The sequence below is a fragment of the Stegodyphus dumicola genome, chromosome 11 (assembly GCF_044657685.1).
Source record: "Stegodyphus dumicola isolate Sdum_Otavi_A_Nest chromosome 11, ASM4465768v1".
NCBI lineage: Eukaryota > Metazoa > Arthropoda > Arachnida > Araneae > Eresidae > Stegodyphus > Stegodyphus dumicola.
In genome coordinates, this window is record NC_140778.1 from 33,589,414 (window position 1) to 33,653,661 (window position 64,248).

Genomic DNA, 64,248 nt, shown 5'->3' on the forward strand with positions numbered 1-64,248 from the left:
TTAAATTAGGAACTAATTTAGCATTCGAGATAAATTTATTATTTTTCAGTACACTGACTGCATAAGGTGAAAGATGATTAGCTATTATTTTCATTTTTTCTGGAGCTAAGGGATAATCGTTATGAGCATTATGAAGTTCTTTGGGATATTCAAGGTCTACTTCCAAGATGTATCCATCCAAACTGTCTTCTGATAAAGTCAAAATCTTTTCTACGACATTCTTATGAGGCTCAACCCACTCAAAACTTCCATAGGGTAAGGGTTGACTCATAGCCCACCCGTAGAGATTGTTTGCATCAAGGTATAAGATATATTTACTTTCTTTAGTTAAATCAAAATTTTTCAGATATTTATTATTTGCTACAGACTTACGCTGGGTAATCATGGACACACCTCCACGAATGCCCTGCTCTATAAATAAATGCATATTAACATCCGTTAATAATTCCAAAGCTTGATCAGTCATTTTTAAGCAGGCTTGCCAAGCTAATCCAGGTGCAGTCATCAAATCCGCACAATCTAAACTATAGTAAGTTTTACAAAGCTGTCTAAAATTTTCAAACACATCTGCTAATTGTAAAACATCACTTTTTACGTATAAATCATGATATTCACCTAAATTTTGAATATGAAAAGCTTGCCAAACAGTTTGAGCATGAATGTAATGATCCGAAGATATACTTTCACCAGTTAAAGTACTTCGAAAGTTCTCTATGGATGGTAACTGAGTATCTTTAAATTTATCAAAAGAGTTGATGTATTCATATGGATATATTCCCTTCCGTAATAATAATTTTATGTTTTGATCATTGGAAAAATTTCTTTTAAAATCTTAAATTTTTCTTCAGGCAAGTTAGATACAAGTTTTTCCAAAGACGCGTTCATAAACTGTAAACTATCAATAAAAATTAAAGATATTCTTAGATTATTCCATTTTCTTTTAATACTGAAAGAAATATATTTTTCCATATTATTAGGTATAACATGAAACTCCCTGTTTTGAATTTTACCAATGCCTTGCATGATTAAATGTGCATCATAGTGTTTTAAATTATGAAATACGACAGGAATTTTCTTTTGAAGTTTAAATTTCAAATTGCACTTATTGTTCAGAGCTCCTCTATACTTTCCCGTAAGATGATCGTGATCTTTTACACGATCATTATTCAAATTTTTTTTGCATAAGTAGCAATGAGTTGCATTTTTAAAATTTTGTTCATCTTGAGATGTCATGGAAAGAGGTACAATACTATATAATTTTTCGGCTATTTCCTCTTCTTCACGTAAAATATTTTGTATAAAATGGTCTACTGCATTTGGACCTCTATATACTGTTACTGGTTTAACGCTTTTCCCATCAGGTCCTACAATTATGTAAGCATATCCGCAAGCTTTATGATGATGTATTTTTTCTGTAAAAGACGCAGTAGCTACATCAGGTGTACAAGTGTCTATGTTTTCAATTAAAGCTTCAAAATCAGCATAAATAATGTACGGAATAGACTCTTCATATTGATAATTAGTATATTCTAATATTTTTTCTTCTTCTGATGGCATTTTAATTCTCTGTATGTTTTGATGTTGACAGTATTTTGCATGTTCTTCTAACAGGTTTTCACGGGTGAATCTATGCAAGCATCTCATGCAATAGAACATGCTTGGGTGGTGTTTTGTAAGGTTACCTAATAACCGAGACATATTTCTTATTAAGCAATAATGTTGTTTACTGTCATCACTGATTAAAAGTAAATTAATACAATCAGTTTCTTTTCTGTTTGAAATGTAGAGGGGAAAGACTTCTTTTTCTTCATATCCAAATACATTTATTCTAAGATTATTTAGTTTTTCAATAGATGGTATTTTTGTAATAGGAACAGGGCATTCAATATTTCCCAATTTTATTTCATGTTCATAGGGTTTATAATGATTTACTCGGTTTGCATTATTTTCTCTAGAAAGATCATATTTGTGTGCAAGTAAGCACCACACTAAACATTTTTTATCCTCATTTTGAATGTTTAAAATGGCTTTTTTCATGGCAAGTTCTTTGGGAAGAGGTATATAACTACTAGCGGCTAAGGGATGATATCGAGCTGTGCAGAGTTCTAATTTTTCAATTTTATCTAATGTCCATCCCGAGCCATTTTGTAAAAATTCTTCAAACGATTTTTGTATCTTGTTATAGGCCTCATTCAATTGTTCTTCAACATTCTCTATTGTTAAACTTGTGAGGCAGGTAGATCTAAAATGTGGTTTAATAACCTCTTCGTCCCCATCATGTCCTATTCTAGAGAACTGTGCTGTTACTATAATGTACCATTTTAAAGCCTTTTTCTCATTGATTTCTTCCTCGAGTTTCGACATAATATTTAATTTGATATTATTTAAAAATATTTCTAGATCTTGATTAATTTCTTTGGTGGCGATAATTGTAAAAGAACTGAAGACGTTTAAGGCCGACGCTGCATGCTTCATTCGCTTGTTTAATGGATGGGGGTTATTACTTTTCCTTTTAATACTTTGAACAGTACCATGTTGAGTACGGTTATGTTTCATTAGATCATGTTTTCTGCTAAACACGTCGTTGCATTTTTCACATGAAAAGGTATTTTTTTTTAACATGAATATTTTGTATGTGTCTTCGTAAACTATCTGCTCTCGTAAACTGAGCCTGACATTCTTCACAGTGAAAGATTTTTCCCTCATGTGTTTTCGAATGACGAACAAAATTACTTTTATTGCTAAAACTTTTACCACATATGTCGCAAACCTGTGAAAGATAGAAAAGCGGCTTTCAATATACATGCTTTCCTCATTATAAAATTACGCATTTTTAATTATCCCTCACAAAAAAAAATTTAATTACATAAATCATTTTAGAAATCGTAGTATTAAATCGTTTAGTATTAACTCTTTACGTTTAAAGAATTTTAGTTTAGTTTAAAAATCTCTCTCTCACTACTTTTTTTCCTAATAATCACACATTGTACAACAACGACTGAAGGGAAAGAGAACCATTGAATAAATAACTATATCTGCAAGTCACTATTAAAAAGAAAAAGAAAATTTACCTCTCTTGTACTTGGTTGAGGTTCCATTCTTTCAGAAGTTAGAGAGTTGAATTCCTCCTCCTGAATTCCAAAGTCGATAAACTAAGAAAAAAAAAAAGAGAAAAAACTGTGTTAATAAAAAATATTTTTTTAGAATATTCAAAAATGATGACTGCTGTTTAAAAGTATTTGATACTTCATTCATTATCTTATAATAAATATACTTTTAAAATAAAGATTCAAAATAAAAGCATCTTCTCATAAAAAATAGTTCATTCATGCATTAAAAATATCATGCAACGATATACAAACTCGACTGATTTCCTTCAGACTCTTACAAATGCTTTAAAAAAAATTTTTTTTGAACTCTAAATTATGTAAAAAGCAGGCTATTTAATTCAAATCATACTTGAAGCAAACATATAAATCGTGCATTAAAAAATAGATTGATTATAATTCATTTTAAAAAGTTCATCTAGTCTGAAAAAAAAATAATAATTAAAATAATATATAACAGTTCTAATATTTACGTTGGAAGAAACAGATTGGTGATCTTGTTCAAAAGCCATCGCAAAAAAATATTAAGCTCTGTGAATCAAATCAGGAAGACTTGCTCTTTTCAAGGTTGAGAAGAGAACTGACTTTTTCCATTTCTGAAACACCTTTTATAGGGATTAAAGAATGTTCTCGAAACATTTCAGATTTGTATAATCTGAACCAGGACAACAACAACATTATGATAACCCTTTCTTTCGAATACGATTTCAATTTCCATTAACCCTTATCATAACGTGAAGTCTACAACGCCTATCAAGGATCTTCCTTCACTTCTGTATGTATTGTCAAACTTGGAATAGCAACAACCTTAAGATAATACATTCTTTCACATATGATTATCAGAGTTTTAGAAATTTTCCATTACTTTATCATGATAAGTGGATGATGCTTTTAAGATTATCCTTATGCATATATGTATAAGTAATGTCAAACTTAAGAATAACAACTCTTTCAAATAGTTTTTCAGTGATTATCAGAGTTTTCCATTAACCTATCTTACCATGATAACGCAATAATATAATGACGCCTTATAGACTGTCCTTCCTAAACAAGACAAGACAAGAATGTATTACGATAAGTGTTGATGAAGTATATTGGTGAAGATATATTTTTATGTATTAATTTTAAAATTATAAGAGATTCTTTAAGGCAGAAAAAAAATTGTTCATTTATTTTGTGATAGGTTTTTTGAATCGAAATGTTATGAAGATTATAAAAATGCATTAATATAAGTAATATTCTATTTAAATTTCTTATTTAATTTATTCTATTTAAATTCTATTAAATAGAATATTAGTATAATATTCTATTTAAATTTCTGTGTTTGGTTGATGTTATGATTATTTTTTTTCCTTATGTTTTTAATAGAAATATATTGAAATTTTAGTTTTAATTTTAAAGCAAACGTGTATATCAAATGTTAGTAAATGGATATTGCTGTTAATTTGATATTAACTAAGGAAAGAAAATTCCAAGTATATTTTATGTATAATACAGAAATTTATTCTTTGAAAATAAATGTATTGAAAGGTAAAAGCTTCTTGGTGAAATGAATGTTTTTCATAACATTTAAAAACGATGTAAAACAAATATTGATTGTAGAGAGAAGAAAGAGTCTATATGTAAAAATAATAATTTTATTCATTTAATAAGGTTCCCATTTTCGTGGAGAACGTATATGTTTTACAGATTTAACATGCAATATTTTTTTTTTCATATTAACATCATGATTCTGTAAATTTTCATTTTTGATTTAGTCCATTGGCATGTTGATTTCAGTCAAGGCTTTTAAAAATTCGTTTTTAGCAGGAATATTAATCTTTTCTTTTTGGTTGTAAAAAGGATATTGAATAAGTCTATAATATTTGAATGCTTAATTTTTTCCTTATGATAAAGTACTTCGCCTTTATCATTCCACTTAAGAATATCAGGATGTCGCTTTAAAATAGCTAATGCATTTTTGTGCTTTTCTTCTCATTCGTAAAGGTACACTGTCTAAGATAACAGTAGAATAATCAGTTGCAGTCATCTGTTTGTCGGCGTCTGTCACAGATGAGGGGGCTTCTTCTTCCTCTTTCACTTTCTTCATCTCAGCTGAATCGTCTAAAGAATTTTGTGAGTCGTCTTTAGGAGGTTTAAAGGGTGAATTGTATTCCTTTAAGTTCAATTTCTTTTTTAAAAGTTCATAATAACGCACTTATTTCTCACGATCGTCAACTGAACTGTTTAAAATACGCATCATGGCTTTATCCAATTCACTTAACTGTTTATCAGAAATGGTATGCTTTGTCATCATCTCTTCTGGAACTAACACATATTTCTTAGTGAACTCCATTGATTAGTCCTGTAAGAACACTGAGAGCAGCAGGAATCAAAACGTTTAGAAAACCTCCTTTTTGTAAAATTAATTTTCGTTTCTTCACAAGAGAAATCTTACGATTTCCTAATTTTCGTAAAGTTGTTTTATGCTTACAGAGAGACTTCTTTTGTTGGTCTGACAATGGAACGTTTCCTTTGAGTATGTTTAAACTACATTCGCATATAGCTTTTATGCAATTGATATTAATTTTCTTTAATAGCTGTTTCCGTAACTTTAACGGACAAATGTTTAACAGCTGTAACTGTCTTAGCTGTTTTTTGACCAGCGTCATTTTATAAAATGATGATGCATTTTATAAAGCTGTTGTTTTTATTATTTTTTAATAATGTTTCATTTGATAAACATACTGTACTTGGTTAGGTAAAATTTGGGTGCGTAAACGTAATTCTTCCGGAGTTTCACTGCGCAGATCAATGAATAAATAAGAAAAAGGTTTCTTGGTTGCATCTTCATATACTTCTTGAAAAAACTTTAAATGACGCGGAAAGAGCTGTTTTCCTAAATGTACGATTTGACTGACATCTCTTCTGTTTATACACAAAATCAAATAGTGTGCATTTAAAGTCACTTCGCGCATTTCTTTTCCCTTGTGAAAAAAGTTTTGTGTGATAAAAATAACGCTTAAATTTAAATGATGACTTCCTTTTGTAAATAAGTTAGTCAGACGTTTATCATTCCCACACTCGCTCATCAAATCGTCTATGATGAATAATGTGTTGGAACCTAAATATTCTTGATATTTAATTGGTAAACCTTCGACAAAAGTAACATTCGGTATATCATTATACAGAGGTTGGAAAATTCCATAACACCATACTACTTTATCGGGAATCGTTGAAAACATTTCCTCTTTATACTTTAACAGTTCTCGTACAAAATAGGTTTTCCCACATCCAGTGGGTCCCGAAATCACCATTGTGAAAGGATGTTGTAGCTTTGGAAATTCCATATTAAATGAGACAAGACATATAATGTATAAAGTTTAAATGTATTTATTGATAGAAAGATCTTACATGAAATTTCTTGATTACAAAATTATATACTTTAATATCATTAGATATATGTTGAGGTATGAAAGATAACAATATATCATTGAGAGATTGTCCACGACATTTACAATGAAAATAGTATATGCAATATTGACCACATACTGCCGTTACATTAGTTTGGAGAGTCATCGAATTAAAGTCCATCTGTGGAAATCGTTCTGCATACTTGGCTATCAGTCCAGGAAAATAGGATGGGTCATGTCCATAGGAATCGAAAAATTCTAAATGCTGTGGGGATGAAATGTAAAAGGCTAACCAGTGACTACCGGATTCAGATGCACGATCTACATTAGCTGTAAAGCAACTTGGATATTTCTTGATCTCGATAGGGAGTCGATCACTTGCAAAAACTCCCAGAAATACTTTTCGTGTCTTTGCATTCTGAGAGAGTGCTCTATTTATTTCAAGGCTGTCCATTGCTTAATTAGCAAAATCGCATAGTACATGACGAGATTTTGTTATTTCAATCACGTTTTGAAATTCTGCATAGACTAGCACCGAGAGAGTCACAGAGAGAGCTTTAGCAAATTTAATTTCTACTCGCAGATTACCTTGATGCTGTAAGTTAAAATGAGATCCATCACACATATCTGGAGTTAAATCGAAAGCATATAACACATGTCCTTTCACAAATTCTTCTCGAGATAAATAGATGCCTTTGTCGCGATTAAATCCAGAAAATAAACTGTGGTAAGCACGCACATAATGATTAGATTCGAAATCAAGGTCCATTGGTTTACATGGAACGGGTTGTCCATCTACATAAATCGATATAAAGTTGACATGATGATGGGCAAACAGAAAGGGATTCATCGAATATTGTCCATTCATTGCAGCATTTTCTACACAAGTAATAATGACTCGCTTGGGCATCAATCCTAAAAATACATTATCTTGCATAAAAGACCAACTTCCCTTAGATACTGAATATGTTTTGCATAATACTCGATCTATAGGGTATTTAGCAGAACTTTTTTCCAACGCTTTTATATGTCCGAGAGAGACTCCAGGGTTTACTTTTACTTTTCTGATAAACAAAGAAGCATGATCCAAGATCACTTTATAATCGGCATCTTTCTCAGTAGAAACTAGACAGAAAGCAGATTTACTACGCACCATTTTAATTTTCACATCAACTAAATTTAACATGAGTCGATTTTGTTGAAAAATGTCACAATGTAATTGTCCTATCAAATCCACACTTTGACTGTTTTTTATAAGTTCACCGCGAGCTTTTAGTCCAGCATCCGCATCTTGAGCTAAGACATCTATTTTATTAGGTGAAGTGTCTTGGAAAAATCCTTCGCAGGTGAGTAAACTTTTCTTTGCATCTTCCCCATAATTCAATAATGTTTCGATGAAGGCTCTATAGGGACAGGTATTTGTCGCAGATGAAATGTTTCTTTCATTTAAACTTACATCTACTTGCGGAAAGAGAGAATGTAAAAATAAATTTACAGGGGCAACCGGTTCTTTGCCTGTTAGATTGGATCCGTCTGCCTTAACTACTTTAACTTTCACGTGTATATAAGAAGCAGCTAGATCAATATAGTCTTCACCACTGCCAGAAATATTAAATTCGATAGGTCCTCCATCTCGTATATTTGCGAGAGGGTGATATTCCACAAACTGTCCTTTTTCTATAGCTGTTTGCGTAGGAGTAATGGTAAATAAATCTAATTCAGATTTGACGCAAACGGGAGAGTCTCGATGTATATACGAAGTCATACTTTTTTTTTAAGAGAAAATATCCTGTGCTTTCACCTTCTTTGATCGGTGAGAAATGGTACGCTTTTTCCTACGTTTCTGCTTTTTATTGACTCGTCCAGAACCAATCATGTTCTTCACTTTAGTAGCAGCTTTATCCGTTAATATATTTCCGGCTTCTTTCAGTCGACGCTTAGCAGCCTCTTTTACATCTTGTCCTTGTGATACATCATTTAACAAATTCAGTCCACTATGCCATACTTGTTTTCCAATTGCTTTGGCTCCTGATTTAATAAGAGGTACGGCAGCGCGAAAGAAGGATCTGAATAGACCCCCTAATCCGTATCCTCTCTGATAAAGATTACCTTGATAATAATTCAATCCATGTCCTGTTTGTTGTACATAATAATCTTCAAAAGATTTTTGACAACACTGATAAGGTACATACATTATGACAAGTATTTTTGACGGAAATGAAGTTTCACATATGACCTTCCTCGTTCAAATGGCGTAAATGCTCCCATATGCGTTCTTATATCGATTTCCAAAGTGTCTATCATTTTCCGATTCACAGGTAAATAATGAGGTCTATCAAATAGTGCACTCACCACTTCTCCATCGCTACCAGTTACTCTTACAATTCGAAGTAGAGGAGCTAAAACATCTCCTACGATTTGAGGTTCTACAATATCCGTATATATCATTAATACACGATAATGTGCACAGGGGTCGGCTGCAAAAGGACTTTCTACAACAGTTTCGGAACTATCATCTGTAGATGTAATTTCCATAGGTTCAAAACCTAACATTTGTGTTAACCCATCATGTAAAATCACTTTAGCGTTATTTTTCACTTTGATTTTCACTCGCTTTGTTACTGGGTTATAATTAAAAATTATTTTGTTTTGATGTTCTTTAATATAAATAGCTTTTAAAATATCAGGTACTGTTTCATAACATCCTGGAGGTAATCTACGACCTAACATTTCACCATCTTTCTCTAAAACAAATCCAATTAAGTTATTGTCTGCATTCACATTGTGCCATGTGTGCGGATATAGCAATTCAATCAAACCAACTTCCCACATACCTTTTAATTCAATGGGAACAGGTAAACGTGTTATAAAATGTGAAATTTTATTTTCGGGGAAATAATTCATAGAGCTATCGCTCGGAAGTGTTACGTAGAAACTCATTTTCACAAATGATTCGGATATAATATTTTCTCACACTTTATATCGAGAGTAAATTAGAAGCTGGAATCCATTGATTGAATTTGTCGGGATAACCGCGATATTTTACAAAGTATTCTGTCTGTTTCTTACGCATACGTTTCTTTAAAATTTTTTCAATGCGATATTCCTCTTTCAGTCTCACTTTCTACAACTCTTGTGCATAAAACGTTCCTTTTACTGAGTCTCCAAGTAAATCCTTAATTCTATACACGGCTGGATGTCTTTTAACACACTCTGTCACCACAAATAGTTCTTCCGTCCAATTGGTTTCATAACCTTTTTCGAAAGTAAGCTTTAGTTTGGAAACACGTATCACATCTCCTACAGCGAATATACATTTAGAAACGTTAGAAGGATGATCTTCATACAAGGTAAACCATACATCACTCTCATTTTCTGAATTGACTTCTATGGGAGCTCGCTTTATACTTGAATGAAAAGTAGCATTATAACTTTCTATTAATTTGTCCAAGACTTCTACATATTTATATGTATTTCGAGTCGTAAAGTATTTCCACATTTTTGTTTTCAAAGTGCAATTAAACCTTTCCACCACGGATGCTTTAGTAGTATTGAATGTATTGAAAAGTTTAACTTGATTTCTTTTTAAAAATTTTATAAACACTTTATTTTTAAATTCGGTGCCCTGATCCGTTTGAAGTAATTTTGGTTTACGTTGGCTCATTATTTTTTGAAACGCTTTCACAATATCTTCTCCTCTCTTTCGTTTCAGAGGAATAGCCCATGCATATTTGGATAATATGTCAATACAGGTTAATATATATCGATAACCATCATTATGATCACGTAAATGTGAAACATCCACTAAATCAGCTTGCCATTGTTGATCTATAGAATACACGATTACTCTATTCGTTGGAAATTTTCGGCGAATCGGCTTGTGAAGCGTGTACGCATCTACTCCCTCTAACCATGTTTGAATCTCTTTCCTGGAAACTTTACCTCCTGCAGCACGATGTAAAGCTTCAACACCACCAAAACTTGCAACATGAGCCGGATCCTGATACGATAAATTCATATTCATAACCTATTGAATTATTCTTCATATGGATAATGATAAATTCCCACTGTCGTTAAGACGTAGCGTAAAATCAATAGGAATTTTATGAAATTCTGTAAAAATATAGATGGATGATAAAATAACACATAAAACAGTGTATAAACACACCGCAACGGTGGCTTCTCCTGGGGCAGGCATAATTGTAATTGATGAGCTGATTCAAATTCCATTTTCTTTTATATAGGCTTTTTTACCTGAATCTGAATGTATCCCGTCAGCTTAGTGGTTAAAATCTTCAAACTACTGAGCTGGTGAGATATTTTGTTTGAGAGTTCAATTCTATATTTTGAATCATAGAATATTTTTTTAATAAAAGAAACTTCTAAATAAATAATTTTCTTTTTTCGTCCCTAGAGGACGCCATGACCCCGTTGCCAATTAAAAAAAACTAACTTTAAATGAAAAGGAGGTCTACAACTCAATCAGCAATCTACCAACACCTCAACTCCCCTCGTGACCACGTCTCCTAGTGTGATGACGTTGCCTTTGGTCCCACCCTCTGTGTGACGTCATTGGCCACGCCCACACCCCACACCGCGTGCAGCAGAACCCGCATTTTCTATCTACTGTCAAACGTCTGTCATTAAAACGTCTCTTGCATATATAAATTTTCAATACAATACCGATATGCTTCTATTAAAACAAATCTTCATTAAATGTTAAGGTACGTTAAATCATTAACATTTTGAAATTTATTTTAATGATTCTGTTCAACATATTGTGTTGCGGATAGTCGATTCTGATTAAAAAATAGGAACTTTGAATAAGTACTCTGGATTTATATATTAGCTTCAAACTGTCAAACCAGATTTTAGTTGAAGAGCGGTTATAATTCAATTATTTTTATTCTCCATTTTAGATATTAGATAAAGAAATAAATTCCATTTCAGTACGTGTTGAAAGTATTTCTGCTGTCTTGGCTAATTCGATAGCAGTATTAAAAATTCGAACAAAACATAGATTTTTGGAGACTCAAAAGTTATATGCAGCAACCCCAAAATAACAAGCTAAATTTCAGAAAAGCGAAACCCTTCCCAGCAGGGAGAATATTAGTGCAATCACTCCCGTCGAAATTACCGGGGGAAATCCTAACGCGAGCGTATATATGCTTGCTGGCCGCTTAGAGCAAGATTTTGGTTGAACGTATATATACGGCTCGGCCACTTGGAGGGTTAAAGTAAACGTAATTAGCCGTGTCAATTGCACATGCGTAACAGATTTATGACATATCAATCATATGCCAGCCAGACAGGTTCTGCCTCGCGCCAGTAGCATGGTTGCAGTGGTCCGAAATGGAAGCTCTTATTCCTTCTCCTGCCGCCTGCGAGGTTGTGTCGGTGATAAAGTTCTTGAATGCAAGTATTGCGCCAATTGAAATTTATTTTCAGGTCTATGAGACAAACATCATGAGTAAAGCAGATGATGCATCGTTGGTGTAGGCAGTTTTCAGAAGGTCGTCAAAGTGCTCAAATGAAGAATGCAGTGGCAAACAGTCCCTCATCAATGATGATCTTGTGATGGAGAACCGTCTCTTCACGATTACGAAGCTGAGCAGCCATTTTCTGCAGATATCACAATCCTTGTTGCAAGAGATTGTCACTAAGCACCTGCTGTTCAAAAAATTGTGTGCCAGGTGGGTGTCGGAAAACCCGACATCTGAACACAAAATTGAACGCTTAGGAGCAGCACTGACATTTCTGTAACGGTATCCCGATGACGGCGACTAGTTCCTCGATGGGATCGTCACAGGCAATCAGACTTGGATTCTGCACTTGGCCGCGGAAACCAAGCAGCAGTCAATGCATTGACAGCATAGTGGGTCTCCAGTCGGGATGAAGTTCAAACAGACGCTATCGGTACGCAAAGTGATGTGCACAGTGTTCTGGGACAGGAAGGGCATTCTGCTCATTGAGTTCCTTCCACGTGGTGAAACAGTAAACGCTGACCGTTACTGTGAAACACTGTGTAAATTGTGACGAGCCATTTGAAACAAGAGGCGTGGGATGCTTACTGCAGGTTTTGTGCTCCTGCATGACAATGCTCGTCCACATCCGACTCAACGCACAGCAGCGGTTTTGACGGAATATCTGAATGAAGTGTTACCTTTATTCTTTTATTTTAAAGTAACACTTTATTCAGATATATATATATTCAAATAAACTACAAACAATAAATAACAGTGACTAAATAATATATAAACAAAACAGCCGCTGATTCATAATTAGCCATTTAAAGATTTTTTAATTCCATATGCCTGGGCAAATATTTCCTCCACAATATCTTTAATTTTTGCTTTTCTATGTTCATCAATGGTAATGACTTCAAATTAGCTTGCTTCATTGCACTCCTTAATCTACTTTTTACAATTTTTTATTTTGAAAACGTTCTTTCGTATTCATCGTTATAGATAGGGCGAGTACAAACGTATAAGCAAAAAAGACATTGGCATAAACAATACTACATAAATTATATTTCAAGAGTAATTTATACGCACACAAGAAATTGCATTTAGCTTTGGATGAATGCTCATGAATAGATAGAGCTCTTTCTCTTTCTGACTCAATATTAGATTCAGAATAATGATTTTCAATTGAATTTTTTATTATTTCACATTTAATTACTAGGTCCTGATATTCGTCCTTAAGAATTTTAACCAGCTGTTACACCTGCATAATGTCCTAATAATATAGAAAAATAGTAGAAAGCGTTCGGCGACAATGGCTTCAAAACGTTTTGGGGATCGAGAAGTGATATGTCTTCATATAATTTCCTATGCCCTTTAAACCTACTATTCATCGATTAAATGGCATTATCCAATATAAAATTAAAGACAATAACTTGTTTGATGGAGCAATTTAAATTATAGTCGGCCGATTCTTGATCGTCTATTTGTTTCACTTTTTGTATCTTCTAACAGCAGCTCTTCTTTTATAATTATATCACAACCCAGCCTTTCTAGTTTATTATTGTAATCCGTTGCAAACAATTTTGATGCCTTAAATGTTAAATTGAAGTTTCTAGAATTGGCTTTTAAAGAGCTTGCAGCCTCCCTAACTATATTATATGCTAGGATGTAATCTAATCCTTTAGTCTGCAAATACTTCATACTGGCTCAGTATATTGAAATATTTTCAAATATACATGAGCAGACAAAATTATTCTAAAAGTTGATATTTTATCCAGAATAGATTTTGCCATTTGTCGTATCTGTGCATCCATTGGAAGATATACTTTTCAAAGTAAGTATTAATTCTACACACATACCCTCCCTCGCAGGGTTGTCTCGCCGAGTCATCTGTGTCAATTCGATTTTTCAAATTTCTTGATCAGCCCGTAACCGCACCAACCCACCAGCCTTATCCACCACTGAATCTTACGAATATCTAAAGTGTGAAGAAATATGTGAAAAACATGTTTTGCCCTGTGGCGACTTGCCTATTACAACGCTGCCAGTCTGGTAACCCATAACAATGAAACACAAAATAATATTTATTCTATTCTATTGTTATGATTATTAAGGATATGTCTCAATTATTGTACTACCTTAATAAAAATTGTATTACCACAGCCCCCTATCCCCTTGGGGCCGAATTCTCAAGGGTAGGGGTCCTTGGGGGGGTCGAACTGCTGAAACTGGTTTTTAACTATTCATGTTCCATACATTTTAAAGCAAGACTCTTGTGTACATCTGTTTCTCCCTTATATGAGAAAACGTAAAAACATGTTTTGCCCTCCCCCCCTTGGGTGCCGAATTTTCAAAAATCTCTTCTTAAATGACGCCTTCAGTAGACAAGAAATGAGCTCCTAGCTTTTGATATTTGCATCTGTAATAGCTTTGGGCGATGATGTATAGATGAATGAATGAATGAATAAATATTAGGAATTCGTTTATATATAGATTTATAATTAAACAACTAAACAAAACGGTGCAAAAGGAAAAACACAAATCAAAATAATATATTATTTCATAGAAAATGGGAAACAACCAAAAATCAATATCAAACATGTAAATATGTATCCGACTTAAAAAGAAAAACAGTGTAGAAAACTAATAAAAGAAATTAATTTGCACTGAGTAATGTGCAGCACTTTCGTAACTTAACGGCATGGCGTCGGTGCCAGATGATTCTTTTCTGCATGCCGAGCTCCCTGACATAAACACGCTGCGCATGAATCTGCGCAAATGATCAGCGAGGAATCAGGAAGAAACTAGCATCTGAGGGGCTAGACCAAAGAATTTGTAAGGGACACAAATTCTTTGGCTAGACGCTTGTGGAATTGCGAATCGAGTAGAAAGAGTACCCCTACTAGTGCTGTAGAAGTAACGAGAAATTGTGTACCCGTATGTATTCGTTACTCGGTGAACCAGTACTCGTTACTATCGTATCGTTACTCGTTACTTTCGGTAAAATCGATCGGTATCCGTATCCTGAGCCTATTTTATCGGTCTACGGCCCTAAAAAGGGCCTAGAAACGTCGCATTGCATTGAATCACTTGAGCTATTCTACCCCGCGGGAATAGGGTAGTGCTGCGATAGGGAGTTTTGCGTCGCATTTTTGGGTAGAAATAATTCACTTTATTTTGGCTATTATTTTTTGGTGCACTAGATATGATTCATTATTAAATTTTCTATTGCTGTCAGGGCTTAGTTTCTAAAGTCAGAAGGGCCTACGGAAGGCCGTCAGGAAAACAGGAAAAAATAAAATAAAAAAGAAAGAAAGAAAGGAAATAAATATTACAATAATAACCTTAATTAGTAATTAAAATAACAAAAAATTACTTATTAAAAAACTTAATAATTAAAATAATAAAAAATAGTGATTAAAATAATGAATAATTAAAGTAACATAATAATTAGCAACCGAAATATAAAATACTTATATAATAAAAATGTAAAAACAAATAAAAATTAAAATAATTTTTAAATTTATGATGACTAATTAAATAATAAAGTAAAATACTAGATCTTGTCTTATTGGCTTAGCATCGTTTCGTCCTTTCTCATTTCATCCCCAGCTCGAAAAAGTGTTATTTCGTTCGCTGCCTTCCCCCACCAATTCCCTCTTTCCCGTTTCATCCGCTGTTTGAAAAATAGGTGTTTACTTTACGATAGGCGAACGTCTGTTTACTTCAATTAGAATTGTTTAGAAGAGATGACTGTTTCTACTTCGACTTAGCTTTTGAATTTTTAATATTATTTAATATTTTATGCAGACAAATTATGTTGAGCAGAATAATGAATTTCAGACGTGTTCAAAAGGTGTGTATCTGAATATAATAACATTTTTGTTGTATAGTATTCATTTTTTTAATTTCACACATTTCTAAAGCAACAGAAGTACGTTATCACTATTTTGGCACACACATCAAAAATATGTATAATTAAGATTAATGTTACATTCCTTATTAAAAGTAATGGGTCCTCATTAAATGCAACCATTCATGCTTTTAGAGGATTTTACATGTGGTGGTCTTAAAAAGATGATGTTTACTACCAATGTTTTGTTTAAGTTCACAAAAATAGAGATCTCTTAAAAGATGACCTCTTAGAGATGTCGTAAATAGATGATTTGCTATAATTATTTTCCGATAGATAATGGAATTAATGTAATTTAATGTCAATAACTCGAGGATGCAAGTTTAAATACGGTGCAACAAAAATACAGAAGTATTTTAAATGACGAAAATATTCATACTTTGTCAATGTCAAATTTAAAAAAGAATTAATTTTGGACAAATTATGAAATCTAACTTTTAATGTCGTCTTCTGGTTTCTATATTTATATTTGGCAAAGTTTTATACTCGTTATGAAAAAATAAAAATACAAGAGTCCCGTAGGACAAAGATTGACCAGGAAATTTAGTTTCAAAATTTGCAATGTTTGATGCCATTTGTAACTTGCCTTTGGGTATCGCTTAATTGAGTTAGAATAATTCGAGGAAATAAGTTTAAATGAAGTGCAGAAAAAATAAGCATAATTTAAATAGTCGTAGAAGGAAGTCATGCGGAATCCATATCAAATTTTCACTTTTTCATAATGACCATAAAACTTTCCCAAATACAAATACAGAAACTGGGAGACCGCATTTAAGATTAGCTTTCGTTATTTCGTTTGCTGCTTCCCCCATTCCCTTCATCAGAACCGCTAATGACCGAAAAGGTGAAATTTCCCCGATTCATCCCCTCTCCAAAAACTCCTTGTTGAGACTGTTATTTGTTGAGACAAGGAATGCTATATTATAAATGTCAACTTGCTTTTTACACTTAAAAATATGATCGTTAAAAACATTCGCACATGTACAGGTTAAGTACGAATTAAGAAAGAACTTAAAAGAAATTTAGAAATCTATAAAAGGTAAGGAAAGTTTTATGTTACTTTATTAGAGATAATAGTGAAGCACTAAATATTTCAATCAGTGTTGTTTCATAATGCTATGAGTATACCTTTATTCATTTAAAAAATGGCCCACCAGCGGTCGAGCGGTAAAATCGCTGAACACTGGTAGTTTCGACCTGAGTTCGATCTCAGGCAAACGGGTTGGCTTCATAAGCGTTTCGTGGTTTTTTTTCCCTTACCAGCTTACCAGCTACCACGTACCATACGAGCCAGCTTTCCTAAGAAAGTGCTCTACGAACGCATTTTTCCTTTTAGGCACATAGTCCCAGTGTGTTTTGTCATAATCAACTAAACCAAATCATTTAAGAAATATATCAGTTGATCACTGCTCAGTGTACATCTGCTGTTTGCTTATAAAAACACTTTGTAATAACGTTTCCACTATTTTGCTAATAATTCTGGAAGGCTCATAGAATCCGAAATTATGTTACACTAACATCGGAAATTATGTTACACTAGCTAACAGAGAACTTAAGTCTGCTTAATACAACAAAAATCTGCTTGACTTGCTTTCGTGTCTTTGGGAACCGTAAGTATATGCAGAAATAAATATTAAAATCTATCACGTATATTTGTAAGGATGTAAAGCATACTGTTTTGGTTCACGATAATGATAAATATGCATCATGTTACGACAGTTTTAAAAGATCACAAATAACTATACATATGCTAGACTTCTAACAAAATTTCTGTTACAATATGAATATGCATTTATTATTATATGAGTCGTAAAACGGCCTACCAGCGGCCGAGCGGTAAAGTCGCTGAACACGGGTAGGTCGGTCCGAGGTTCGAATCCCGCGAACGGTCCGGCTACATGGGTGTTTTCGTGGTTTTCCCCAAGTGTAACGTGTATACGAGCCAGTTTCCCGTAGAAAGTCCTCGACGAAGGCATCTCCCCTTAGGCAGATAGCCATAGTGTGCCTTGCCATAATTAAATACACCCATACACACATGAGTCGTAAAATTCAGTGTTCGTCATTCTTAGATTCTAGGTATATGACAATTTTTTTTTTTTTTTTAATTTCGTTTTGTTTTTAAAAATTAATTCACTTTATAGCTTTTCTTCAATTTATTATAAAGAAATAGGAGTTTAAATTTTGATTTATATGTAATATGATGTAAATTCATCATTCATTAATAATATTTTATGTATAACAAAAAAATTATCGTTAATGTTCCAAATTTTAATTTTTTTAATGATTTGTCTTACATTTGTTGTATATTTGTTGAATGCATAGCTAAATATTTCAATTATACACAATAAAGGTTATGCAGAAAACAATTCAGCTGGCATGATAGCTAGTTGCGAAAGAAAAATTAGAGTCTTATTGCTCTTAACTCTTAGTACAAGCAGCCATTTTTAAATTGACGTTAAAATAAATTTATTCTATGGTCTATTAGAAAATATTTATACTGAATCATTTATTGACGACTTCTAAGAGGTCGCTTTCTGAAAGAAACCTGTATTTTTGAGAACATAAACATACGTTGATATTGAACATCACTTTTTTAAGATGCCAGAGCAAATGCACAGAGCTCCAAAAATCCTGTAAAAGCATAGACGGTCACGTTTTAAAAGGCTGACTACTTTTAATAAAGCTTGTATATTAATGTTCATTATACATTTCTCACATTTTTACTTTCTTTCAAAACAGCGATGCTGTGGTTCAAATGCTTTAGAACTATGTGAAACTAATAAAATGGGCCCTATGTTATAAAAACCTAATTATATTCAGATACACACCTTTTGAACATGTTTGAAATCTATTATACTAATCAGAATACTTTGTCTACAGAAAACATTGAATCAATATTAGAAATCAAAAGCTAAGTGAGATTAAAGTAGGAAGAGTCATATCATCTAACCCATTTTAATTGAAGTAAACAGGTGCTTACTTTATCGTAAAGTGAACACCCGTTTTTCAAACAGCGAATGAAAAGAAAAAAAAGAGCCCACCAGAGCTCGAGCGGTAAAGTTCACTAATAGTTCGGTCCGAGGTTCAATTCCCCGCTAACGGCTAGCTGCACGGGCGTTTTCATTGTTATTCTCGTGTGTAACTTGCATACTTGCATATGAGTCAGTTTCCTTTAAAAAATCCTCCACGAAGGCCTCCCTCCCCGTAGGCAATAGCCCTAGTGTGATTTGCTGTAACGGAATAAACCGAAACCGGGAAAAAAAAAAAAAAAAAAAAAAGGGAATTGGTGGTGGAAGGCAGCTACGAAACGTCGTTTTAGAAGAATGGGCTACATAACCAAATTTCTCTCTATACTCTGGTAAACAGTACATTATTTGCTCTTCAAAAGCCTAAATTTAGCTAATGCTCGGCTTAGTTCTTAAATTGCAATTTTAGTCACAGCCCCCAAACAAGACGATGTCTGGTATTTTATTTCATTACGTAGTTATTCATCATTAATTTAAGAATTAATTAAATTTTCATTTGTCTTTAAATGTTTATTGAATTATAATAATAATCATTTAATATTCCAGTTGCTATTTATTTTATTATTGTAATAGCTATTTTATTTTTATTTATTTATTTATTTATTTATTCATCTTTCCTGATGGCCTTCCATTGAGCTCCAGCACTTCTAATTTTAAAAATTAAGTCCTGACTACAACCAATGATTGCGAAAATAAAAGTCATGTAACTTATTTAGTGATAATTAAATAAAATAAAAGCTAAAACTTTTATTTTCGCCTTACTTGGCTTTTATTATATATATATGTGTGTGTGTGTACTTTACATTTAATTATAATTTATTTGATATATATATATACATATTTACGTTTGGTAGTATTACCGATTGCAATAAAAAGGGAGGTGCACATCTAGATGCTATAACGGACCCATATACAAAATTTCAACGTTCTACAACTAATCGTTTTTGAGTTATGCGAATTGCATACATACGTACTTACACATCACGAAAAAAATGCCTTTCAAGTATCAACTTAGAGTCATAATCATTAGTCATAAGTATCAGCTTAGAGTAAATGGGATTACATTTAACAATAAGTTTTTTTGAAAAAAAAAAAAAAGAGAGAGAGAGAGAGAGTCTTTCATTGTATTCGTACGTACAGGCGTCAGCCCAAAAAATAATTCACATGGATTCCGTAATCGTCAAAAACGGATATTTCCGTTAAAATATGATACCCAAAAGTTTTCTCGATTACAATAATTACTACCATTTTCTTTGATATAAAGAAGTAAAGAACCTATATTAACCTACATATTCTTATATAAACAATACCCTAAGTGCAGTATATAAATATTTCAAATCAATAAAATCTGACTATGTCACGCTCAAGGAAAAAAAAGAAAAAGAAGAATCATCTAAATTTTCAAATTACAAACATAAATAGCAATAGTAAAAAGCAAGTACAAAATAACGCTTCACGCTATCAAAATTGCTCATTTTCTTAAATATCAACAACTAAATAGTATTTCAACTAAAACACATAATGTAAACAAGAGTTTGCCCGATGCCCAAAAAAATTCAAAATTATCTATGAAAAATATGAGTGCATTGTGACGCAACCGTGTCATTCGTATTCGAACAGAAACCGGGTGAGACTAAATTTCAACTTGGCAGGAAATTTTGATTGGTTGGCTTTGGTGACGTCATTTTGACGTATTTAAACTCCGCCTCTCATGTGGTTTACAATCAAAACTCATCATGCGCCATGTTTGGTCATGACCAAAGATGGGTTCTTCTCTTGCTTTACCAAGATATCCGTATAGCCAGGGCTTAAATTGCGTCGGAGCCCACCGGAGGCTGGCTCCGATACTTCTTAGTTTTAGGAAAAATTCATAATTTTAGCCGGAGCCCTAAATAAGAAGGCTTTAGCACTTCTTTTATGTGACTGAACAATAATTTCAGTAGAAATCTGGTCTTGGAAACTTTATTTTTAATAATAAAATTATATTAAAAATTGCTTATTAAATTCTAATTTATCACTTTGCATACTATTAAATTTCAATTATGTAATTACTTTAACCATTAATTTTTTTAATAATGAATTATTTAATTTTTTAATTGTTAATGATTTGATTAGTCATCTTATTCTCTTATTTATTCTTGTTCCTCTTTCCTAAAGGTCTTCTATAGGGCTCTGGTACTTCTAATTTTTGAAATTAAACCCTGCGTATAGCTGACCGTTTTGTTTTTCTAATATGCTTCCTTAGGGATTATGACAGCCATATACTGGTAAAAGGCCTTAGACCATTTACCAAAGCAAAGATCCGAAATGGTTTATATGGTAAATAAGAGAGTTCGTAAGGAAGGTTATATTGTAAGAAGTTCGTTTGGTATGAAAACTTCAGTTTTCATAAAGGAAATGGATTAAATGCAGATATTTTTTCCCCATGAGAGAAAAGTCCTAAAACTACTTCAACTGTTTTATTTTGTAAATGAAGATAAAATAGCGCCTGATATGTGTATGTACTAAAGAGGACTTTAATTATTTAGTGAAATAAATAAGGACAAAATACAAAATTTGAAATTGTAGTTTAAAAATATGTTTCTATTTGATTAAAACACTCGAGAGCTAACTGCCTACAAGGAAGGATGGCTTCCTGGAGAACTTTCTAAGGGAAACTGGCTCATATACACATTACACATGAGGAAAAACACGAAAACGCCTATGCAACCACCCCAAATCATGTTTAGAATAAAAATTAATTTGTTATTTATTATCATTTGCGATTATTAGTGGTAAATATGTATTGAAATCCATTTAGAGCAAGATCTGCAAAGAAATGAATGCGGAAGAATCTAAATTCTCAGAAGAGATATGCAATTATCTGATTATAATCAGTAGAATTTGCTTTAAGTTAATCCATATTATGTAACGTTATCAAGTGGCTAAAAGTATAAAACGCTGGTAATTAATTCTCCTTTCCTTGATTTGTAGTAGTTGAATGAAATGATCATAAGATAATTTCATGACAAAGAAGCACTTAAAAGTCTATCATGCCTGAAATCTGCTTGAATGTTGAGTCATAAGGGTACAAGATCTCAAAATATATGTTAGAATGTGTCTGCGGTCAAAAAAGGGTTGGAGTAACTCCTATACATTTTGTGTTCATTAAATAATCTTGTACAAATGATTAGGTAAAGTTTTTTAAGTCTTTTGCCATTAGTTGATCCATTAGCATGCTAATATAGTCTAACTTCATGCTTATTTTTACCCTATGTATCAATGATTTCTTATTATATACAGATAATATTAAGTTTTGGTCATTATTCATACTGTCAATAAATCAATATGAAGAATACATTTGTGATTTAAATTGAAAACGATTAGTTCAGTGTTTACAGATTCATGTGATGTAATGAAAGTTTATAATAAAATTAAGAATATTCTATGGTTTATTTTCTTAACCCGCGAGCACACGCAATGGGTATGTCATACCCATGGGCATTTTTCTTTTTGTATATTTATCACTTATTCTTTCATAAAAGGACGAAACTTGGTGTAGCTGAGTTCAAGGCCACATACTTAAATGCGGGAAATTCCTAAGGTGACAGGTGCAACGGTTTTTTAGGAACAGCATTGTTTGGGCATCTCATACCCGCGCGTGTACTCATGTTTCTCAGTGAGTCACTTCGCACTTCTCGTTTTCAAGTATAGGTTTTTCTTGAGTTGTAAGCATGGCGCCGTATATTCCTTACGATGAAGAGATGAAAAGATTGAGAAATATTCTTAAAACAGTTTTTTCTGATGAGGATTCATTTAGTGAAGACGATGAAGATGTTGATGACGAAGAATATAATAGTCATCATGATTCATCCATAGAGAGTAGTGATTCAGATACAGAAACAGAAAAGGAAATTTTGCAATGTAGCAATGAGTTTTATGTTGGAAAAAATGGAGTAAAATGGAACAAAAATAAATTCCGGACTAATGTTAGAATTGGAGCCAAAAATATTATAACTAAACTCCCTAGAAATACGAAGTATTCTAAAGACGTCTCAACACCTTCCTGGTCACTGCTTATCGATGAAGATATGTTAAAACATGTAGTCGACAATACAAATAATTATATTGATTGTACGTGGAAATTTCACTCATGAACGGGATGCGAAAGCAACAAATGAGTTGGAAATCAAAGCTTTAATTTGATTGCTGTATTTATGTGGAGTTTATAAATCATCCCATGTGAACGTAAGAGATTTGTGGGCAACAGGCAGAACGGGAATGGACATAGTTCGGGAATAAATGTCAATGAACCGATTCCTCTTTCTTTTACGATGCCTCCGTTTTGATGACATTAGAGATCGTCCCAGTAGAAGAGACGTTGATAAATTAGCTTCGATCAGAGAATTTTTTGGAAATTTTGTCACAAATTGCCAAAAGGCTTATACTTTAGGAGAGTATGTGATCATTGATGAGAAGTTGGAATCATTCAGAGGTCGTTGTTCCTTCAAACAAAGTATGCCCAACAAGCCAGCAAAGTATGGCATAAAAATATTTGCTCTTGTAGACGCAAGGGTATTTTATACCTGGAGTATGGAAATTTATGCTGGTAAACAACCAGATGGGCCATTTCAAGTTGAAAATGGTGCAAGCGAAGTTGTCAAACGTTTAATAAGGCCCTTATACAACTCTGGTCGAAATTTAACAGTTGATAATTGGTATATGGGATTTGAATTATCTCAAGATCTCCTAAAGAAGAAAATTACGATAGTAGGTACAATGCGTAAAAATGAGAGAGAAATCCCACCTGAGTTTCTGGCAGAGAAAAGAGAAGTATATTCTTCAATTTTCGGTTTTCAGAAAGAAGCAACACTTGTATCTTATGTGCCGAAAAAAAAATAAGAGTGTGATCCTGTTATCCACAGTGCATTCCGGCGATCAAATCGATGAATCTACTGGGGAATCTAAAAAGCCTGAAATCATTACATTATATAACATGACAAAAGGAGCAGTCGATGTTGTAGATGAGATGGCAGCTGCGTATTCTACAGCAAGAGTAGCACGTCGATGGCCTATGGTGATTTTCTTTTCAGTGTTAAACGTGGCTGCCATTAATGCAAGAATAATTCTACTATCAAAGAAGGAACCACCAACGGAATACCATACCAGGCGTACTTTTCTCAAAGCCTTAGGGATGCAGTTAATAGAAAGATGTCAAAATGAACGACGACGAGCATCTGTAGTTCCTGATTCTAGACAAACACTGACCACCGATGAACATGTTAACAATGAACCACCCCCCAAAAAACCTAAAATTACTTACAAGAGGTGTACAGAGTGCCCCAAGAAAAAAGATAGAAAGACTAGATACATTTGTGAAAATTGTAGCAAAAGTACGAGTATGTATGGAACATATGACCTCATTTTGTAAACAATGTTCAAAATATTGTAAGTAAATAATTTTACCTCTCCTTATTCTTTCATATTTTGTCTAAAATGAAGTATTAACTTGGTTTTACATTTTAATTTCTTTTAAAAATTGATTAATTTTATTCGGCAAATTTTTAATTACAAACGTTTTATTCGGGTATGACATACCCGGCGCGTGTTCTAGTGTTCGTCGGATCGGTGCGTGTGCTCGCAGGTTAAATGAAACTTTGTTTTTCCTCTGGAAAAAAATCCAAATAGCTTTATGTAAGAATCATTAAAGAGATCTTCATCAATAACAATGTATTAATTAATGAAAACTATATACTTGTGTCTATATCAATAATAATAAGGCCCTTATACAACTTTACAAACTCTTTCCTTTGAAATCTGTGTATAAGCCTTAGTAATCTCAAGGTGTGAGATTTATAATGTTGTAATATTCTGAAAAGTCGCTTGACTTTAATATGTATGCAAGTTTCATGAAAAATTAAAAGCTGTATAATTTGCATCCATACATAAAAGCAAGAGCTATGTATACATAAATTCTACAGTTTAACTGTGTGGAGCAAATCAACAAAAGCATTATCAAAGCATCACTATCAACAGTTTCATCACAAAACAACTACATTGCAGAGCATGTTTCCAAAGTATATCAATTTTTTAAAGTACTGATTCTACTGAAAATGTATTGTTTACAAGATAAATAAATAGCTCTTGCATGCTTCGCCGCTTTATAAAATTTTTAAAGATTTTATTTTTATTTCTGTTATTGGTTGTCATATATCTGCATACTTTTGCAGCCCAATGATTTATTTACTGTATGAAATTTATTAATCAATTCTCTTGGAATAATTTAAGTTTTCACTATTCATAAATTGTTATTGTAATCACTAGCGATTCAAAAATGCTCGATAACAAAATACAGTAGCATTTTCAAAAACACTAAGATTTACACTTATATGAATTTAAGAATTTTAAAGATTTTAAGAATATAATTCACTTATTATATTTTTGTGGCATTTTTAATCATTTATTTAGAGAAATACCAGCACACTCTCATTTGTCAGCAGATACTAAATTATGATTTTCCTTTGTAATAATCAAGTGCAATTGTTATTCCTGTTATGTTCTCTATCTGTATATGATGTTACTATCTATATTTGACTGAATCTGTAACTGCATATTTCATGCTGAAACTTTTAGTTCTTTTGCACATATTGTTGTGATACGTTCTAATAAACACATTATATGTCGATGTTTTGTAAAATGATGTTGCTAACTGTATTGTATGTGTACCATCAACTGGAGAACTTTACACTAATAATTTAGTAGTGAAATACTGCGACAGAATATGAGATCAAAAACTGATTAATAAATTAAATCAAAAACTTGTGTAACTAGCAAGGATGAAGTAGTGACAAGATTAAGAGCATTTTAAATTTATATACTGTTTTTAATTCATCATATTTTAATTTATAAACTATTTAGAGATTATTTTATATACAATATATTTACATGATGAGATATCAATATATATGATCAAAAGAATCATGAATTATAAGAGTTTCATTATTTCCAATGGCATCTATAGCAGCTTTCTTGTATGAAGTTGTTGCAATATTTTCAGTACTGCATGGACTTTTTCTTTTCTTTCTCGTAAAAAAGAAATTCTTTTGTTTCTCTGCTTTTTTATTTGTAGGTTCATAGTTCACCATTTTCAATTTCGGCTTTTCGTTCTTTAATTTTGTAATCACTTTATTCAGTGTGTTTTCAATATCTCCCAAAGTTATATTATTTACTGTTGTTGATGTTACAAGTTTTGATATGATACTCAGTTGATTTATAATATGGTGCTTGGTTCCTGATTTTTTTAATTTTTGTGCTGATAGATCAAGAAAGGGTTTTACATCATTTGATTCTTTAGTTTTAGCTGACTGTTCTCTATTAGGTAATCTTGTCTTTAAAATTATTGCATGTATATGTTTACAGACACTTCCTTTAATCGTGGCATCTGTGCATGTGCATACAAATGCATCGTTACAAATTTTGCACCATTTACAAACAATGTTACAATTAATGCATTGTGTATGTATTTGAGTAACAGTATATTCAAGAGTAGGGTCACTTTCTGAAATCACATGCCAAGAAAACTCATTGATTTCTGTGATATTATTAGCTGGAAAATTTATTGCTCTGTTGTGTCGTAAATTTGTTTGGTTGATCTTTGATGTGTTTGGCCCTTTTGTTGTTTTGATAAATCTCTGGAACCATTTATCTTGCACCATATTAATAAGCTTCGCAATGCACCTATCAACCCTCTTGTTTTTCAATCCATCAAGATAAGAATATTTTAAAACTCGATGCAGTGCTTCAAGATGATTGTTAGTTGTGATGTTACATCTTTTTCTATAACATTTAGCCCACAACTCGCATCTGTTTGCATAATTTGAAGCAAAATAATTAGCAAACTTGTCTGTATCTCTATCAGCAAAGAGTTTGCTGAGGAAATCAGATATCAGTGCTTCAAATTCTTTTATATCATGACATTCAGATACTACATTTAAAAATTTCAAAACTTCCTTTCGCTTTGAGGGGATAATTGAATTTGATGCTTGCAGCCATGCCTTTTTAACGTGCCAGGTGCATAGAATCCTAAATTTGGCATCACACATTACTGATGTCCATGCAGTATAATATACTGGTGCATCATCACTCATAAAGCAGTTTACAGACAGCAGTCCAACTTTGTCCCTAATACACTGAAAAAATTTTTGCATTGAACCTAAATTTACTCTATTGCTTAGGCAAAAAGCAGCAGGAAATCCTGAATTAAACTCGTCTATGACTAAAACTGTCGATAATTGAAAATCGTAAGCATTAGTCCCATGTGTGCTATCGATGCATATGCTATCGGATCCAAACTTTAAAAGCATATGCTTTTGAACATTTGTCATTATGATGATGCAGAAGTCATTAATTTCCAAGTGCTGATCTGCTGCTTCTCCTTGGAATTTTACAAAAAGAACTGAATTATCATCTAAACATTTCATTTTTTTCTATCCAGATCCTTAAACTGACAGCATCAGTTGGATGATATTGTTCATCATTACCAATACAGTAAGAATTAGAAATGTTATGTATGTCTTTTTTTGTCAATAAATGCTCCCTGTAAATGTCTTCTTTAATACTATTTCTTGTGGAATCTAATATTTTCTGTGGTGGAATGCCTTCATTTAACTTACCTGAAAATATTGCATTTATATGATAATGTTGTATAATAATGTCTGTTTTATATTGAATTTCACAATCAAGTTCATAAAGAAACTTACCTGCAATCACTTCTCGCAAATCTTTTGTTAACGGCAAATGTTCTAGATCTACTGTGTGTCCCACGTGTGTTTGGAAATATAAAATCTTAATAATGCCATTACTGGTAACTTCAATAGTAGATGGACAGTGCCCCTCTATTTTGCAGGTACCTTGTGATTTTATAGATCTTACACCTTTACTTTTAGAATTATAAAATCCAGATCAATTACAAAGGAAGTAACTCTTTTTCCCACCTTCTTTAAGAGTTATTGTACTTCTCAAAAAGTAAGAAATTTTTTCCCTTCGTTCTTCCTCACTTTTCCATTGTAAGAAATCTAAATTTGAAGGGTAAACATTAGCCTACATACAATATAAAAGTCCATTATAATTGTGAACTAGTTAATCTTTAAAACAAAATTACTAATTTAAAACTAACCAAAATCTTATTTTGGCACTGATTGTAAATAGATACTGGTCACTTTAGCAGAATTTTTTTTCTCTTCAAGAAGAGGGACCTGTGTCTAATTGCTCTCAAAACCGATAGTTTTATTTAAAATCTACACTGAAATAAAGTTGCCTAATTTTAAGTCAGGGGCGTAGCTAGAGGAGGGCATCTGTCCCCGGGCGCAGATTCGAAGGGGCACCAAACTGATGTTACGACATTTTAGAATTAAATGTTTTCCATCCATGGCAAGCAGTAGAGGGTGCGAAACCTTCAGTTGTCCCTGGGCGCTGAAAACCCTAGCTACGACTCTATTTTAAGTTGTACATTGGCATATATTTCTTCCTATTTGACAGTTACTAGTACTCATGTTCCAGCTAAACTAGACTTAAAACATATTCCCCAAAGTTGTATAATAATGCAAGAAATTTATTCTTAAGAGACAAATTGTCATCAGACATTTTCCATAGCATGAGTGTCATCTGGCCTATGTCTAAAGTAAAAAAACATTGTAGCCTGTTTCTTGATAACTGATACAATGTGTATAGGTTATTAAAATTTTAAGACATTGAATAAATTTCTTTAAGTAGTTTTAAAATAACATATAATAAATTTTAAGCCTCATTTACATATAATAAAATAAGTGTCTATCATTATGATACTAAACTTACGATTGAAGGTTGCCACTTTAATAAAGATTTTAACAATTTTTTTATTAGGTCCACATTATTTTTGATATCTTCATCATACATATGCATTAAGAGATCCGTTTGTGTAATAACAGGATAGTCTTTTTTTTTTTTTTTTTTAATGAAGCACTGAATTACATGTATAAATAATTATGTAGCAGTACATCTCTATATATGTTTTTATTATTTAGAAAATGTTTACTTCATATTTCAAATAGTTGAGGAAGAGAAATATTACTTAATCTTAATATTATTAATAATAATAATCATTTGAAATATTTTTACTGAAGAATAATGGGGGTTTATCAGGCTAACAGAAAAAAGCAAGATGCTAAGGAAATTATTCTGTTATCAATTATACTCACAAAAATAGATGTATTTTATTCCCCAACTTGATGAATGAATTTGCAAAAATAGTAATTTGTACTCAGTTTGGGGTAATTCAAATTAAAAACGTTTATCGCAGAAAATGCAAATTTCTAATATCTTACCTTCATATGTATTAAATGTCATTTCAACGGAGTTAAGAGTGTATCCATGTTGATCTCTTGCGTGATTTCTTAACTCTTCAAACGTTCTACATGAAAAATTGCAGGCATTAATAGGACATTTCAAATTTCCTTCAGCCACAACAGGTACTTTATGTACTTCCCGAATGTGTTCATATAAAACCTTTTTCTTTTTGTACTTTATGCAGCAGTACATACATTCAAATACTGCTATCTTTTCATATTCCATTGTTATAACAAAAAGTTATGTACTACAATAGAAAATAAAAAACTTATTTTGTCATCAGAAATATTAAAAAATGAATAAAAACTGTAGCATATATTAAAATATTTAATGTTTGACACAAAAAAATGGTAGCATATGATATTAAAATATTTAATGTTTGACACAAAAAAATGGTAGCATATGATATTAAAATATTTAATGTTTGACACAAAAAATGGTATAAAATATTTAATGTTTGACTGAAACTAACACGGTTTGCTATTCTGAAACATTTTTCATTTTCCTTTGTTCAACAGAGGAAATTTCCGCTAAATTTATCTGTTCTCAAAAGGCAATATATGAAAAATAAATAGATTACAAAAAGTTTGTCTCAAAAATAAATACTTTACAATAATTTGTAATCACGTGTTTAATTACAAGCAAACAATATCTAAATTACCAATTAAAATATTTTATCAAAAAATTCTTTTAGCTCGCCAAAAAATATCACTGCAGAGCTCAGAAAACAAGCAACCGAAAATGGCAGGTAATCCTGTGGGGTAAATCTAAAACACCCCGCTTTTGACGTCACATGTGACGTGTACCGTTGACCAATCAAATTTTCCTGCCGAGTTGAAATTTAGTCGCTCCCCAGAAACCGCATCATTTGTGAGTACCGAATCGGTACTTCGAGTCAACCGCATAGATATAGTAATACTAAGGCTCCTATAAACCAGGCTGAATCATCAGGCATTCGCGCTCCCAAGTGGGAGATTTAATGTCGGCTGAGTGGTTAAGGTGCAACAATTTTTTGTGTTTTTTTTGTGTAAAATGGGCGGATGTACAGCTATTAATTGTTCAAATCATTCACCGAAAGGTCATACATTGGTAAAATATGGATACATTGGTAAAAGAAGAAAAATATGGGTAAATAATTGCCGAAGAGACAATTGGAAACCTGGTCCAGGCGCTGAACTTTGTTTAGTAAGTATAATGTTAATTACGCCTTCATTTAGAGTTTATATCTTCTCTGATGTTTATAATGTGCAAGTAAAGTGAAATTCTTGTGTACAATAACCTGAGTATCTGCTAATTTCTGTAATAATAGCTATAATTAAATTAGTCTAGGGTTAATGTACCCGTCGCCAAACATCGCCAATGTAGATGTTTTGAATATGGAAAAGAAATTTCTCTTCTAATATAAAGCGCGGATTTTGTTTTCCTGTGCTAATTGTGGAATTTATACTAATGTAACATGAAAATCATTAGCATATTGAAATTTATTAAAAAATAAATAATAATTTGGAAAGTCAAGATAAAATCTCAATGTTTGCTAAAGATATATGTAACATTATACTATAGTTGCAATATCGTTGGAATGATATATAATTTTTTCTTTATTTTATAATCACTATTGTTAAAAAGTTAGATGAGTTGTTTATGCACGGTGCCCACTACTGTTTCTTGGTTAAAATAACTTCCAGAATTTTGACATTGACATCTGAAGTCAATAGAATAAATTGAATAGTGTGAGACAAAATATATATAATCTGACTTCAATAATTGCAAGGATTGTGCAAGTTTATTTATAATCACAGTATTATACAATTTGGCAATGGAGTAAAGATTTAGAAATGAATGCAGAACATTGAAATTAGTATTTTCTTGTTTCTAATTATAGAAATATAGTCTATTTTCCAGTATAAAAGTTTTACTTAAAAGTATGGGAAAGCAGATTTGTTTCATGCATGATCTTTATAATACTGGTATGAAATGAATGAATTTTAATCTGTAAACAATTTTTTGTTAATATTGAAATGCGTTTCTTTGGGTACATTTTTAGGCACTTGTGGATCATGTCAGACAACATGCAATAGAAAAAAGATGTCCGTGTGCATAAATTTTCCCATTGTGTTACTTCATTTTATCTAAATTTCAAGGATAATTCTTTTCATTTTTATATGGCATGTTATCAGTATAAAGGCTAGTGAAAATAAATTGGTATGTGTATCTGTTTTTGAAGTGTAATGCTTAAATAAAAAGATGGTGTGTGTTTCTTCATTTAAACAAAATTTCAAGGATAGTATTTTTCAGTGTTGTAGGGTTTGTTATTTCTCAATGTAAAGTGTAACTAGGGGAAAAAAAACTGGTATGGTATATCTGTTTTTTAAGCATGATAATTTTATTTATTTCTTTAGTGATGCATATATATAGAGAGAAGGTGTTTGGTCCAACTGAAGTTATAATAAATCTAATTTTACTAGATCTCTCCCTCCCCTCAGGTGTAGAAAATTTTCAAGTGCAGAAAGTTTATTTGCAGAATTAATTCATTTCTGATAAACTTATTATCATTAATTTTTTATATAACATGTTATTAAGTTACACATTTGACTACTGTGTAATAAAATTGTATTTAGGGCAAAAAATTAACTATAATTTTGCATCTGGTGACTAATATCATATGCTTCTAAGAATATTACTTTAACTTTTTCCATAATTTTTGTATTTCAGGAACATGAAACTGTAATTTTGATATACTTAAATAATAAAAGTGTGTATCTGAATCAATTAATGGATACAAATATTTTACAGTTATTTTTAGAAGATATTTGCCATATCGCTTCTAATAATTCATAAAGTATGTTAAAATATAGGTAAATAATTTGGTGCAGAATTCAAATTTAGGGTTTAAAATATAGTGAATCATAAGACTAAATGATTTTTATTGTCATGATTTGCCTGGGCTTAAGAATGTACTTTTCGCCCGGTGGAAATTGTCATCAAACTGTCCTGAACAGGCTTTTTGTTGATAATAACTTCCAGGCTTATCAGTACCTCCTTTTGAGTGGAGGGTATGCAAATATAGTACCCAATTTAAATTACATTGTGATTGTAATAATATTGTGGTATGAAATAAGTGATTATAATTACAATTTAGGTAATTGCATTGTAATTATATTACATTGTATCTGTGAACTCTTAATTTCATTACTTTATGCAATTATGTTGTAAGTGCATAATCTAATTGCAATAATATAATCTATTCGCAATTACAAAATAATTATAAATGCAGTTACATCTTAAATAGAGGCCATTTTAATACTTTTAAATTTTCGCAAGATAACTTCCCATTAAGGTTCATTTGGAGGAAACTATGCAAATATTAAAAAAGAAGTTATGCTAAATTTACATATTTTGTACAGTACTTTCTTGTTATAATGCTGTTCAATATATCTTCAATACTTTTGTAAATTTAACGACATTCTTTGCAATCGCTGTGGTGCTTTAAAAAGAAGTTTCTTAGTTATGCTTTCTAATAAGAATGGGTTTAAAATTAAGTATTATGTATAATAACTAGCAGTTAAATAAACTTGACTGCATGAAAATGCTGTTGCTGTGTAAAATAAAAAATAAGCTTTCTTTTATGCTTTGAAATGAATTACATGTGGTTAAGTCGTCCTTTTACAATTTAAGAATGTGGTTAACACACATTCTTAAATTGGACAGGTTTTATCTAAATTATTAGTATAAAATATATAAACTATGAATTATTTTGTAACATAACTCAAATTACAAAATTCATTCTATATACGTTCAAAGTTATTATCTTTTATGGAATAACTGTTTTTTTAATTTAGGTAAAAACTGGATTTTTAGAAGTATTACAAATACAATGCAACACAAAGGTGATCTGATTGAAGAGGAAGGACTTTTTATTACGGTTTCTAGTTCGTATTTATATTACATTTGATGAAAAGCATCCAAAACACAGAATGCTGTACTTTCTTCTTCCATATTATGTTATGAAATATTTCACACATTTAAAAGAAAGTGTTTCTTCAGAATCTTGCACAATTATTTCCATGTACCTCAGACTTAAATGACAACATATTCTTAAGTTATTTTTTTAGTATGAATTTACAGTGTTTTTATGGAAATTTTTGTTAAAATGTCATTAAGATAAATTTATTTGCACACTCTACGCTTTAACTATTTCCCCATTTGACACTATTGAAAGTTTTTATTCATATCTTATTTATTATAGTCTGCTAACGAAACTGAAACATCTAAAGAATAAGTTATTTTGAATATGTTTACAAAATATACGCGAAATTTTTATTTAAGTGAAAACGTCTATATACTATTCGAGAATTAATAAATTATCCGAAAAGTTTATATGCGCTGAATACCGCGCGTCTATAAAATAAATCTTTAAAAAAACAGCAGACATTCAACTAGCGTGTGCGATAAACGCGCCAAAATTGGCAGCGCGTTCACTCCCTCGCCAAGAGAGAAACGTTGGTGATTCAGCCTGGTTTAGAGGAGCCTTAAGTAATACTATAGATCGCGCATCTCACAGCGAAACTTGATTCCAAGCGAGAGAGTTGGCAACAGCCAGGGGGGCCCAAGAGCGATGCGCAGTGCAGGGAGAAAGTTATGCCACATACGCATGACGTCATGTGGGTGACAGCGTTAGTTCTTGGCGTTTGTTTACTTTCGTTGCATCAACAGTTTGATTTGATTTGTGTTGTTAATTTGCTATTATACCTAAGCGGAAGTGGCAAATTGTGCTATAGCGTTGTGTCAGAATTATACACGTTAATACGTTTTTTGGCGGAAAACACTTTTTACAACAGATAAAATAACTATTTTTTTAATGAATTTATGTAGTTTTCATACATAACTGTGATGTAATTTTACATTTATTTTTCATTTTACTGCTATTTTACATTTAAATTGAAAAATTTCTCATTTTAAATCATTTTTTATCATAATCTTCATTTTGTGTATGAGACTTACATCGTAGTGAGATATTTAAACTCAGTGTCATGTTTACCAATACTGAGTACCTAAATGATTAGTTAATAAATTTGCGTATCCAACTTCATTCACATGTTTTGGTTACTTTCTTTACATCCCAAACGTAACTCTATGTATTGAAGCAGCTTTACGAACTAAGTAAACTGATACATGCCTCACTGTGAGGAAAGAAGAATTTCTCGACCACACTATGATGCAAACATCGAATGAGTGAGTGACATATTTCCTTCAGTGTTATCTAACTGATGCATACAGGTATGTGTGATGTAATTTAATTGATATAACTTACACATGCTTGAACCTAAAGGAAAACAAATCTGTGTATAATGCTAGAATACAAAGAGCGAAAGAGAAAGTAAGATATTCTGTTCAGTGTTATTTAACTGCTGCATATGTTTTAATTTTGATTCCATATAACTTCTTTTTAATTATAAGAGAAAGAAAAATAATTCAATATTGAACACATATTTCGAGTATAACAAAAGTATTTTAAGAAACAAGCTAATAAAAATACATTAGTGATTAAAAATATTGAATTTGTGTAAAGACTGAATTGAAAATAAGATGTGGTGGTGTATTTAATTATGGCAAAGCACACTAGGGCTATCTGCGTAATAGGTGTGATGCCTTCGTGGAGGACTTTCTCAGGGAAACTGGCTCGTATACACGTTACGCATGAGGAAAACCACGAAAACACCCATGCAGCTAGCCCGTTCGCGGGATTCGAACCGAACTACCCAGTGTTCAGCGACTTTACCGCTCGGCCGCTGGTGGGCCGAAACTAAGATGTAAGGCAAGTTTATTATTATTATTATTGTGCGTATATGTGTAGGAAAATGTATTTTAATTGTTCCATTTTTAATGTATGAAAGGAAGAATAGGATACCAATATCGAAGATTATTTACTATAGCAAATAATCACGTCAGGATAAATGTTATATAGAAATCTTGGGAGTGTAAGGGATTATAAGAGTACTTTTAGATTATACTGAAAATATACGCACTTCTGCTAAAATCTGAAGTGAATCAGTATGAAGTGACTTTTCACTTTAAAAAGAATGTGATAAGTATACTATTTAAAAGTATAATGACGGATATTAAGAAATTTGTAGAATTTTATGGTATTTAAATATGAATTTGTTAAGTCAAATCTTTTTATATATATTTTTGCTTGAGATATGTAATTTAAACTGAAAATCACGATCATATATTTCTCATGGAAAGTGCATGAGCAATGAAAATAAATAGAATAATACTTTTTGATTATGTTTTTACCATGGTCTTAGCAGTTATGCCATCATGTGTTCTGTTCAACAAGATTTATTTAGTGCAAACAATACTACGAAAAAATATTGAAAAATACCTTGTTTTACTATATTTATTTCCCTTAATTAACTTAAATATCGTTTTTCATTTTCTAATGCTTTCCTTTACGAAAAGAATTTAATGTTTACAATTATTTTCAGCATTCGTACGAATTCTGTGCATAAAATAAACATTTTCTTTAACAAAATACTTAATCGGAAAGTATATACCCGGTATTTCCGGTATATCTACCACATATAAAATGATCATTTTGCTTTAGTTTACATTTTTTCCATTACCAAAATCATGTAGCAGACGCGTCGGCCGATGCGTCTTGTCTCCCGGGTGACGTCACTACCAGCAACCAATGGCACGCTTTTTCCGTTCCTGGCCTAACCTTAGTATATTAAAGAACCTTGGGCAACAGCCATGAGAGTGGCAAAAAGAAACGTAAACACAAGGGCGAGTTGTTGGAGGTTTTAAATTGAACTATATGTCTCAGAATAATGAAAATTTTAATTATTGAAATACAGTCTTAAATCAATGGTGTCAGTACTTATTCTATTTGAAAATAACGCTTATTGATATCAGAATTACGTGAAATACAGCAGTTGTGATATTTGCCGTAATGTACCAGCTATGAACAGAATTCAGAAGAGATGCATTAATGTTATCAGTAAACAACGGATAGAATAAATTTCAGACATTTCTTAAATATCTTGTTTATTATAAGGAATATATTTGTAAGACTTAGTTTAAAATGTATTACTTAAGTATTGTGTATTACAACAAACTCATATTTCAGACTTAGTGTTTTTTCGTGCTATATTGTCATACAAATGAAATCTGGAGATAAATATAATTTGAACTCATTAATATCACCTAATAATTAATGCAGAATAATAAAAATAGCAGATTTTAATTATACCCTAAAATGTTCCTAAGTAAACTACCAAAAATGTATTGTAAATAAATGTGATATTTATCCTATAGCTAGAGATAAGATTTGCTTTTAATGCTATTATTTCCGGATATGTTATTTTATGCCTATTATTGTGAAATTTTTTCTGAATGATGTCATATAAAGATTTTTTTTAATGAAAAATAGGTAAGTTATGAATTGCAGTTTCACAGTGGATCATTAATATAAATAAGCTTCTAGTTAGTTGAAAAAAATAGCATGTCAACAACAAAATATTTTTGAATATTTGCAGTCGCAAAAAAAAAAAAAAAAAAAAAAAAAAAAGAAAAATCAAATTTTTCAGATTTTATATTAACTCCTAAAGTTTTTTTTTTTTTTTAAACATTTTGTGTGTTACCTTTATTTATTATTAAATATCATGTTCTTCGCACTTAAACCACATAAAATTAAATTCAAAAGCAATATCACAGAATATTTAAAAATAGCATATCTTAAGAATTTCCGACAGATAGTCTCGTAATGCGCTGGAGATAAAAATGTTTTTCTTTTGCTATAATATTGTGATTGCTCACTTTGAAATTGTTGAGTTTGTTCCAAAACTCAGGCTACCAGGAGGTTCGAGTTGAAGATTATGTTATTCAAAATTTGATGGGTCTAAGTACAATTGCTTTTTCACAGTGTGAGAAATATACATACATACATGCAAATTCTTCATTATTTTATTTTTTTTTAAATATAATACAGGGTGATAATATTAGGTGACAACAACAATTTAAAAAGGTGATAACCCATTTATAGTGAAACTGATGCAACATGCCATTTCAATATGCTTTTTCATACAGGTGACAAAAGTCCATGTGTATGATACAATATACACCATATCCATGTAAAATACCTCATACGGTACTTCGTATCCATGATATATAAGGCTAACCTAAATTACTATGGGCCCACTCGACTGAATTGCCATAAACAGGTTACTTCTTGTTTTTTATCATAGATGCTAGTGACTGTTTTACGTGAGACATTTCTTTCAAATATAAAAAATCAAGAGAAATTCATTTTAAAAATATTTTTTTATCAAAAGACTGAAAACTAACAAAATGGTGTGCTAAAAACACCACATATCTATACATGAACCTATTTGGATTCCTAAGGAAATTTATGTAGTGACATAAAATGGCACAATAACACCACCACACAGCAACACTCAAAGCCACCTGGATTTCTATGTAAGTTAATTTATGAGGTGATTTATTCACCAAGTTAATGACTATTTAATGCCTTTAAGAAGTTTTGGCTTAAAGAATTAACCGCCTTAAAATATAATGAATTTGTTTGCCAGATATAATCTCAAACTTTAAGCACATATTAGTTTAAATTTCTGTATGCTACATTTGTAGTATATGGTGAGTACTGAAAACACATATTCTTTCAAACTTCCTCTAAAACGACTGCTACAAATATGGTGGGATCATAACCAAATTACAACATAAAATAATATTGAAGCAAAATAAGTCATTTCTTTTATTTAGTCTGATAGACTTCTCAGCACAAAATATGAAAACTTAAAACACTTTTTAATCATAAATATGTAATAGACCATTTAATGGAACATTGCACAAATATTATTAATTTGTTCAAAATACACCTTTAATTAATTTAATTTACATGTTGAAAAAATGCTTTGTTCAAAAGATATTTTAAAGCCAAAATTAAAATTTTAATGTAGTTCTGATAGCATTTAAAAAAATATGATATATTAAAAAAAAAAAAAATCATTAGCATGGAATGAATCTCAGCAAGTACCATATGTTATATAAAATTTTAGTACTTTTCCATTATACGGGTGCCACAAAAAATATAAGATACTTTGTATTATAACAGCATTAATGAATCTTAGATTCATTAACTGCCTCCTACTCATCTTTAGGTATCTTGCAGATTGTGAAATCCATTTTTTTTTCTATAAAAATATACTTTTAGTCAAATAATGTTTATATAATCTATGTAATATAAGTAATGTTAAAGTCATCTATCAAATTATGTTTTGCACAGTTCTAAAAATGGTTGCATATCATAACGTGAATATTTGGCTGTTTCACTCGTAAAATCGAGATAGTTCATCCGATCACATTGTTGTCGTCTTCGGCATGTTATCACATATTTTAGCAATGTTTTTTTATTAGTACCCATACAACAGTAAAGTACCAAAGGAAGAAATATGTTATGTATTTATTTGATAACAGGGAGGAGTAAAACATATATGCAACATTTAGAAATGCAAAGTCCTGCAAATCATTAGAATGTTTATAGACACTAACTAGTAAGACAATCATAGATAACATTTGTTCACACTTTAATATTAGCAATAACTTTTACATTCTAATTTTTCAAGCATTCAGCCAAAACAGATTTATTATTGGTGCCTTTAATACAAGGTCACGCAAAAATAAACTTGATTTAGCATCTTGATCTGTGACTTATTCCATGTTCTTTCTGCGGTCTCTGCCTCCAGCAGCACATAAAGAAGTTAACCTTTAAATTTAGTGAAATTAAAAGTTCAAAAAAGCTCTTTCCTTCCTGCAAAGAATTTTGAGGGACTAATTGCTATTGTTAAATCTGATTAACTGGAGTAATATGAAATGTTTACATACATACATAATTCATTGATTTTTAAACAGCACTAACTTGGTACATTTTTGACGAATTTTTGACCCTTTAATTTGATATTGGCAATTTTTGTGAGATGGTGGAAACGAATATTTAAAAATTCATTTACTATAGCTTTTGTAAGTGAAACAATATGATTTTCAGGAAATGAACTTTCTAACACATGGACTGAAAGAGTCTCAAAAAATGATTTACCTAAACTAAACTTTAACACTTTTAAACTTAATTTTGCTTTAATGTTACCAGATGGTAATTTTTCCTGATTCATGTTTAGTTCTTGTCTAATCAATTTCTCTACAAAATTGCAAATTGTCACCACATCTTGTGACGGCTTTATTAAACCACCTTTATCTTTGTTGCAAAAAAGTATCATTCCTCAAGCTCTCATTTTGAAGATAAAGAGCTTCTGAACAATCAGGACATTTAATCTTTTTTACAAGTTTTCTGACGATATAACCTGCGATATAAACAATAATACTATTTGTATATTCAGAAAGTTGCGAGTAGCTATCAAGAAATTCATCGTCTGCACTGTCAAAATTCTCATCATCATCTACAAAATTATATAATCTCTCAGCTGTTATATTTTTAAATACTGTTTCAGTTACTGATGGTAAAACAGACAAGGTAAAAGCTTTGTATTGTCCTGAGATGTAACATTGGCAGACTTGCTTGATTTTATGTCATTCTGCACTAATAACTGTTTATATGCAGCACGAAACTGTACCGCAGATGGATTATTGTTCCAACCACCTCGTTGGCGAATACGGGAAAAAAACATCTCCAGGTGATCTTGGCTCATTTTGTAAGTAGCTATATATTTCAATTTATCACTTAAAACCAAGTCTTCAAAAATACCTTTTAAGCTTTTTGAGAGGCATAAAAATCCAATAACAGGAGTTTTACGTTGTGTTTCATATAAATACTTACCAGTTTTTACGTCTCAGTTTAAGTAAATAATTTTCACAGTCTTCTAATAAGGGTTCCCAAAAAGTCTGATTGGAGATTTTTAAAGCTGCTTTTGAGCCTTTTGATAATGGATTTTTTGAGTTACATATATCAAACAAATTATTTATTTTTAAGAGAAACTCTACAGTTGATTCACAACCTTGAAACTGAGGAAATTTTAAGAAATTGTTAACATACTCAAGTGCTTCTGCAACTGATCTACTAAATACTTGAGCGGCTAAAGAAACTTTCATTTTATTACTATAAAAATTCAAATGCGAACTATTCAATTTATTTCCTAAATGTAATCCTTCAGCATTCTGAAGAGAATTTAAATCCTGAATATACTTCCACTGAATTAAATTCCCATTTTCAGCCATTAACAAGTGTTCCGCAAAAACATTACGCATCAATTTTAGCATATGACATGCATCAGGTATCACATATACATTTTTAGAAGGATTAGCAAAATATGGTTTGATACTTAAAGCATTTTGTAATTTTGCGCCTAATAATTCAGCTGCTGAAAAGTTCGTAGATATGCCATCAAATGTTATGGATATTACATTCACATTAACATCATTCAGAATATGAATAGCTTGTCTAATCAAGTTTGCTTTTTCATCAGCATTTATGCTATCAATCAAAAAATAAGCAATTGGAATTGACCATGGTACATTGATACCCACAATAAAAAATACTAGAGCTTCTTTAGCTTCAATAAGCTGACTGTTACAGATATTTTTACCAAATGTGGCATACCCAAAAAATTCTTTACCATCCCAATCTACATGCTTTCTTATTGACATTTCATCAAATATAAGAGCTACATAAACTTCATAATTTATTTTATCAACTCTTTCTCTTATAGCAGATAGAGCTTCTTCAGTGAAACCAGGACATCCATTGATGACATTATACCATCTTCTAATTGTGGTAGGATGTGGTAGTGATGGCATCAAAGTCTGCCTACAATATTCATAGGCTTTTGGAGAATAAAAAAAGAGAGAGAGAGAGCAAAAGATTTTAATTCATTGCCAAACGACTTGGTCTTCTTTTTCAAAACCTGAAGACTAAGTTCACTGAAGTTTTGTTCTAGCAGTTCTGCAGTTTGACAATTAACTAAATTTTTCTCTTTTAAGTCTTCGATAACATTAATCAAATTATTAATCTTTTCAGCTTTCCTTGATACTCGCAAATTACAAACTTTAATTCTTTTCTTCAATTCTTCAATTTCCTCATTCTTTTTATCTATTATATTCTCATATTTTCTTTTCAGCTTCCTTGGGCTCTCAGAAATAAAATATGAATGATCAGAAGTTTGATTACTGAAATGATTTTCTTCAGATGTACTTACTTCTAAATTACGCTGTGTGGGTGGTTTTCTGGATGCTACCACCTAATAGAAATGAGGAAAATGCAAAATTATGCTTGAAAACATTGTAAAATATACATGCTATAACTGTTTGCCTTTAAAAAATTATATATAGATGACTCTAAACTATGGCAGCATTAGGAATGTTAGCATACCACACATCGCTGCAAATCCATATATACTTGCCTTTCCATAAATATTATTATTAACAGACTGCTGCTGAGCAGCTTACAATATTATAAATTACCTGCCATATTCATTATAAAAAATAAGTTAAAATTTTTATTTAAGAATACAAATATTTACTCATTAATAACAAAGCACTAAAAATATAATTACTTTATAACAACTAGTTAAATGAAATCAACACTGTTTCATGACAACTCAGTATTAAAAGATCCATTACAATTAGAATAAAAATGTCATATTCATGCAAAGAAATAAGCTAAATTTTTATTTAGGAGTATAAAGATGTATTCATTAATAACAAAACAATGATAATACAACTACTTTATAATAACCAGTCAAATGTAATCAACACTATTTCATGAAAACTCAGCATTAAATGAATCATTACAATTAACATAAAAATTTTAAGGCTAGGCAGAGGTGGCAAACTTCTGTAGGTAAGAGAGCCAATTTAAAATGCATGCTGGCTCTGTGAATTCAGTTACTGAAAATATTATAAATAATAAAAATTATAAATAATAAAAATGCATTGCAAAAACTATGTATCACATCTGCTATATACTTCTGTAGTACAATATAATCCCTGTTTAATGGAAAAAGTTTTCATGTACCTTTTTAAGATGCTCTGGAAAATCAAAAATGGTTGGAACTGCATTCTCTTTTAGGATTTTTCTGGACATGTGGTTTTCATAAAAACAATCAGGTGTGAAATGCTTGGAGCAAATAAAAGAATGCATGGTTGGCACAAAATCTTTCCTGTGTAATGACGAAACCCACTTATTTAATCTTTCCCTGTTAGAAAATGGAAACCTATAAAATAATAAGTAACTTTAAATATTATGAAAAAACACAATAAACTAAATAAAATACAATACTACTAATAACAAATACAATACAATTTGAATATAAAAATCCTACATTCAGCAGTATAATTTTTTTTATAAACAAAAATTAACTAATGTTAACATTTTTGACCCAATGTTTCAGAAAACCATTTCTACTTCCTATATTTTAGATTCTGCAATAGATATATAAAATTTACTGAATAAGAAAACTTATGTCATTTCTAATATGTGAGTCATCTTATTTCATGTAGTATATATTAATAAATTTTCCCAATATATACTTAGAGCTTACTCACGATAATGAAACTTATATTATTTCTAAATATGAGAGTTACGTCTTTTCATACAATATATTTTAATAAGTAAAATGAATTCTGGCAAAATTTCAGCTCAAAAGTACAAAAATTTAAATAACTAGCACATAGTTTTTTTTTTTTATTTATTAATTTTACCCGTCCATATCTACTTTAATACATTATTTACAATATTTAATACTTGATTAAGAATGAAGAAAATGGTTTAAAATTTCGCAAACAATTTTCATATATTACAAAAATATTACAAATGGAAAATTTGTTCCTGATGCTTACTTATGAAAACTTATTCCATTTCCTTTCACAAATCGATTAGTACAATTATAAGCAACGCAAGACTTCGGCATGGCTAAACCTACGGAAATTTAAGGAAACGGAAAAAACAAAAAAAATTCACCATATCAAAGACAAAAATTAAAAACAAGGATGTCGAAAGGTAATGTTTACTACTATAGATAACTCATACAAGAACCATGCTTCTTGCCACTATCATGGCTGATGCCACAAACTTCATTTGGAATCAAAATTACGTGTTTGAAAGAGTAGGCGTGCTCCATCTATTAGTATTACTATATCTATGGTCAACCGATGTTACTCAGTAACGAGGTTTTTCGACATCGATCTCGACAGGTGTCCAATTATAATTTATTATCAAAATCAAAAATTTTTTAATTTGTCATCAAATACAGCGTTTGTAATCAAACATTTATAATATATCATAATAATGTAACAAATGTTTTTAAACAAAACGCAAAATCGCTACTTTTGATTATAATTTGTAACCAAAAGTTGGGAGGATGTTAATAATGCATTATTTATTTTAATGTTTATTATTCTGTATTCTAAATTTCTTGGCTCATCAGCAAGCCTCACTTAGATTTTGCAGGTAAAGTTTAGTAATTAGTGCTCGGCAATAATAATTGATATTAAGTTTTATAGAGTATAGCAATTGTCTTACGTGTTAATAAGGTTTGTTTTCGTAGAAACTGATTTTATTATTTGAATAATTACCGCAGTTATAGTTTTTTTTTTTTTTTTAATAATAGTAGCGGCTGCTTTAAAACTATAATGTGACTCTTTAATTAAAGTTTACTTCATGCTGAAGTGTGATTCATACTGCTTAGTATTCAAATCTTGAAAGCCGGTTACTTTTTTCCGTGTAAGCTTTAAGAGTTGTTACTAAATTTCTAACGTGACATGTAACTTCTTCGAGTTATAAATCATTGGGTAGCTACTGTACAAAAGTTTCAAGTAGCATAACATACCATATGTGACCCAGTTTTACAAATTCCTGTTTAAACATGTATATGTGATCGGGCAAGAAGTGTAATTTTTGTGAACTATAAGAAATTAATTTTCAATTAAACATTATTGGAAATCAAGGCATTCTTAAGGTGTCCTAATAGCAAGCAGCTGATACGTCACATGAATAATTTGTGTTGATACTTTTACAAAAAAAGAAAAAAGCCTGTTTACATGAGACATTAAATGCTAGAATAAACCAACTTAAAACTACTTTTACCGAAATTTCTGTTTAGCAGCCAGTTTTACACTTCAGAAGGTGAAATTCATCACGAGATGTGTAGCAAGTTATATTAAGAATGTCAGATACAGTTATCAGGAGAGTGCAGAAATTGCATATTTTAGGAGAAGGATGTTCTAGGTTCAGGGTTTGTAACAAGGTAACAAATAATGTTCAAGAGGTAATATTTAAAACAGCACATGCATATCCATACTGAACAAAAACCTCATATGTATGAAATTTGTAGCATGTCATGTAGTCGAAAAAGCACTTTAAAGGTGCATATGCTAATTCACATTGGAGAGAAAGCTTTTAGATGTGAGGTATGTAGACATTTAGTTAAAAGACTAATTAAGACAATCATCTGCTTATTCTCACAGGAGAAGAAGCTCATCTATGTGAAGTATTTAAGAAATCATTAAGTAAAAAGATCGGTTTAAACATGTATGTGCTTACTCACGCAGGAGAGAAACCTTATATATGTGAAATATGTAAGAGGATATTTCACTAGAAGGGTAATTAAAACATACATATGCTTACTCACACGAGGGAGAAACCTCATGTAAGAAGTCATTTAAAAAAAAGGAGGATTTAAACAAGCATATGCTTTTTCACACAGGAGAGAAACCTCATACGTGTGAAGTATGTAAGAAATCCTTTAGTCAGAACTCTACTTTAAACAGCCATATGCTTATTCACACAGGAGAGAAACCTCATGTGTGTGAGTTATGCAAGAACTCATTTAATCAGAAGAGAGCTTTAAACTGCCATATGCTTATTCATACAGGAGAGAAACCTCATGTTTGTGAAGTATGTAAGAAGTCATTTAATCGGAAAGAGGTTTTAAAGAAGCATATGCGTACTGACGAAGGAGAGAAACCTCATGTGTGTGAAGTATGTAAGAAATTTTTTAGTCAGCAGTCTACATTAAGCAGCCATATGCTTATTCACAGAGGAGAGAAACCTCATGTGTGTGAAGTATGTAAGAAGTCATTTAAACGAAATTATCAATTAAACGAGCATATGCTTAGTCACACAGGAGAGAAACCTCATGTGTGTGAAGTATGTAAGAAGGTATTTAAACGAAAATATGATTTAAACAAGCATATGCTTAGTCACACAGGAGAGAAACCTTGTATGTGTGAAGTATGTAAGAAATCATTAAGTCTGAAAAGTAATTTAAACAGGCATATGCTTATTCACACAGGAGAGATACCTCATGTGTGTCAAGTATGTATGAAGTCATTTAGTCTAAAGTCTACTTTAAACACCCATATGCTTATTCACACAGGAGAGAAACCTCATGTGTGTGAAGTATGTAAGAAGGCCTTTAGTCAGAAGTCTCATCAAAGCAGGCACATGCTTATTCACACAGGAGAGAAACCTCATGTGTGTGAAGTATGTAAGAAGTCATTTAAACGGAAGGATAAATTAAACGAGCATATGCTTAGTCACACAGGAGAGAAACCTCATGTGTGTGAAGTATGTAAGAAATCCTTTAGTCAGAAGTCTACTTTAAACAGCCATATGCTTATTCACACAGGAGAGAAACCTCGTGTGTGAGTTATGCAAGAACTCATTTAATCAGAAGAGAGCTTTAAACTGCCATATGCTTATTCATACAGGAGAGAAACCTCATGTTTGTGAAGTACGTAAGAAGTCATTTAAACGGAAAGAGGTTTTAAAGAAGCATATGCGTACTGACGAAGGAGAGAAACCTCATGTGTGTGAAGTATGTAAGAAATTTTTTAGTCAGCAGTCTACATTAAGCAGCCATATGCTTATTCACAGAGGAGAGAAACCTCATGTGTGTGAAGTATGTAAGAAGTCATTTAAACGAAATTATCAATTAAACGAGCATATGCTTAGTCACACAGGAGAGAAACCTCGTGTGTGAAGTATGTAAGAAGGTATTTAAACGAAAATATGATTTAAACAAGCATATGCTTAGTCACACAGGAGAGAAACCTTGTATGTGTGAAGTATGTAAGAAATCATTAAGTCTGAAAAGTAATTTAAACAGGCATATGCTTATTCACACAGGAGAGATACCTCATGTGTGTCAAGTATGTATGAAGTCATTTAGTCTAAAGTCTACTTTAAACACCCATACGCTTATTCACACAGGAGAGAAACCTCATGTGTGTGAAGTATGTAAGAAGGCCTTTAGTCAGAAGTCTCATCAAAGCAGGCACATGCTTATTCACACAGGAGAGAAACCTCATGTGTGTGAAGTATGTAAGAAATTCTTTAGTCAGAAGTCTACTTTAAACAGCCATATGCTTATTCACACAGGAGAGATACCTCATGTGTGTCAAGTATGTATGAAGTCATTTAGTCTAAAGTCTACTTTAAACATCCATATGCTTATTCACACAGGAGAGAAACCTCATGTGTGTGAAGTATGTAAGAAGGCCTTCGGTCAGAAGTCTGATCTAAGCAGGCATATGCTTATTCACACAGGAGAGGAACCTCATGTGTGTGAAGTATGTAAGAAATTCTTTAGTCAGAAGTCTACTTTAAACAGCCATATGCTTATTCACACAGGAGAGATACCTCATGTGTGTCAAGTATGTATGAAGTCATTTAGTCTAAAGTCTACTTTAAACATCCATATGCTTATTCACACAGGAGAGAAACCTCATGTGTGTGAAGTATGTAAGAAGGCCTTCGGTCAGAAGTCTGATCTAAGCAGGCATATGCTTATTCACACAGGAGAGGAACCTCATGTGTGTGAAGTATGTAAGAAAGCCTTTAGTCAGAAGTCTGATCTAAGCAGGCATATGCTTATTCACACAGGACAGAAACCTCATGTGTGTGAAGTATGTTAGGAGTCCTTTAGTCAGAAGTCTCATCAAAGAAGGCACATGCTTATTCACACAGGAGAGAAACCTCATGTGTGTGAAGTATGTAAGAAGGCCTTTAGTCAGAAGTCTCATCTAAGCAGGCATATGCTTATTCACACAGGAGAGAAACCTCATGTGTGTGAAGTATGTAAGAAGTCGTTTAAGTGGAAGGATCAATTAAACGAGCATATGCTTAGTCACACAGGAGAGAAACCTCATGTGTGTGAAGTATGTAAGAGGTCATTCAGTCTGAAGAGTAAGTTATACGCTCATGCACTTATTCATACAGAAGAGAAATATCATGTATGTGAAGTATGTAAGAAGTCCTTTTGTCAGAAGTCTTATTTAAGCCGCCATATGCGTATTCACACAGGAGAGAAGCCTTATGTGTGTGAAGTATGTAAAAAGTCATTTAGTCTGAAGTGTAATTTAAACACTCATGCACGAATTCACACAGGCGAGAAACCTAATGTGTGTGAAGTATGCACGAAGTTATTTAAACAAAAGGGTAATTTAAAGAAGCACATGCTTAGTCACACAGGAGAGAAACCTCATGTGTGTGAAGTATGTAAGAAGGCCTTCAGTCAGAAGTCTCATCTAAGCAGGCATATGCTTATTCACACAGGAGAGAAACCTCATGTGTGTGAAATATGTAAGAAGTCATTTAAACAGAAGGATCAATTAAACGAGCATATGCTTAGTCACACAGGAGAGAAACCTCATGTGTGTGAAGTATGTAAGAAATCCTTTAGTCAGAAGTCTACTTTAAACAGCCATATGCTTATTCACACAGGAGAGAAACCTCATGTGTGTGAAATATGTAAGAGGTCATTCAGTCTGAAAAGTAAGTTAAATGCTCATGCACTTATTCATACAGAAGAGAAACATCATGTATGTGAAGTATGTAAGAAGTCCTTTTGTCAGAAGTCTTATTTAAGCCGCAATATGCGTATTCACACAGGAGAGAAGCCTTGGGTGTGTGAAGTATGTAAAAAGTAATTTAGTCTGAAGTGTAATTTAAACACTCATGCACGTATTCACACAGGCGAGAAACCTAATGTGTGTGAAGTATGCACGAAGTTATTTAAACAAAAGGGTAATTTAAAGAAGCACATGCTTAGTCACATAGGAGAGAAACCTCATGTGTGTGAAGTATGTAAGAAGTCATTTAATCAGAAGAGTAGTTTAAACACTCATATACGTATTCACTCGAGAGAGAAGACTTGTGTATAAAATATGGATAAATTAATTTTTATTAAAGGATTTTTAAGATATGCGTATCGACAGAAGAGGGAAATCTGTCATGTATAGAAGAATTCATTTGGACAGCAGAATAATTCGAAAAAATATGCGTTGATCTAAGCAGAAGAGAACCCTTCTGTCTTTTGAGGAGATGTTAAATTAGTATGTTGTCATAATTAATTGATGGGAAAATTCTTGGTAATAAAAGAGCCATTTAGTGACAGAGTTTTAGATTTAAAAGTAAACTGGGTGCTGCTGATGCTGTAGAGAAGTTTTTGAATTGTCATTTGATATAAATAAATCATAATCTAATTATTTTTTAAAAAAAGCAAAAAACTACGTTTATGCAAGTTTTATCTCAATTGCATTTTTAACTAATGCTGACTTGAAGCTACATTTGCTTATCTATCCTACCTTAAAGACTCTAAAACTGCTTATACCGACCTTGATTGAAAAAGCTGGGATTGTTGTTTTGTTCAGGATCTGCCATGATGTGTTTTGTGTTTCTTCCACCTTTTCGGAAATTTGAATTTTTGACCCTAGATATCACTTTTCACAGATTTTTGTATCACTCATATTCAGTGTTACATCTGTTACCTAGCAAAATGCACTGTTGTGATGATATGATCGTTACCAATTTGACATACTTCTGAGATGCAATTCTGGAGCAGGGCGAAATGCTTCATCCCATATGTGTATTGTAACTTGTATCTTCTTTGTGCTAAAGACATTTCAGAGTTTATCAATGAAAGCTATTGAATTAATGATAAAGATGCCTTTCTTGAACCTGTAATGAAATAATATATTAGATGATTTCTTTACTGTGTTAAAATATTAAAGACCTGCAGTCAAATTAGACAGTTCCATTTTTTTTACATATTTTTTATCTAATGAAATCTATTATCAGGAAATATTCTCAGTATGACTATCCAGCTGCAGTATCAAATGTCTCGAGTGTATAACATTCTAAAAGTGGTATACGGTTATCACATTATACTGATAAAGGGAAATGAGGTCTTGTAAGATTAAATTCTTTCAAATCCTGGACATACCAAGTAGAGCAGTGCAATGTGTGTAAAGTACCTAAGATGACATTTGAAAAAATGAATCAGTATTGTGGTATTTCCATGCAGGTAAGAAACTCAAATATGGTACATATATATTCAAAAACTGGGTAGAAGTTAACAATTGTGTGTCCCTTGTTTTTTTTTTTTTTTTTTTTTTTTTTTTTTTTCGATTTCTTTTAAATGCTAAGATCGGTGCCAGGAAGGCACAATTTTAAGATGGTCGCTACACAAAACCAAAATAAGAAGTCGAAGAATTGCACAAACCTGGTGTCCATGTACATATTGCTCTATTTTCACTTAAAAGAATATTGGAGATTTGCACAAACTAGGCATTGTTTATTGTCTTAGCTTTGTCCATGTACACATTGATCTATTTTCATTTACAATAATCAGGAAACTAAAACAAAGTTAAAACTATCATGGTAAATTGAACAAAATTTGTTACTAATCGGAGGGCACTCAGTTCTACTCTAGAGCCAGAAACTTCTATGTTCTTTATGCAGTGTTCAAAGAAACTTGGGTTAGTCTTTTGATTATGGTAACTTGGCAATTTTTTGGCGAAAATTTGGCGACCAACCCTGCTACAGCAACCTCTTAGTTTTTGTTTGGACGCCATTTTATTTTCACAAAGTAAAGGCATGTTTTTTTTTTTTTTTTTTTTTTTTTTTTTTTTTTTTTTAACTCAACATTTTTTTCCAACAATCTGCTAGCCGAATTACGCTTATGCTAGAACTTTAATGGAACAAAAGTGCTTAATTATGATGAAGATTAGGTGCGAAATTGGGAGAAAGTGCAGAATCGCCCACTGCTTGCAGTGTTTTTAAGAATTGCACATGCACAGTATCATCCATGTACACGTTGACCTATTTTCACTTAAAAAAATATCCCAGAATTGCACAAAAATGGCATTGCACACACTCTTGACTTTATCCATGTTACAGTGCTAAAGTCCTAGCCACTAACCTTTATCAGCTAATCTTTGGAATATGGTAACAGGTAGTTTGGAGGCGGTAAAATTTACTACCTAGGACTTTGGGAATAACGTGGGAAGTACTCAGTTCCGATTACGCATTATTTTGTGTGAGGGAAATGAGAGATCATGGGATATGTCATGTGATATTAATGGACGAATTACGGTTCTTTAATCGGAAAAGGGGGGAATTTTGGAAAAATATCTGCAGTGTGGTGATGGCGATAAGGAGCGCGCCTTGCGCCCTCCGATAAGTGTGGCAACCCTAGAGGAGAAGTTTCTTACGAGTAGCGAGCAGAGCGAAACAGGCAGGCTGTCGGGCAGTGTGCGCGAAGTTCCTAAATAAAGCTTAATTTTTATTGTGCACTATGTCTTGTTAATATCTATATTAATGCAGTAAGAACATAATCTGTGATATGGAATTCGAGGATTGGTGGTAAAAACATAACCGGAAATCTCCATAATGGTAACCTGGACTGTGTTAAATCGTATGAACAGTTCTCAAGCACTTTCGGTTTTGACTACAAGCCATCACTCAAGATCTCCAAACCAGAAGTAATGGATTACATCGGTTTTCATCCTCCGAATCACAGATGAGTACTAATTATAGATCATTTTATAATTCTGTTTTCTACTTATCATTTAATTTAATTTTCTTTAGTTAAATTTTTGCTTTTATTTTGGCTTAAAAAACCTTGCACAATGTCTGATGTTCATGCCGTCCAAATTCCGGTTTATAACCGATCAGACCCATCTTTATGGTTTATTATGTGTGAAAGTACTTTTGCTTTTGCCACCCCCAAACCTATCACAGAATCCATTACTAAATATAATTATGTAGTTTCTCATCTTCCTCCAGATATCGCATCACTAGTACGGGATTTACTTATGAAACCAGACCCTATTGATCCATATGCAAAGCTTAAAACTGAGTTAATAAATCGTTCAGGAGAATCTTCTCAGCAAGAAATTCGCCAATTATTATCTGGAGAAGAATTAGGTTCTCGAAAACCATGAGATATGTCATGTGACATTAATGGACGAATTACAGTTCTTTAATCGGAAAAGGGGGGAATTTTGGAAAAATATGTGCAGTACTATAGTATTTTGTATTAAGCTTCATTGAAATTGTGTGAAAGAGTGTTGATTAATTTTTGGATCGCATGGCGCTATCTAAAGTGAATTCTAAATTTTTAATGCGTTTATCTGATAATCCAAAAGAATTGGTTGAATGGTTTATGAGTGTAATTTAAGTGCAGATAAGTATGAATGTCCAACATGTGGGAATGAAATGAAATTGTGTGAAAGGAAGGATATTACAGATAAGTTTGAATGGCGGTGCAAGAAATCTGGTGAAAATGGACATTTTGTGATCCGCCATGCACTCAAGATTCTGTAGAAGATTAGGTAAGTTAGTATTTTTAATCATTTAAGGATATTATTTTTATGCATTGTTCTAAATGTAAGGACTAAATAAATTAATATGGTATTATTGGAAAATTGTTATTAGCAATGATTTAATTTAAAGTAATTAGGATTGTAAGCTAATTTTTATTAATTTAATGTATGTGCTTATTTATATTTTAAGTAGTGTTTTTAATTTAATTATATTTTAATTTAATGATCGTGATTTTGTGAGTTATATGTTTGTAGTATTTTGGAATACGTTTGTAAGTAAATGTGCATGGAAAGAATTTTGATATTTGACCCTAAGTATTTGGAACCATTTTTAATGTTTGTGTTATAAATTGGCAGGTGAGGTTTATAATAGATAATTTAGAGGGAAAAGTTTTTGGATATTTTATTTATTTTATACGTGCAAATGTTCATCCTTGGGAAGGGTATATACTTTTTCGCGATCAGGTAATTTCATATATGTCCTTTTTACCGAATTTAAAGATTCACAAAATTTTCATGCATTTTCGTGAAATTTTTCTAATTTATGAGAAAAAGGCAGTGTACATGGATATAGTGACGAGTGTGCGCAATGCCATTTTTGTGCAATTCTGGGATGTTTTTAAGTAAAAATAAGTCAATGTGTACATGGTTTAATTATATTTTAATTAAATGATAATTATTTTGGGAATTATATGTTTGTAGCAATTTGGTATACGTTTCAGTGGAAGTAAACGTGCATGGAAATAATTTAAATATTAGACACTAAGTATTTGCAACCATTTTTAATGTTTGCGTTGTAAATTTGTTGGTGACGTTTATAATAGATAATTTAGAGGTAAAAGTTTTTGGATATTTTATTTATTTTATACGTGGAAATGTTCATCCTTGGAAAGGTATATACTTTTTCGCAATCAGGTAATTTCATATATGTCCTTTTTACCGAATTTAAAGATTCACAAAATTTTTATGCATTTTCGTGAAATTTTTCTAATTTATGAGAAAAAAGCAGTGTACATGGATATAGTGAAGAGTGTGCGCAATGTCATTTTTGTGCAATTCTGGGATGTTTTTTTAAGTAAAAATAAGTCGACGTGTACATGGTTACTATGTATGTGCGATTCTGAAAAACGTGGCAAGGAGTTTGCGATTCTGCACTTTTTCCCAATTTTGCAGTTAATATTTGTATATTAAGCAGATTTGTTCCATAAAATTTCTAGCATAAGTGTAATTCGGCTAGCAGATTGTTGGAAAAAGTGTTCAGTAAATAAAAAGAAAAGAAACATGTCTTTACTTCGTGAAGACAAAATGGCGCCGAAAAAAAAAGTAGAAGGTTGCTGCAGCAGAGTTGGTCGCCAAGTTGTCGCCAAAAAATCAGCAAGTTACCATAATCCAAAGATCAACCCCTTTATCACCTTACCGAGATGTCGCAAAACTACCTGTTACAATATTCCAAAGATTAGCCGAAACTTGATTTTTGATTTGCAAGAATGCACACTTTATAAGCATGAACATGTGTGTACAAGTAAAAAAAAAAAAAAATCTTTTTCACTTGTAACTGTCTCATTGTTCTTGGCAAAAATCATCATTATAAGCATCTCAAGCATACAAAAGAAAGTGTCTTAAATGGTTCCCATAATAATGCAACTTTGGAAATAAATAGAAACTAGAAATATATATGGCACTTTGCCACCATTTTTATGGTTTTTAATTCAAGGAAAACCTTTTTCTGGAATCTAAGATGTGCTTGTAAAGCAGGAATCTCATAGAAATTTGCTGTGCTACTTTAAAATTTTATTTCATGGAACTTATTGAAGTAACTTTGCTGTTCTTCAACCTGTTTTTTAATAATCCGTATTTTTTTATAAAATTATAATCATAAATGCTTTTTTATAGTTTATTTAGTCTTAAGGGTAAAATGGTAAAAAATACTGAAATTATGAAGATATTAAATTAAAATTTGGAATTACTCTGATATGCGCCCTCAAGTCGCCAAATTTCTCGCCAAACATTTTTGGCGATAAACTTCACGCTGCTGTATTACTATCTAAATTTTTTGTCTATATTTCGAACTTTAAGCCTAAAATGTCTCCAAAAACGCGGTTTTCCCACATGCAAACACTACGTATTGAACACACGATTTAAGCTAAAAATCCGAAACAAAAACAAAAAATTTAGATAGCAAAAACGTAAAGTTTCTAACCAAAAATATTTGACAAGAAGCCATGTACACAGTGACATGTTTTAACTTAAAAAAAGTCTACGAATGGCACAATGTAGGCAATGAACGAATTTACAAGCTACGCACACCTCGTTTTAATAAATTAACATAACAATAAATTTCAAAGAATACCATGTACACAGCATCCTGTTTAAACTTAAAAAAAACATCTACGAATTGCAAAATTTAGGCAAGGAACGAATCTACGATCTACGCACACCTCGCTTTAGTAAAATAACATAATAACAATAAATTTCAAATAATACCATGTGCACAGTGTTTTGTTTAAAAAACAACAATAACGACAGAAATTCATACTAAATAACCAATGAACATAACATTCTACAAAATAAGAACAAGAATAAAATAAAATGCACTTACCATGAATTAATGCTTTTTCGAGCAGCAGAAATAGCAATTTCATACCGCCTTTAACATGCCGCCACGTAATTACTATCATATTTACGTGACAGCCAGACGCACTCCAGAAAATTCATACTATGGTTCACAAATAAATAAAATCACAAATCCCTACTTCTATCATGCACAGCCATTAAAAATAATCTCCCAGACCCTCTTTCCACACCTCCAAATATCCACTACCTCTCAACAGGATGGCTACAATGTTATTTCCTTTTGCCGAACTTCAATTCAACAACTTCTACCATTTTATCTTTCCCTCCCATCTTCTCAGACACAGACGCGAATCAACGAGCTCCAGCTAAAGATTGTTCAACGTCAACAGGGTTGCCATAGAACACGCAATCGTGCCAAAAACCAGTGCAGAACACATATCGCCACATTTGGTGAAATTAGGGCGTATATCAGAGTTGTACCTAAATTTTTTTTCAATATAAATATATCAAATTTTATATTTTAAATATTTCCCCCCCTTGATGTTAATTAATATATGTGTTTAATGGAAGTATGAGAGGAATTTTGTAAATTCTTCAGTTTCTTTCTTTCTTTCTTTCTTTCTTTTTTTTTTTAATATTTAGCACTTCAAGCATAGATATTTAATATTTAGTCAGTAACTTCTTAAATTTATGCATGTAAGTTTTTGTTGCACAGACATAAGACATTTTTCATGATATGCTCATGAATTGAATGTAAAAAATACCTACACAGCATGCATTTAATTCAGCATTCTGTGCAACTTTGTATGCATAAAGTAAGATGCAACTCTTTAGATATAAATATTAGGTATTCATCAGGTACCGGGATCAGATTCAGAAATGTATGCATACATACATAAATTTCTAAATCCTGTCCCAGTAACAGAAAAGGGGAACCAAATATTAACTAAAATAGCATTAGTCTCATTTACGTCGTTAATGCTGAAACATTTTCCTTGCTTTTACTACCGTACACATCTCATTTGTGATATTGCATTTTTCAAGGTCACCAATGGCTAATCAGCAGGGTTCTAAGCATACTTACAGCAGAAAGTACATGATATTGAGCATAAATGTGTCAATTGTTTCTTCTTAAACATGCTATTTGGCAACAGCAGTGTGGCATAAAGCATATGTAATTTATATTTATGCCAGAAAAGAAAAAAGAACATGATATTAAGCATAACATTAGCAGAAAATAATGATGTTAAACATGTGTAAGTCTCATTTAGCTCATTAAACATGCAACTTAGTGCATATGCACTAAAGCTAGGAGGGAAAGAATATTAAGTGTATGTAAATGAAATTTGCCTTGTTAAACATAATGTTTAATACAGTTCAGAGTCCGAAATCCGGACCTCAAAATTACCAACAACATTTACTTGTAGGCTTTACGCATGTGCATTTAATTTCCCCCTCCGCACATAATAAAACATCTGGAGAGTCGCAATTCTTATTTTCACTTCGACACTAAATAAAATACCTTGATATTAAAGAAGCAATCATTTTAGCGTAAATTTGTATGCTACGCAGCAACTTGGCTTACATCTCGAACCTAAACATTCCACATGGATACATCATTGATCTGATGCCAACCAAAACATGACAACTTGAGTAATGACTCATGTAGCGATGCCTAAGCATTTTTTTGTGTTATTAATTGAATGATAAATGAGCCAGTTTCTCTTAGAAAGTCCTCCACAAAGGAACTCCCCCCCCCCCATTAGGCAGATAGCCCTCGAGACTTTGCCATAATCACACACACACAATTGAATAATAAATGAGCATGGTAACCTTTTATGTTGACATTATGCATGGCGATTATTACAGATTAAATTAAATGAGTTAAAAATTGTTGACGGTGAAAAATTTACCAAAAATTCTTTCCATATGCTAAAAATAGATTTGTTGATAATACTCATAGACACAAAGATTACATTTAGGAATATTTAAATTAAAAATAAAGGATTTGTTGTTCATGCAAATCCAAAACCAGCGGCAGGACTCGTATGGCCGCATCGAGTCACAGAATTTAGGACCCACAGAGACTGCATCAGGTGGTAAGATAGCTAGCGCCTGCCCTCAGTAAGGTAACGTATATATGGGAATATGGCCTGTATATGTAGGAATTTATTTATTCAGAACTTTGATAAGCCTTAAGCATGTGCAAAAAATAGACATAAGTATAATAAATAACTAAAGTAATACAATTCAGGCTTAATTGTCTCAGTGTGCAATAGAAGCAAGATAAAATTTAACAGAACGACTTGTTTGTTATCAAGCTCATGATTGCATATCTAAGTATATAATGTGAAGGATAGCTAACTTTGATCTTCATAGCTCCTAATTGTAAAGGTTTTCAGATATCGCAAACAAAGGTGAAATATTTCAATTAACAGATTTTGTAAAGAAATGTGGAAAAGCGGAAATAAATGAAGATGATAAGAAAGAAGTTTTCTTTGTGATGACAATGCTTCTCAATCATGAATCAATGAATGAATGGCAAAATCTGTAGTATGGTTCTAAATCACCAAAATACCGAAAGTGAAGAAAAGCGACAGAGAAGTTACTGAAAAAGAGAAAATTTCAATTGACAAGTTAGTCGGAATTTTTGAAATAGCAGCTACAGGACTTCAACAATGTAACTAAACAGGAGATATGTCCGTCTGCCTATAGAATTAAAGAGAATGTATTAGCACAAAAAATGAAGCAACTTACATTGAAAGAAATGTCTAATAAGGTAAACAAATAAATATTAAGCTTTTTTGTAAATTTTGATACCCTTTACATCATAAATACTTCATTATTTTATAAATCACGATTTCGTATTTTTAATTGTATAATTTTTGCATGCTATCTCATCAGATTTAAATTAATCTAATATCCGGAAAAATTCCAAATCTGGAATTGCTGCAGTCCCGATGAGTCTGGATTTTGGACATTCTACTGTACATGTAAATTTATGTTAGAAAGAAAAGCAAAACAATATATAATTAAATATTAACATAAAAATAAATGCTATTTATGGAAATTGTTTTGAATTCATTCTGTATTTGTAAAACAGTTACAAATACTTGTATACATACAGCAATGCTTCATTTGCCTTTTATTAGATTTCTCTGGCCATTTTTCCGAAAACAAAACCGTTAAGAATAGTACATCTTCAGAGAACAATCATACTTAAAATTTCCTACAGTGAGTCTTGCACATTATGTTTAATTTCATGTACAAGTATTCAAATGAGTGATCTGTTAGATTTTTAGAATATGGACCACGTTTTTACAGCTTCACTATGGAAAAAGATAATGTTGAAATCATGCAAAATAATAATAAATTAGTGAAGAATAAATTATGTGTAGGAAGTCAATGAGGATTGTGATATAATGTGCAAATTGTGCGTAGCAGTCAAAGAAAACAATGACAATACAAGAAAAATGGGGTAAAAGTTTACAATTGTGTACACCTTTTTTTTTTTTTTTGGTGATTTTTTTATGATGCCAATATTGGCAGCAGAAAAGCACAATTTCAAGATGGCCGCTACATGAAACCAAAATAACAAGTCAAAGAATTGTACAAACAGTATGTCCATGTACACATCAATCTATTTTCACTTTAAAAAAATCAGAGAATCACACAAACTAGGCATTGCGCACTTCCTTAACTTTCCCTGTGCGCATCAATCTATTTTCACTTAAATAAAGTTAGGAAGCTAAAAGTTAAAACTATCATGGTGACCAGAATGGGGGTTTTATCGCCAAAATCAATCAAAATTTCTCGCCAATTGAAAGAGAACCAAATGTACACTAGAGCCAAGAAATGGATGTGTAATGGAGTTACTAGTTTTTTTCTCTTTCTTTTTTTTTTTTTTTTACTAAGTAAGGCATACAGACAAGATTTATTTGAAGTATTTCATATGGCATTTTTCAAAAGTATTGTGAAAATTGTCTTCACTATTTGCTGTAAATGCAGTACAAAATGTGATGTTGGGACTTGTGCGATTCCGCATTTGGAATTTTTTCGAATATAAGAACATCTTCCTAAATCTAGTAAGAGGGCAGTTGGGAATTATAAAATTAAAAGTGTGAAATAATGACTTATCAAATAATAAAGCATTTATGATCTAAATGGTATAAAAATTTACAAAAAACAAAGCTTTATATTTATTTGTTCACTTTATTAAGCATATTTTTCACTGTAAGTTGTTTTGTTTTTGTGTTGATAGAAAAAACTTATTTCGGGGCCCAACTTGATGAAAGTTGCGATTTTTTTTTTTTTTTTTCTGTGTGCTATTCCTGTTTCTGTGCAGTGCCCTCTGAAGTAAAATGTCATCCAAAACATAGCTAAAACAAAAAAGTATAATCTAAATAAACTGCATTTTAAATCAAAATAAAGCACGAATATACAGATTATCTAATCTGTGCAGTACGGAAAAGAAATATCGACTTACCTTTGTGTCTTTGGAAATTTGTCTTTGTGGATTGTTTTGTGCGAAATTCATTAACAGCATCCAAAAACGGTTTAAAATTATTTGAACTGGAATCTGTATACTGCCATCGGCACATAATTTCTCAAAAGTAAGAATAAAAATATCCTTTGCAGTGCCGGACTGTCAATGGCATTTCTTTTTAAAATCACTTTTTATTACTCTCTACATATGGTATGGTTCATCTTGGGGTGATCCTCAGTAAAACTCTCTCATGGCACCCACACATAACCCCTTAATTTCTTGAAACAGTGTACTTTCAATAGATAACAAGTTGCTTATTTATAAAACTGTATTGCGTCTTATACTATGCATATTAATGTAAATCATACAGGAAAAAGTTCCAGCAGGCACAAAATTGTGCCCTAAGACAGATCACCAACTTGGCCTGGTACGTTCGAAATCAAAAACTTCATGATGAATTAGGCAATTGAACAACTGAAATATATTTATGCTAACCTCTCAAGTGTGTATATGTTATATGCATCTCTAGACTCAGGTTAAAGCCAGCTTGTTCCGCTTTTCAGCTTTCCCAGATGGCATTTTTGGGTCTTGGAACTCTGCGCACACTTTATTTATTCTAGAATTACCAGTTATCTACTCTCCTTTTACTAAAAATCATAACATAATAATTTGAAAAAAAAAAAAAAAATATGTTAGTTACTCATGACAACATTCGAAACAACCTACATGTTCAACAAGGGGTATGGTCCTTGACCCAGGCACCCTGGTGCTACACCGCTTCCATGTGAGCGAGATATGATATGGTTCATTAGAGAAACATCTTCATATACGTACAGCAGAAAAAAACTGATTTGTAAGGCATGTAAGAGTTCGTTTAGATGGAAGGACATTTTAAATATGCATATACTTAATCGCACAGGAAAAAAAAACCTCACGTGTGTGAGGTATGTAACAAGTCATTTGTTCCAACTAGTTATTTAAACAATCATATACTTATTCATAAATGCGAGAAACCTCATATATGTGAGATATGTAATCAGACATTTACTGAAAAGGGAACTTTAAAAAAGCCATTTGCTTAGTTACACAGGAGAAAAACCTCGTGTGTGAGATATGTAATAAGTCATTTAAAAACCCATATGCATATTCACACAGGAGAGAAACCTTATGCATGTGAGGAATGTAACAGGTCATTTACTGTAAAAGGTGATTTAAAAAGACATATACTTATTGACACAAGAAAGAAATGTTTTGTATGTTAGTTATGTAACAAGTCACTTACTCAAAAAGGAAATTTAAAGAGACATATGCTTAATCACATAGGAGAGAGACCTCATGTGTGTGAGGTATGCAACAAGTCATTTACTCTAAAAGAAGGTATGTAACAAGTCATTTACTCTAAAAGAGAATTTAAACAGATATATGCTAATTCACACAGGAGAGACACCTCATGAGTGTGAGATATGAAATAAGTTACTTGCTGACAAATGTAGTTTAAACAAACATGCACTTATCCACACCTGAGAGAAACCTTATGTGTATGATATATGTAATATGTCATTTACTCACAAACCCAGTTTAAACAAAAATGTACTTATCCACACAGGAGAGAAACCTCATGTGTGTAATATATGTAAGGAGTCCTTAACTCACAAACATCTTTTAAACAATCATATACTTATTCGCAAGGAGAGAAACTCCATGAGTTACATATGTAAGAAATTGCTTAAATGTTATAAAAATTGAAACGTGGATGCCTACAAATAATAGAAGGCTAGTGTCTTTTGTTAAAAAGGCTAGATTAATAAGAAAGTTTACTCATCTGTGCAGTAATGACTTGTCCATGCTATAAAGAAATGTCTTTCTATGAGGCATATTTAACTTGTCTTTTTATATCAATTCTTAATAAATTATTTGTTTCTTTCCACAAGATTAAAACTTCATGTTTGAGAGATAATTCAGAAGTCATTTTATCATCATGTTAGTGCAAAATACAACAGACTTATTTTTCATGAAATTTGTTCCTCGAAATCATGCCATTAGTATATCCCACTACATGTGTTTTCTGTGCGATATGTATTAGTATTTCATATCACATGTGCAGGCTGATTAAAGTATTTCTAATTTAAAGCAATTCTTATTCTTGGTATTTAATTTGTAACGAAAGATTTAAAACGGCGTGTTCGAACTGTGAAAAGGTAATGACTGCTTATAATGTTTTGAATCAAGAAATTGTATTCATGTCACATTCCTCCCATTCAGGTAATGTCATGAAATGCTTGAAATGTTGAACATTTTCATTTGACTGGAAATTTCATTTACATTTTGCACTGTAATCCACTTTTCACTGCATTTTTGTAAAATGTATGGAATGTGAAATATCTTGTTTTGTGATAATTTTGGTATTCTAGGATTTAAGTAGTTCTATCTTCCTTGTTAACTTCTGGAACTGCTTTTTTAATGTTGAGAATGCTTAGAATTTAGATTTCAGTAAGCTTATGTGTTCAGTGTCATATATTTAAAATGTTAATTTTGGACTATGTGTTTGATGGTCCAATGCAGCTTGTAGTGTCTTTGAACAAAGTCAGAATTTCTTGAGGTTTTTTTTTTTTTTTTTTCTCCTTTCTGTGGTAGTGCATAATCATTCATCCAGCAACCATGGGTATAATAATCCTTCAGTTAAGCAATTCTGCCATTTTGTGCATTTCGTTTTTGTTGGATTTCAAAGTCGAACAGTTTTTTTGCCTTAAACTTAGTCTTAAACTATGGCCTTGTAGCATTTGCAAGCAATGGAAAATACTGGTGTAAAATTTCTGCAAGAACACAAAATTTTGCTCGAGGAAATTCTTTTCCTCCATAGTCGAGTGTTGCACGAACCCAGTTTTGAGCAATTCCACCATTTTTTTATGCAAAAACAGATAGCTTTGTCCTTGAGGAGGAGAAAATTGCAAAAGAATAACGGAAAGATTTGAAGAAGCATGTATTTTATTTTTTTTCTTCATTGCTTATTTAATAATTCAAATTTGTATTTTAAGGAATGTTTTGTTTGGCTATATTGATAATGTTGTACCAATTTATAATAAATATTGACAGTTTGGGTATCTTTCTGGAATAAAGGTGTGAAAACCACCAACTTGCACCCAATAAGTAACTTTTCATGTATAAAAAATCAAAAAATTGTGCAAAGATTTTTTCTTTATTATATTACTACCTTTTTTTGTTGCTCATGGGTCCATGCAAATGTTTCAGATACGCTTGTTCTAATATGTCTCTGTTTATTGTCTATTATTAAGTATTCAGTTTTGACATCCGATTCCTATGGAATTTGCTGACTTTCATTTTACCACCTTCAAATTCTTCGTGATCTGAAATTCTGAAGAACGGGTTAATATTTCATAACCCTGTGCATGCTGTAGCTTTTAAGTTCATTTTATTAAACTTGGCTGTTCTTGTGTTAACAAAATATTTAATTATAGTTCTGAAATGATATATGAAAATGTTTCTCAGCTTCGATAATGATTGAATCAATTTACGCAACAGTGCTATAGAAAAATCCCATGTGCATATATAACTAAAAAGCATTTGGAAATATCTTTGCAATGTAAGAAACAGTTATTTACTAAATACGTTTTTAAGGAACATTTTTTTTTTAAGTCATATTATTTTTGAAAAATTTTCGAGCATGAAGACATCATTTTTAATTTTCAAAGGCACACACTAGTTTTCGATATGCATTAACACTTATGTACCAAAGTAAACTCTCATATTTATCCTATAATTCCTGCTTTGTTTGGAAGTGTTTGTACAAATCAACCTTATGAGAAATGGGAGCTTAAATTTGTTATGAAATTCACTGAGGCAAAAAGAGACAACGCAGTATTATTAAAAGGAATATACTACAAATGTCTTGAAACTACAATTTAGTAATTTGTAAAATTATTTACCACAACAAGATACGGAAAAATGGGTGGTTAGGAATTGTAACATTAATTCATCGTATTGGTTAGGAATTGTAACAATAATTCATTGTACGCTATTTCATTTGAAAATCCATAGAATTTAAAATCCATCCTTATAGACTCAGTTAAGAAATAAAAATGGGTGTAGCTAGAGTTTCATATCCTAGCCTCTTTAAGGGCAAACTTAGTTTTTGGAAAAAAATTCAAGAAATGTCTTGCAAAATACTTGAAGTCAGCTTTTTCCCCTGAATTATTATGTAAGATTTTATTTATGTCAGTATTAACTTACCCCCAAAGCAGGGGCGGCCAAACGAATACCTCCCTGCCCGCAGAAAATTAAAGAAATAGGATACAGTATTTATATAATGTATTTACAATATTACTATACAGGTGACAGCAGAGAGCGACTCCGAAAACACGGCCGGCTTACAAGTACTACTCGAGTATCTTCCGAAATCCACAAATGTACAACGACAGAATTCCATGGTGCCAAGGAGCTCCGCGTCGGACGTTTAAAAGAACTTTTTACTGTAGACAGCTATAACAGGACAAGGACGCATGTTCCTCCCATGGAGGTAGGAAAGGGAGGAGGGGCCATTCCGTGCTAGAAGTGAAGCACTGCTTTGAAGCTTGGGTCACCAGACGGGGTTGTTCTTTGTTTACATTCAGAAGCTCGCTTGACAAGATTCTGATAGTATTTCAACACACAACAGTTCCATAGAAATCAAAAAAAGGACACTTTCGCATGAAAGAAACATTCGTAGTGGGATGGATAATAGCAATTTGTATAGTTTAGTGACATTTACGCAAAAATCACATCTTGGTTATTTTTCGATAACTAACAACAACGATTTTGATTATGAATTTGTTTTATAAAATTATAAGCTGTTGCACTACAAAAATATAGATTTTAAGAAAATTGCTAAAAGAGATCTGCCAAAATTTATTTTCTAGATTTGAAAAGTTTGAAACTTGATGGCTAAATGTCAATATAAAATTATGTATGTTAAAATATTTGTAATTAGGCACATAGGTCAGATAAGTTTTTATTAAATAGAGTAACGCATGCAAGGGCTATCTGCCTAAAGAGAGAGATGCCATCGTGGAGGAATTTTGAAGAAAAACTGACCTTTGAGTGGGTATTAAAAATAATACTTATAATTTTCATTCAAATTATATTCATATATTTTTTTATGTAAAACTTTCGGGTGTATGCTAAATTAGTGTAAATTACTTTACACGAAAAATATAGTGAATGCACAGAAATTAAAGATTTGCACATGCCGGAAATGATAAATAGGAAATATGTATGGGTATTTATGCATG

General features: G+C 31.8%; 3 protein-coding genes and 1 pseudogene across 3 annotated transcripts; 2 read left to right on the top strand and 2 right to left on the bottom strand.

The window, feature by feature from the left end:
• Positions 1-6,956: 6,956 nt before the first annotated feature.
• Positions 6,957-8,264, bottom strand: LOC146993873 (uncharacterized protein F54H12.2-like). Its single transcript, XM_085826263.1, has 2 exons — positions 7,712-8,264; positions 6,957-7,624 (listed from the first exon to the last, which is right to left on the bottom strand). The coding sequence occupies exons 1-2, from the start codon at positions 8,262-8,264 to the stop codon at positions 6,957-6,959; spliced, it is 1,221 nt and encodes a 406-aa protein (XP_085682389.1).
• Positions 8,265-40,736: 32,472 nt separating this feature from the next.
• On the bottom strand, positions 40,737-43,433 carry LOC146993874 (THAP domain-containing protein 1-like). The gene is made up of 3 exons (XM_085826420.1): positions 43,135-43,433; positions 42,311-42,509; positions 40,737-41,534 (listed from the first exon to the last, which is right to left on the bottom strand). Exons 1-3 carry the CDS (start codon positions 43,203-43,205, stop codon positions 41,094-41,096), a joined length of 711 nt encoding a protein of 236 aa, XP_085682546.1. The 5' UTR covers positions 43,206-43,433; the 3' UTR covers positions 40,737-41,093.
• Positions 43,434-46,323: 2,890 nt separating this feature from the next.
• On the top strand, positions 46,324-49,321 carry LOC146993875 (uncharacterized). The gene has a single exon (XM_085826611.1). It carries the CDS (start codon positions 46,324-46,326, stop codon positions 47,209-47,211), a length of 888 nt encoding a protein of 295 aa, XP_085682737.1. The 3' UTR covers positions 47,212-49,321.
• Positions 47,248-49,321, top strand: LOC146993876 (uncharacterized; annotated as a pseudogene).
• Positions 49,322-64,248: the final 14,927 nt, after the last annotated feature.

Bases quoted from the DNA above. Each gene is read 5' to 3' on its own strand.
- LOC146993873 (XM_085826263.1), bottom strand. From the start codon at position 8,264: ATGACTTCGTATATACATCGAGACTCTCCCGTTTGCGTCAAATCTGAA. The intron at 7,625-7,711 runs GTGACATTTTTC...CTTTCTGTCTAG, and splicing joins TTTGATAGGACAATTACATT to TTTCTACTGAGAAAGATGCC.
- LOC146993874 (XM_085826420.1), bottom strand. From the start codon at position 43,205: ATGCCGAAGTCTTGCGTTGCTTATAATTGTACTAATCGATTTGTGAAA. The intron at 42,510-43,134 runs GTAAGCATCAGG...ATTATTTTATAG, and splicing joins AATGGAATAAGTTTTCATAA to GTTTCCATTTTCTAACAGGG. The intron at 41,535-42,310 runs GTACATGAAAAC...CATTTCTATTAG, and splicing joins TTCCAGAGCATCTTAAAAAG to GTGGTAGCATCCAGAAAACC.
- LOC146993875 (XM_085826611.1), top strand. From the start codon at position 46,324: ATGCTTAGTCACACAGGAGAGAAACCTTGTATGTGTGAAGTATGTAAG.